Source organism: Cololabis saira, chromosome 3 (genome assembly GCF_033807715.1).
Source record: "Cololabis saira isolate AMF1-May2022 chromosome 3, fColSai1.1, whole genome shotgun sequence".
Lineage (NCBI taxonomy): Eukaryota > Metazoa > Chordata > Actinopteri > Beloniformes > Belonidae > Cololabis > Cololabis saira.
The window spans coordinates 7,543,929-7,604,876 of record NC_084589.1 but is presented as its reverse complement, the minus strand read 5'-3'; the positions used below and the strand labels follow the sequence as shown (position 1 = coordinate 7,604,876).

Here is a 60,948-nt window from a genome sequence, read left to right as displayed (position 1 = left end):
TCAAAGAAGTTCAATTCAATTCACTTTTATTTGTATAGCGTCTAATACGGGGGTCGGCAACCCGCGGCTCTTTAGCGCCGCCTTAGTGGCTCCTGGAGCTTTTTCAAAAATGTTTGAAAATGGAAATAGATGGGTGAGGGAAATATATTTTTTGTTTTAATATGGTTTCTGTAGGAGGACAAACATGACACAAACATTCTGAACGTTTTCCAATGCTGTAAAAATGTGTAGAATAAATACAAAATTTCAAGATTTCTGTTAACAAAGATTTGCGTCATAGCCACACGTTGCTACCAGCAGGGCCGCGCCAGGCAGGTGGCGGAAACAAACCGGCCAAAGGGATTGTTTCCAGAGGGAAAAAGATAAAAATAACTGAGGAGAAAAGAGGATTCAACGTTTCTTGGACCGAATCATTTGCATTCATTGCAGACCTATTTGCAGACTTCAAAAACAAAACCGAGATAATACAGACTCTCTCCACTAAGACAGTAAAGGAAAGGGCCATTAAAATGGCAGCAACATCACCGATCAGCAAATCAAGGACATAAATTCAGCGCCAGCTACTCAATTATTGTGTTGAGTCGTGTGATGTGATTGATATTAAGCAAACTGCGCTTTTATGCAGGTATGTGAACTCTTATGTATTTCTAGCCAACTTAGTCATTTTGATAGTAGGCTAATATAACTAATATAGATAGATACAGCATGTGTTGCCTTCATTCTAAGGCTGATACAAGACTTTTCATTTTTTGTGGCTCCAGACAAATTAGTTTTTTGGTTTTTTGGTCCAATACGGCTCTTTCAACATTTTGGGTTGCCGACCCCTTAATACAACAAATGTTGTCTCTAGGATCTTTCCAGAGACCCAGAACATGAACATAAACCCCTGAGCAATTATTACATAAACAATGGCATGTAAAAACTCCCCTAGTGGGAGAAAAGCCTTAAGCCAAACAGTGGCAAGAAAAACTCCCCTTTAGGAGGGAAGAAACCTGGACCAGGACCTGGATCATAAGGGGGTAGAAACCTGGACCAGGACCTGGATCATAAGGAGGAACCTGGACCAGGACCTGGATCATAAGGGGGTAGAAACCTGGACCAGGACCTGGATCATAAGGAGGAACCTGGACCAGGACCTGGATCATAAGGGGGTAGAAACCTGGACCAGAACCTGGATCATAAGGGGGTAGAAACCTGGACCAGAACCTGGATCATAAGGGGGTAGAAACCTGGACCAGGACCTGGATCATAAGGGGAGACCCTCCTGCTGGAGGCCAAGTGTGTGGTGTGATCCATTATGGGATACTGTTGGCTTCAGTCACACACTGGACTTCTTTCAGGAAATAATATACCTCCACTGAGGGGGTGCAGATTGTACAACCGCTGAAATCCTGGCTACTGCATTTGGACTAAATGAGTCTCCACTCGTCCTGTGGTGACTAACGTAGGTTTGCTTTGTGTGTCTCGCTGCACATGCGTGCATCCTGCACAGACAAGGGGACGTTTACATGCAAACCCACGTGTTTGCCAGGGGTGTCGCTAAGTTGAATATCACTTAAAAAACAGACAAGTTTGAAATGCTGTGAGGAAAACACAGCAGTGTTTCCACCAGTGGTCTTCAACCCTGGTCCTGGAGATCTACAGTCCTGCATGTTTTAGATCTTTCCCTGCTTCAGCACACCCTGATACAAGGAGCTGTGTCATCAACAGAGATGTACAGACCTTGATAACAAGTTAATGAGGACGGTTAATCAGAATCAGGTGTGCTGAGGCCAGGAAACATCCCAAACATGCAGGACAGGGGATCAGGAGGACCAGGGTTGGAGACCACTGCTTTATTCCAGTCTCCCTCAGATCCATCAGTTCATGTCGTCTACCACAAAACCCTGACAGAGGATTGGCCCGTTCCTGTACAATGTTAATGAAAACAGTATGTAGGGTCTCAATATAATATTTTATGGTAGATTTTTTTTTTTTTTTACTTTTTATTTATGATTTTTTTTTTACATTACAAGAAAAAACATATTACAAAACAAACACGTGAGGTCATGGGATGATTAGTAACTCAAGTCAACTTTAACAACTTCACAGTGTAATGTCATTATGGTAGATTTTTGAGGAAGGAAATCGCTGAGATGAGCAAACACAGATCATCTCAAAACTCCCCTCTTCAGAACAGCTTTTAATGTGTGATTTGTTTCTTATCCTTTATCTTATCTTTTATCTCTTATCTTTTTTTTATCCTGTGGTTTTTAATTTTTAATTTTCTTGATCTCAATGTTTTATCTTTGTGTCTGTGAAGCGTCTTTGACATCTTTTAAAAGCGCTCTATAAATAAAATTGATTATTATTATAATTATTATTAGATTAATTAATCTAATAATTAGATTAATAATAATAATAATTAGATTAATAACGAATTACTTTTTTTTATTCACTTGATTTAACCACAATCATCAGCTTCACAACTGCCAATGATGGTTTAATTCAATAAATTAGACCTGAATCCTAATAAACTTAGTTGTCTGACCAGAATTAGAATATCAGGATTATACATTTTTAAACAGTTTTAGATAATGCCACGTCACTTTTGACTTCTAACTTGGCCTAGGCTTTTATTATCAGATACATAACTTGTTGTATAGCACAATATATGTGCGGTTATTGACATAATGACTGCAAAGGCGAGTTAGTATAGTGTATCTACAGATATATATTCAATATACACGCATTCCACCCAGGTTGTTATGGTTTTGCGGGATGAATAAGTTTGATCAAACCATAGCTTTAAGAAGGAACACGAACATCTTTCAACGCAACCAAAAAAATGATGTAAAACAAATGACAAATAAACGTTAGAGAGAAATGAGCGTTAAAACCAACCTCAGATCTGCACTCCGGTGAATATTTGTTAAGACTTCCGTGGTTAAAATCGTCAATAATCGGGTGTGCTTGTTTAATGTCACACAGAAGAAAAGCGTTGGCAGCGGTGAGCGGAGACTAGAGCCTGTGTGCCGCAGCGGCGGCGGGGGAGGCGCCGCCCCGCCCCGCCGGTGTGCCCGCTGACGGCGAACCGAGCGCCTCGGAGCTGCTGAGCGACGTCACCGGCCCTGGACTGTGGAGGAGCATGGCCGAGGAAGCGCGGACAGCTGGGTGAGTTTTCCTCACAAATATCTCCTTTAACACTTAACTTCTCAGTGTGTGACAGCAAACACTGTTACTACAGCCTTAATAGTTATTAAAACATTTAGAGATAGTGTTTCAGTAAAGACGTTACTGTGAAACTCTGCGTAACTCCGTAACTGAGACTTTTAAAGAGGTCTCTTCAAAGCCTGATTTATGGTTCCGCGTTAAATCGACGGCGTGGCCTACGGCGAGGCTACGCGGCGGCGCGCACCGTACGGTACCCTACGCCGTAGGCTCTGCGTTGTTGTGACGCGGAACCATAAATCAGCCTTAAAGGAGCCGCAGGATGTTTCCTTCCTTTCCTCGAGAGTCAGTGCTCTGGTGCAGCAGCAGCAGCAGGTGGGGGGTGTTATTATTATTCATGTGTTATTCATGTGTCCAGTAAACCAGCAGCTGCCGGTTCCTGCAGCTGTGTGCAGGGAAAAACAGTCTGAACACTATGTCTCCATGATCAGTCTAATATTATTATTATTAGTAGTAGTAGTAGTAGTCGTCAGGGCCGGCCCAAGCCTCCATGGGGCCCTAGGCAAAATGTGATTCTGGGGCCCCTCTATTACTGCCAATAATAGTGATTATTGATTATTCACACACTCATTTCATTTCATTTTTTATTTATTCCGATCATGGAAATATGCAAACAGAAAAAAAAACAAGTAAAATAACAACACAATCATCAACTAAAGCATATTCCATACCCAGAAAGTAGCAGGAAGAAGAAAATCTTATTATGCCTGCCCCTATCTCAAAACAAAATTGAACAATAATAACAGATGGTCTGCACAATTACAATTACCGTATTTTCTGGACTATAAGCGGCTACTTTTTCCATAGGTTTTGAACCGTGCAGCTTATACAAAGGTGCGGCTATTCTGTGGATTTTTCTTCCACCGCTCTAACCGGAATTAGAATCAAATCTAAGACAAAATAAATGCAAAGAAGAATACGCTACTTCTTCTTTAGCAGATAGAAGTAGGTAGAAGCAGATTTCAAACAGATAAACAGATAAATAGATAGCGGTTATTTTCTCTTGGTTCTGTCCCGTTTTAATCAGCAAAGTTGCTGCCGTGTTAAAAGACACTGTTAGGAAAGATCTATTTAGGTACAAACATGTACATCATTTACAGTTCAACATCCTTCTGTACATGTAGTAAATATCTAATTTAACAACATAAATATCTGCGGCTTGCATATCTTTTTTTTTTTTTAAATAGAGCGGATGCGGCCTATATGCAGGTGCGGCTTATAGTCCAGAATATACGGTACTCAGTTAACATCACAAAGAAAGGAAAACAAAAAAATCTAAGATAGATTGTCTGTCTCCATACGCATATATTATAAATTTTAACTCTTTCATCGATACATTGCTATTTTTTTCTCTTTAAATGTTTTTTTAAACTGAAATATGTTTATACAGCCCTTTAAATCATAATGTAATGAATTCCATAACTTAATTCCAACAACAGAAACACTCATCTGTTTAAAGTTATTCGGGCAAGTAGATGTTTAAAATTAAAATTTCTTCGACTATCTTCATTATTTGAACTGAAAGTAAACATGTATTGTACATTTTCTGGTAATGCTTTACATTTAGCTGTGTAAATGATTGTGAGTATCTGTAACTTAACCAAATCATCGAGTTTCAGTAATCCTGATTCAATAAATAATCTGTTGGTGTGTTCTCTGTAATGTAAGTGCTCTTTTCTGTAGTAAAAATAAATGATTCATATTAGTTGGATATGTGTTGCCCCAGACTGCAGCACAATAAGTTAAATAAGGCAAAATGAATGAACAATATAAAATTCTCATTACTGTATGATTTAACTCACTATAAACTTATTTCATGTTCTTCCCTGTCATTACAAATACACTTGTAAAACTAGATGGAAGAACTTTTTGTTCTAGTTAGATTGTAATCCACAGTGATTTAGACCATGGAAGCAGAAAACAGATGAACAAACTTGCAGAAAAAATCTTTCAATTTGTCAAGAAGGTTGTAGTAGGACCCAGATGCAGAAGAGCAGGAGACAGGAGTTCCAAAAAACTGAGATTTATTGCTCAAAAACAAAAACAAAAACGCTGCTAAGAAGGATACAAAACCCAAAACATGAACAAGAAATCAAAAATTACAAAAAGCCCGACCGTGGAAACATGGAGGGAGGAAACGGTCCGGACCAGCACGGAGCAGGGGAAAGACAAGACTAGATATACACAAAGGTTAACAAGACACGGGTGCAGACGATCAGGAGAGATGGGAAACAGGAAGGTCAAACCAGAACTCAAACACAAGGATATGGACTTCAAAATAAAACAGGAAATGTCAACATGAAATGTCAAACCCTGACACAATGAATATTGATCAGAGTCAGCAACTGCCCCTACTGGCCACACAGAGAAGCAACAGAAAGAGCTGCACAGTTGGGGTTGATTTACACTTAATATTTAAAGTGATATAGTACTAAGTGTGATACTGAGTGTCATCTACAGTGTAGGCTACTAAAAGAAACAAAATAATCAAATAGATCATTTATAAATAATTTACTGTAAACACGTTATCTATTTTATTTTTGGTTTTAAATAAACTGCAACAGCAATGTGCAACAACAATTTGAAGTGGAACAACAACAGTTAAGTGCAACAACAAAGTACTACAAAAACTAAAACTATAATTAAAATCAATCAACTTGGATAAACAGTACCTCTTCAATAGGTTATCCATATAGGGATAAATTCAAATGTACAAAAACAGACATTATTAAATAGAATAAACAAATGAAATCATACTAATAGAGCCGAGAGGCAGCAGTATCTACTCTAGTCTGTTAACATAATATTGTTTACGTAATAATATTAATTATTGTGTTTTTGTACAATAACATACCTTTGATAATGTATGAATTATCACTCACACATAAAAACATAATTGTATATTTTTTTTAACTCTTGGGGGCCCCCTAGTGGTCACGGGGCCCTAAGCAGCTGCTTAGTTCGTTATGCCCTGGGCCGGCTCTGATTACTAACAATAATAGAAGAGAACTTTTAGCTGAGGGAAAGCAGGTTGGGGAAAGTGTAGGATGTATGGTTTGAAGATGATTGATGTTTTTTATCGTCTGTTCTGTCTTTAGGGTTGTTCAGAAAATGGTATCGGTGATTGGGGTTCCCAGTCTGGCCAGCAATGTGTGGAGCTATGTGGACAACACAATAAGGTATTACCGCTGCAGGACATGTGTATGTATCTACCCAATCTGTTTTATCTTTGCACCCCCTAATGTGTTCATTATTGTTGATGCATGAAACATTAGGCTCCACACTTTTCTCCTGCCGTTGACTGTGAGCTGCCACCGCAGAATTTCCCCGTGCCCAGTTTAAGTTTAGTGTGCATGTTTGTAGGTGGGGCTGGATTCCTGACTGGCTGCCGGCATGGTGTCCCACCTCCCTGAGCCATCTGCAGGCTGCAGAGGAAAACATGCTGCAATGTAAGCATCAGCACACGGTTTCCTCCTACTCTCATTTGCATATTACAGATTAATACGTATAAAACAAAGGTATAATACACATAGGCATGTACCTATGGACGTGTGTGTGTGTGTGTGTGTGTGTGTGTGTGTGTGTGTGTGTGTGTGTGTGTGTGTGTGTGTGTGTGTGTGTGTGTGTGTGTGTGTGTGTGTGTGTGTGTGTGTGTGTGTGTGTGTGTGTGTGTGTGTGTGTGTGTGTGTGTGTGTGTGTGTGTGTGTGTGTGTGTATATATTATTTATTTATTTATTTTTATTTCGAACAAGCATGTTAAAAATAAATAAGGGAAAATAAATTAATTAAAAAAATAAAAATAAAATATATATAAATATATATATATATATATATATATAGATATATAGATATGTATGTACAGCACTTGGCCAGACCTCACAGAGTAGGAATGAAGTAAACACTTATCCAGTCCTACCCCTGAATCTTACATACATTCTTACATATAACAAGAGTTTCAATAAGGTTACTTTTAAAACAACCATACCTACTTTAATAACTGTTCAATACAGTGATATAATACTCAGTTATATGTATATATAAATATAGTCAAAAACAAAACAAATCAAAGCAAACCAAAAGAAAACAAAACAAACGCCCAGCATTTAGTTTTGCTACTATGTATGTATGTATGTAATAATAGAAGCAATTATAATGCATAGTATTACATTATATATCATATATTGTGGTTCTGCCCAAAACTGCAGGTGTACTGGAAAGATATTAAAAGGGAAATCGAACATATTTTCATGATAAAACTAAAACTTGATCCAGTTATTTATTTTGGGCATCCCTACACGATATCAAATGGGGCAAAAGAATGTATCTATATTGAGGACACTACTTTTAGTAGCTAAAAAAACAATAACAGTACTATGGTTACAGCCACGGCCCCCCAAGATAGAGCAGTGGCAGCAAAGGAAGAGTATAACGGCCAGGCAGGAGAAAACCTCTTTGAGAGGGGAAGATTTTTTTTTATTGTGCACTTCGAGAAAAGTCGAAATGTCGAGATTAATGTTGAAATACAATTTTGAGAAAAAAGTCGAAATGTCGAGATCAGTGTTGAAATACAATTTCAAGAATAAAGTAGAAATTTCGAGAATAAAGTCGAAAGACATTTCGACTTTTTTCTCGAAGTGGATAATGAAAAAAAAATCTTCCTCCTCTAAAATATCATTTAAATTTTTTTCCAAATATAAAATATATATATATATATATATATATATTTGCTTTGTTGATATATTTCTTTGGGGGAAAAAAAGTTGTTTGTGTATTTGATATTTGTGGGCATAAATAAAAAAGTTAAAAAAATAAAAAGTCTATTTTTATACCAAAAAAATGGCTAAATTCAATGTTTTAAAGGAGCTGTCTGTAAGAAATGTCCAAAACTGGTACTGCAGTCACTTTCAAAATATTGTTGAGCGGCGTGTACCCTCCCCCTCCTCCCCCCGACCAGAGGTTGCCAGGTAGGCTGCAGAATGCAGCAGGAACGTAGGCTGCCATGGCTGCCATAATTAGAACCGAGCTGGCAACCCGGATGCCGAAACAATACTGACTTGGTGATTGGGAGATAGGTGGAGGGTGGAGCTTCAGAAACAATACTGACTTGGTGATTGGGAGATAGGTGGAGGGTGGAGCTTCAGAAACAATACTGACTTGGTGATTGGGAGATAGGTGGAGGGTGGAGCTTCAGAAAAAATACTGACTTGGTGATTGGGAGATAGGTGGAGGGTGGAGCTTCAGAAACAATACTGACTTGGTGATTGGGAGATAGGTGGAGGGTGGAGCTTCAGAAACAATACTGACTTGGTGATTGGGAGATAGGTGGAGGGTGGAGCTTCAGAAACAATACTGACTTGGTGATTGGGAGATAGGTGGAGGGTGGAGCTTCAGAAACAATACTGACTTGGTGATTGGGAGATAGGTGGAGGGTGGAACTTCAGAAACAATACTGACTTGGTGATTGGGAGATAGGTGGAGGGTGGAGCTTCAGAAACAATACTGACTTGGTGATTGGGAGATAGGTGGAGGGTGGAGCTTCAGAAACAATACTGACTTGGTGATTGGGAGATAGGTGGAGGGTGGAGCTTCAGAAACAATACTGACTTGGTGATTGGGAGATAGGTGGAGGGTGGAGCTTCAGAAACATTACTGACTTGGTGATTGGGAGATAGGTGGAGGGTGGAGCTTCAGAAACATTACTGACTTGGTGATTGGGAGATAGGTGGAGGGTGGAGCTTCAGAAACAATACTGACTTGGTGATTGGGAGATAGGTGGAGGGTGGAGCTTCAGAAACAATACTGACTTGGTGATTGGGAGATAGGTGGAGGGTGGAGCTTCAGAAACAATACTGACTTGGTGATTGGGAGATAGGTGGAGGGTGGAGCTTCAGAAACATTACTGACTTGGTGATTGGGAGATAGGTGGAGGGTGGAGCTTCAGAAACAATACTGACTTGGTGATTGGGAGATAGGTGGAGGGTGGAGCTTCAGAAACAATACTGACTTGGTGATTGGGAGATAGGTGGAGGGTGGAGCTTCAGAAACAATACTGACTTGGTGATTGGGAGATAGGTGGAGGGTGGAGCTTCAGAAACAATACTGACTTGGTGATTGGGAGATAGGTGGAGGGTGGAGCTTCAGAAACATTACTGACTTGGTGATTGGGAGATAGGTGGAGGGTGGAGCTTCAGGCCAAAACAAAAAATGACAACATAAACATCAGTTGAGGGCTGCAACTCCTCTTTTTAAACTGGAATATCCTGGCTTGAGTGCTGTTGTCAGTGACATAAGTATTTGAAATTAACATGATTTTTAAATGTCTGTTGACATATCGGGGTCATTTTATGATTCGTTTTATTATTGCTCTTACATACAGCTCATTTAAGTCAACATAGCAGTTTATATAGTTACTCGCAGTGATAAAATTATGGCCACTAAAATGAGCGTTAAGTCTAAAGGGTTGAAGCATAAGTTTTTATTATTCTAAATGATTTGGTTTGTAGAAAGTATTTTTTTGATTAAAGTGTTACATTTTTTTCAGCCAATTAGAATAAAAATAAAGATGGTAATTTGCAGTGCGGTCTTAGAATCTGGAAACCACAAAAACAACAAGAAAGTTTGAAGACAGACAAATATACGTTTGTTCTGATGCCGGCTTATCTACAGCTCATTGAAATGTGTTTTATTACACTTTAACTGAACAGTATCAGTGCCAAATAATTTTTTTTGTCCTCTGTTTCAGTTAAAAGAAGAAAAAAAAACTTCCCATTCTCCTAAAACTGTGCTCTTGTTCCACACTTCCTCTCCAGGTATCAGGACTGCTTTCACCAGGCAGCTGATCCCCATCTCCGGGGGCAACGTTCTGTGGACCCTGATATTCAGCAGCGCTGGTGTAGAAGATAAAACCCCCATGGTCCTCCTACACGGCTTCGGAGGGGGCGTGGGTATGTGGGCTCATAACTTGGAGGCTTTCTCACGCCGCCGGCCCGTCTTTGCCCTGGACGTGCTGGGCTTCGGTCGGAGCAGCAGGCCGCCCTTCCCCACGGACGCCCAGGCAGCCGAGGAGCAGTTTGTGGATTCTCTTGAGCAGTGGAGGATTAAAGTGGGCCTGGAGTCCATGATACTGCTGGGACACAACCTGGGGGGCTACCTGGCCACGTCCTATTCTATTAGATATCCAGGCAGGTAAGTGACAGTCATGCAATCTGTTCTTCTGTCTTAGGGTGCTTTCACACCTGTCCTGTTTGGAGCAGTTGTTCCGAAACAGGGAGCGTTTCCCCCTAAAGATCGGTTGGTTTGGTTTATGTGAACACAGCAATCACGCTCGGATGCGGGTATGGGCAAAAATATGTGCCACTAGAAACTGAATGTGAATAATTAGGGCCCGAGCACTTGCAGTGCGAAGGCCCTATTGTATTTGCAGGAATTTTTATTATTATTATTATTATTATTATTATTTTCCTGACAAAGTGAAGGCCTTTTTGCCCCCCTTAACATGCCCAAAAAGTCACCAAATTTTGCACCCTAGTCAGGCCTGGCGAAAAATTTGATATTTAAAGGTTTGCATTAATGGGCGTGGCAAAATGGCTCAACAGCGCCCCCCAGAAAACTTTGTGCCTCAAGCCCCACGATACGATTTGACGTACATGCACGAAAATCAGTACACACCTGTATCATGGGACAACTTAAACAAAAGTCTCTTGGGGTCATGCCCGAAACCGAACAGGATGTCGGCCATTTGGAATTAGTCGTGTCATTTTGGCGAAATTTATGCCATTCCTTCGAAAGTTAATTCAGCCCGAACCGTAACGTGCCCCCAAGTGTGTTATACATCAAAATGTGCGTCTCCATCCTGCGACAACACGCATTACTTTTCTCTTTCAAAAGCGTTACCGTGGCGGCGCTAGACGCCAAAAAGCGCGCCCACCCTTCATCTGATTGGTTCAACAGAAAAAACTTTGTGCCTCAAGCCCCATAATACGGTTTGACGTACATGAACGAAAATCGGTACACTCCTGTATCATGTCGCAACTAAAAGAAAAGTCTCTTGGCACCATGGCCGAAACCGAACAGGAAGTCGGCCATTTTGAACATTCTGAATTAATTGCGTAATTTTGGAGCAATATATGCCATTCCTTCGAGAGTTAATTCAGCCCGAACCGTATCGTGAACCCAGATGTGTTATACATCAAAATGTGCGTCTCCATCCTGCGACTACACGCATTACTTTTCTCTTTCGAAAGTGTTACCGTAGTGACGCTAGACGCCAACAAGCGCACCCCCCCTTCATCTGATTGGTCCATATTTGATAGTTCCCCAAAAAGTACCAAATTTGGCATGCAAGCCAGGCCTGGCGATAAATTTGATATTTCATGGTTTGCATTAATGGGCGTGGCAAAATGGCTCAACAGCGCCCCCCGGAAAACTTTGTGCCTCAAGCCCCACAATACGGTTTGACGTACATGCACGAAAATCGATACACACCTGTATCATGTCGCAACTTAAAGAAAAGTCTCTTGGAGCCATGGCCGAAACCGAACAGGAAGTCAGCCATTTTGAATTAATTGTGTAATTTTGGCGCAATTTATGCCATTCCTTCGGCAGTTAATTCAGCCCGAACCGTAACGTGCACCCAGGTGTGTTATACACCAAAATGTGCGTCTCCATCGTGCGACACCACGCATTACTTTTCTCTTTCAAAAGTGTTACCGTGGCGACGCTAGACGCGAAAAAGCGCACCCACCCTTCATCTGATTGGTCCATATTTGATAGTTCTCCAAAAGTCACCAAAATTTGCATGCAAGCCAGGCCTGGCGATAAATGTGATATTTCATGGTTTCCATTAATGGGCGTGGCCTAACGGCTCAACAGCGCCCCCTAGAATACTTTTCTCTGCCATAACTTTTGAATGGTTTCACATAGAGAGTTGTGGGTGGTGTCATGGGACTCTGTAATGAGTCCTTAAGCTTCGTTGGCCTTAATTAGCCCCGCCCCTTCTTCTGATTGGTTGTCCCGATTTTCTGCTATAACTTTTGAATGGTTTGACATAGAAAGTCGTGGGTGGTGTCATCAGATTCTTTATGGAGTCCTTGACCTTCATTGGCCTGAATTAGCCCCGCCCCTTCTTCTGATTGGTTGTCCTTTTTTTATAATAAAATTGCCGCGAGCCGCCAGTCGCTCTCGCGCTGACTCCCGCTTCCTGATTCAAACGTCTGCCGGCCCCGCCCCCTGACCAATCAGTGGCGAGTAGGGTGATGGCGGCCCCGCCCCCCGACCAATCAGTGGCGAGTAGGGTGATGACGGCGCCGCCCCCCGACCAATCAGTGGCGAGTAGGGTGATGACGGCCCCGCCCCCCGACCAATCAGCTCCCTGTAATGTGGTGACTTCAGAAATATTCCCGGCTCAGCCCGGTTACAACCTTGGCAGAATGGTTACAGAAAAAGTAATAATTTAAATAGTAGGGTTTTACTAATATTTATAACTTACAAATATTTAAAAAATTTGGAAAAAAAAAGTTCCAGACATTTTATCGCTATGTTGGTCTGTCCTAAGCCAGTAGGTCAAATAAAAAGAATAGCTGAGACTTAGCTCAGCCAGACTATTGCGGTCTTTGCTGCCAGAGGTCGAGAGTTCAAGCCTGGCTTGATATGCCAAAATTTTTGTCAGCAATTTTTGTGTTTTTTTTACATCAAAATGTTCGTCTCTGTCCTGTGACGACGCACATTACTTTTCTCTTTCCCCTTCTTCTGATTGGTTGTCCCGATTTTCTGCCATAACTTTTGAATTTGAGTGGAGTTTGCGCGCGCAGCTCCCGCGGGGGGAGGGGCTGATGTTCAGCGCGGCCGCCATCTTGGTCGAGGCGCCGCATTGACTGCCTGAGAACGTCGGGCGTGGCCGCCATCTTGGATCGGTATCGCTTTAACTCTAGAGCGTTCACTTCTATTGTGGAAGGAGGTGTCTGCATAAGTAAAATAACTATAACTCACTTGATTTTCAACCGATTTTCACGCGGTTTGCTTTGTTACAAACGGCAGACATGTAGCTATGATACAGGATGCTTGATGTACGTTTAATATGCAAGCTTTCATGCTAAAATACGTTCTGCAGGTAGTCACACTTCAGGTATACACACACACACACACACACACACATACATATATATATATATATATATATATATATATATATATATATATATATATATATATATATATATATATATATACATATATACACACACACACACACACACACACAATATACACAATACAAAATACAGTATAGCATATTAATGAATGTATTAATATATTTGAATAACAGACATAACAAGCTTAAAAAAAAAAACATAACGGATGACAGCATACAATTGTCTTAATGGAGAAAAAAAAGAAACATTTGGAAGGAGTGTGTGTGTGAGGAATTGTATATTAGTGTTATAAATTGAAATTATATAATAATGCAATCGCTATGATATATAATTTTACAATATAATACAGTCAAAAATATATGAAATGAAGCAACATACAATATAATAATACAATATGCTATATTACTGGGTACGCTAATATGAAATAACAACATGTAATATAATATGGTATAATAGATTAATATAATATCATACATTCTGGACCATGAGATACAGCTGTACTGTATGATCGTCCTTCATTTGAGTGATCAGATTTTTTTTTTCATGGTTTGCATTAATGGGCGTGTCCTCACGGCTCAACAGCGCCCCCTAGAATACTTTTTTCTGCCATAACTTTTGAAAGGTTTGACATAAAGAGTTGTGGGTGGTGTCATGGGACTCGGCATTGAGTCCTTGACCATAATTGGTGACAATTAGCCCAGTCCCTTTTTCTGATTGGTTGTCCCTATTTTCTGCTATAACTTTTGAATGTTTTGACATAGAGAGTCGTGGGTGGTGTCATGGGACTCTGTAATGAGTCCTTGATCTTCTTTGCCCTGAATTAGCCCCGCCCCTTCTTCTGACTGGTCGTCCCTTTTTTCTGCTATAACTTTTGAAGGGTTTGACATAGGAAGTCGTGGGTGGTGTCATTTCTGATATGCTTATGGGGGGCGGTTGACGTGAGTGCGAGGGCCCGTTCATTGCTGCTTGCAGCTTTAATTTATATTTGAATTTGAATTGCTCAACTTGAATAATTGCATTAAAAAACTGAATCTGAATCACATAATTTGTATTGTTTCATTTGAATTATTGCATTAAAAAACTGAATCTGAATCACATAATTTGAAATTGAATTTATTAGTTTGGAACTGAATTTCTATAAACTTGAAACTGAATGTCACATCCTGAAATTGAATTCAATTGTTCTGAAACTGTATTTGATCCTCACTGAAAATTCAACTCTCTTTATACTTTCACATTCAGTTCTCACAATTCAAATTCAGTTCTTGCAATTCAATTTTAATTTACTGGAGTTACTGTGCCAGACATCCGGGTTGTTGAGGAAGAGCAATCGAGTGCAGATACAAACTACTATAACCTATTTTCTTTCAACAATATAAACGACTAATGGGAGGTAGATATTTCCAAACCTATTGTGTTTTCTCCATTCTGTGTAAAAAGTGTAGATTTATATCTTGCCGTTTTGTAGAAACATTTCTGTTGAGGAGTGTGTGAAGATTGAACTGAATGTGAAAGTATAATTAAACAACACAAATTCAAATTATGTGATTCAGATTCAGTTTTTTAATGCAATTATTCAAGTTGAGCAATTCAAATTCAAATATAAATTATTCAAATTCAGTTTCTAGTGGCACATATTTCTGCCCATATGCGGCACAAAACAAGCAAGCCGAGATCTCCTAGGGGAGGAGGTCTCGGCTCTCGGAGCGGTTCGTTTGCAGTGAGAACATAATCCACACAGCAACCGATTAACCACAGAAAACAAACTAGCCACACTCCCTTACGATGCTCCATAGTTGTTGTTTTTCCCGGGGTACGGAAGAGGAAACTCCTTCTGCGTTCATTTCTGACCAATGAGAAAACAGTTGGTTCACGCATGGCAGGGACGTGCGGTCAGGGAAGGCATGTCATCATGACAAGTAAAAAAAAAAATAATTATAACATCAAATTTATATTTATTATTTGTCCACTGATCTTTATGTATGCAATTTCAAACAAACTACTTCCCTCTTGCCAACGGAACCAAAACACTGACTCTTGCAGACTCCTGGAGGTGGTACTGGGATACAAGGAGAGACCAGAACCTGCCAGAAATCCCTGTACTGTAGTCTCTTCAGTGTTAACTGTTTTACCTGTGTGTGTGTGTGTGTGGTGGACAGAGTGAAACACATCATCCTGGTGGAGCCCTGGGGTTTCCCTGAGGGTCCGGACACGGCTGAGGCGGACCGGCCCTCCCCGGTGTGGGTCAAGGCCCTGGGCGCTGCGTTCCGCCCCTTCAACCCGCTGGCCGGCCTGCGGCTGGCAGGACCGCTGGGTAAGAACGGAGCAACACGGGGGGATACTCGGGTCAACACCAGGGCTGGGGATACATTCACATGTCAAGAATCGGTTCGATTCCGATTCGTAAAGCTAGGGTCTACGATTTTACATATTGTACATTTTATCAAAATCATTTATAAGGTTGTTATGGCCCAATAGTGTTACCTATGAAATCTGATTAGCAAAAAGAACCAAAAAAAAATATTTCTTCTATCTGCTGTAATCCTGCAAAGAAGTCGACCAATAGGCGCCATTCGGCCTGAACGGTGGCTATTGGTCAATCTGCTTGAATGTCAGTGATTGGACAGTCCTCACCTACTCCCCGCCTCCAAAAGTACGGCAACACCAAGGACCACTGGCTCCGGCAGTCTCCACAATTTGCATCTGTGGACATTTGAATGAGTAACATGGTATCTTACCTGTGATTCCATTGTTGTATCTTGGTGTTTTCTTGTTTTTCTCACGCAGACACGAACAAACACCAACACACACGGCTCCGCGTTGTATTTGTTTTCCAATGGACTTTTATAGTGATTTTGTTTTTGGTCCTGCTGGCTCCCGTACCAGAGGGGGTGTGTCGGAGGAGGGAGCTTCATGTGAGGCAGAGCACAGGGGGGAGGGAGTTTGTGTGGGGAGTAGGTGTCCTTTTTAAAAAAAAACAAGATCGTAGACCATAGCTTTAAGATTCAGAATCCATGAATGAATGAATGAATGAATGAAAGCTTTTATTCCGAACATGGGAAAACATAAAATAACACATAAGTCAAAATAGTCAAAACAAAAAAAAAATATAGATAAATAAACAAAAAAATATAGATAAATAAACAAAACAATGTTACCATGTCCGAAAAGGAGTAGAAAGAAGCACCAGGGGCCTTATGTACTAAGAGTGCGGCGCACAAAAAACATGCGTTCGCCACTTTCTACGCTCACGGTCGTATGTACAAAGAATGACGTGAACGTAGAAAGCTGCGGTCCTTCACTCACACATTAAGGCTGGTTCACGCACTTTTCTGAGGTTTTGTCCGTTGGCGACACTCACTGGTGATGCAGTGAAGTGCAGAATATGAGGAAACTTAACGTCAACAATAAGTTCAGACCACATGAAGGACACTACAGTCCCCACATCACCAGATAAATTACACAAGAGTGGAGCTGCAACAATCTCACAATCAACCTCATGATCTGAACAAACAACTAAAGGAGCTCAACGATGGAACCAGCAAATCCTGATGGAGCTTTGGCTCCGTTAGAGGAACCTGCTGATGATCAGATCACACCGACCTGCTGGTCCAGGACTAAGACTGGACCATCAGCTGGTTTAGTCTGGATCTGCTGGTCCAGGACTAAGACTGGACCATCAGCTGGTTTAGTCTGGATCTGCTGGTCCAGGACTAAGACTGGACCATCAGCTGGTTTAGTCTGGATCTGCTGGTCCAGGACTAAGACTGGACCATCAGCTGGTTTAGTCTGGACCTGCTGGTCCAGGACTAAGACTGGACCATCAGCTGGTTTAGTCTGGACCTGCTGGTCCAGGACTAAGACTGGACCATCAGCTGGTTTAGTCTGGATCTGCTGGTCCAGGACTAAGACTGGACCATCAGCTGGTTTAGTCTGGATCTGCTGGTCCAGGACTAAGACTGGACCATCAGCTGGAGCTGTTACAGGTCGGACATCTGTCTGTCGTCATGACGACCGTATGGGACGAGGACTGGAGATAAAAGCCAGATCCTAAAACATCCCATAACTGTGTCTGGACAGAAAAACATTAAAATACATTTTGCAGCGAAGAACCGGTTCTGTAAAGTTGTCTTTTAAAATAAAACTAAGATGTCACGGAAAGGTTGGTTGCGAACTGATGTGATTCAGAAATGATGAATAGTTTTTATTGAATGTTTAGGCAACTTTTAGAGTCTGATATTAGTCGGCTGCAGGTGCTGCAGGATCCAGAAAGTGTTTCTCCGGTGATGGACCGGTGTTGTGCCAAAAAAGTGATTGCCTGCCAGAATCTGATTTCTCCCCTGAAAATGGGCCTTTTTACCTGCCAAAAATTGATTGAAGGCCAAATACAGTTAATGAAAAGTTGTTTCTGCCTAAATATGACTTGATCTCATTCTTGAGCTTCATAATCTGAAAATCTGACGTTTTAGGCTGCTGTGCGCGCTCCCGCGGCCACAAATCAGAAGAAATCAGATTCTGGCAGGCAATCACTTTTTGGCACAACACCGGGACTAAGACCGGTCTCTCCTTCTGCAGATGCAACACTCAGAGTTAGATAAATTTTGCTCTTTATTTCTCACGTTTGCACCTCGATAATCCCGTCGGCACAAATTGTCTTTATTTCTGCAGCAGAGGAATCAGATCGTGATGCTTCATGTTTTAAATATAAGTTCATGTTGTTCACATTGTTATACTTATGAGAGAGGTGCACGCGGACATCCACAATGTGTAAGACTCAATAAACGTGTACATTGGTCTTAATCCGTCAGTATATAATACGCGTGACAGTAAAGCAGAACGAGGAGCCGTTTTTCATCCACCAACTTAAGTTCTGGTGTCAGTTCTTAAATTACAAACAAGAAAAGCAGAGTGTAATGATGCACTAATGCTGCCATAAACATTCACCAACCCGTACGATCATAATAAACCAAAACTCTTCACGGAACGCAATGCAAAGCAAAGAACTGCATTACCCATAATGCAATACAGCTGAAATCGGAATAAATGCCCCCAAATAAATTATTTATTCCTGCTCAAGGGCCGATGTTTTTTTTTAATTTGTTTTACTTGTTTTTGCACATTTCTTGTTAGGATGAGCGGTTTTTAATGGATAATTATCTTCATTATCATATTCAAACATATATTTGAGGGAGGAGACAAGGCGGAGTGTTGTGCTCCAGCATGTGCGCTCAAATCCACGCTGATTGGGATGTACAGAGAAACCTGCGTGGATTTGGGCGAACGCACAGTTCTGTTCATCTGAATCTTTGCGTTCATGTAAATTCCACGCACGGTTTCACGTTGAAATCCACGCACTCTTAGTACATAAGGCCCCTGGTGATCGTCAAAGCCCTTCATCCTCCCTGTATCTGTGAAAATTATATTTTTGTACCGCTGTTTGAACTGGCTCATGCTTGGACATTGCTTGAGCTCCGCACCCAAACTGTTCCACCACTTCACTCCACATATGGAAATGGTACATTTTTTGATTTCGATTATCAGCATTTGATTCTATGCGATTCGATCCGGTATTGATTTGACTTAAGGCTGAATTCTGGTTCTGCGTTAAACCTACACCGTAGGGTACGCGGCTACGCGGGAGTCTCTCCGTAGCCTACGCCGTAGCCTGACCTGCACCTCCCAAAACATTTAACTATGCGTCGAGGTGACGCAGACCCAACGCAGACTGAGATCCAGGGCATCAAACAGAAACGTATGAAATTGTTTTTATTTTTTCCCACATTCCGTTTTTATTTTTTTCCATTTTCTGTGTTTTTCAGTTTTTAATTTTTGAGAACTGGTTTTTCAGCATTTTGTGCAAAATTTAACCCCAAGACAGTATATAAAGCAAGGACTATAACTTATAACTAAAACTTTAATGTTTTCATACTTTTAAACATATTTAAAGGCAAAAACATGGCAGTAGTTATTTTCATGTCAAACAAAACATTCCTTTTTTGGGCATAAACTAAAATTTCCAAAAGTTATTTTTATGAAATAAATAACTAAGAAATAAATAACTCAAATATTCCTTTCAATATCCATTTAAAGTGCAAAAAAAGAAAGAAATTGCAACAGCTCAACAGCGCATGTGTGAATTAAATGATGTGACTACTGGGTTCAAGTTCACCGGGCGAAAATGTAATAATGAAAAGAATCGATCTTTAGACATACGAATTTTTTAGGAATTAATATGAGAATCGATTTAGAATCGGAAAATTTATTTTCTTTCAACATAGGCCTAGTCAACACACAAAGGAGAGTAGAAAACACCCAATAATGTGTGGGGGGGGACTTAATGCATCTCCCCGTCCTGCATCAGCAACGTGAGCCAATCTAAATATGTGAATAATGACGAGGGTTGTATTGATTGTCCTAAATGCCTCTTTAGTTCTACCACTTGAGTTCCTCTCCTGTGTCTTCTGCAGGTCCCACTCTGCTCCAGGCCCTGAGGCCTGATTTCAAGAAGAAGTTCTCCTCCCTGTTCAAAGACAACACCGTATCCGAGTACATCTACCACCTCAACGTGCAGTGGCCCAGGTCTCTGTCTGCTTATCTGTCCCGGTTTCCCCGAGAAGCCTCATTTGGTGCTTTTCCACTAGAACCTACTCAGCCCGACTCAACTCGCCTCAGTTTGATTTGGTTCTTCTCCACTAGGGGTCTAACGTGCCGAGTAGATACTTTTCTGTAACTATTCTGCCGAGGTTCTAAGCGGCTGAGTCGGCTGTATCTGACATCATCACACTACAGGCCACCGATTGGTCGGGGGGTTGGAGTCAGACGTCTGAGTCAGGAGGAGGAAATCAGAGAAAGAGACTGACGGATTCTTGTTTATTTTATTCAACCAGCAATGGCAGCAAAAGTCTGTTTCATGATCCAACTCTGAGGGTCAGATGTTCATAAACCTGGTGCTGAGGAGAGAATTAAAAAGATCTAGACGGAGATAAGGAACGACCAGATCTACCAGGAGCTCTGTCTCTTCATAGCTGCTCACGACTCCAGCTGACTTTTCAGCAGCGCCGAGACAAACTTAACAAAAAAAAGCATTGCCGCTTGAAGCTTCTCTCTCTCATTTTTTAACTTGATATCAAACACAAGCCACAGATCCAGCAGCACATCTATCATCTCCTCCAGGTTCTACATCTTTAGTGTTGTTGTCTTCTTCCTTTAGATACACAATCAAATACGTCACAGCAGCTTCACTCCAACCTCCTACTTCTGATCTGTGTGTTGGATTGTTATGGAAAAGAAACCAGGCCAAGTTGAGTCGAGCTGAGTAGGTTCTAGTGGAAAAGTGCCAATTGATGCCACTTATCTTCACTACCATTCAATTCAATTTTCAATTCAATTTTATTTGTATAGCGTCTAATACAACAGATGTTGTCTCTAGACGCTTTCCAGAGATCCAGAACATGAACATAAACATAAATATAAACCCCCGAGCAATTATTACATAAACAATGGCAGGTAAAAACTCCCATAGTGGGAGAAAAACCTTAAGCCAAACAGTGGCAAGAAAAACTCCCCTTTAGGAAGAAACCTGGACCAGGACCTGGATCATAAGGGGGTAGAAACCTGGACCAGGACCTGGATCATAAGGGGGGTAGAAACCTGGACCAGGACCTAGATCATAAGGGGGGTAGAAACCTGGACCAGGACCTGGATCATAAGACTGGGGGTCAGGGACGTCAGCAGCACACAGCAGGCATGCAGCTCCTGAAGCTCCGGCCTGCAAACATGCACAAAAGAGAAAAAAGGGGGCCAGCACAAGAAACTACAGGAACGATGGACAAAAATGATAGCTATGGGATACTTATAATAAATAAAAATGGAGAAGAGAGGAAGGGAAGAGGAGAGGAGAAGAAGGGTGAGAGGCACCGCCCAGGGGATCATGTCGGTCCCCCCTGCAGCATAGGCCTATAGCAGCATATCTACCATGAAGCTATGTTTGAGACTAACTATTGTAGTCTTGTTCTATAGCTGCAACTATGACTACTGACTCTAACACACTACAGTTACCAACATCATCATACTAACATCATGAAAGCAACTTGTTTATCACATTTACTGTGATTATGGGAATTGTACTTTTCAATATGATATCCTGTTTGTGGTCCTCATCACTCTGCATCCAACCGTCCCCCCGTCTCCTCACAGCGGCGAAGCGGCCTTTAAGAACATGACCACGTCCTGCGGCTGGGCCAGGAGGCCGATGCTGCAGAGGGTGGCCCAGCTGGAGCCCGCCGTCTCCATCACCATCATCTACGGCTCTCGCTCCAGCCTCGACAGCAGGGCAGCCAAAACCATCAAGGAGCTCAGGCCGCGCTCCAGTCTGGAGGTCATCGTAAGTTCAAGTAGAATATCCTCACATTCACTCTTCACTTTGGAACCCAAACCTTCAGGAATCTGGAAAGATATGTCAAAGTATTATTAAATCTTTATTTCAGACCCAAGGGGATCCATATCACCATAAAAGCAGAATAAGATAATAAAAACAAAGACAGAATAAAAAACAAACAAACACAAAATACAAAGTACAGAGCTTTCCCCACTATTCAGTGTAGGCTAGCATACAAACATGTTCTAAAATGGTTCCACAGTCTGGACGAAAATCTTACAGAACTGCGTACAGGATTAACCAACACATTAATAAGTTCATTCTCTGATTCTGATGCCCTACACATAAATCTTTGCATCAGAGTGCGCAGAACAGCAGAGCAGGTGGGTACCCCGACACTAACAAACATATGGCTTGCACTGGAGCTTCTTGGGGCTCTCAACAGTAGCCTCATGCTGTCATTATAAGCTACTTTGAGCTTTCTTATACTACCTTGTTTGTAGCGGCACCACAGGTGGGCTGTGTACAAAGGTGTGCAATATGCTTTAAACAATGCAATTTTTACAGATACAGAGCACATGCTAAACTTACGACACAGCATGTTTGCTTGTGCATAGAGCTTACGACGCTGCCTGTACATATCTTTATCATCAGACAAGTCATTAACAATAATATGCCCCAAATACTTGATCTCGCTGCACACACTGAGTGCAGTACCAGACAGATGGAAGTCAGGGAAGGTTGACTGTCTGTCTTCTCTGTTTCTAATAATCATAACTTTACTCTTACCAGCATTGTACTTTATGTCAAAGTCAGCACCATACTGTGTGCACGTTCTCAAAAGCTGTAAAAGACCAGCACTGTAAGGGCTGAAGATGACCAGGTCGTCTGCATACATAAAGTGATTAATTAGTAGGTCACCAACTCTACAACCTGTACCACATGTATTCAACATCAGAGACAAATCATTCATGTACACATTAAAGGTATTGTGACATCATTTTTAACATGCTTTTAACACTATTAAAAGTCTTGGCCAACATCCCTCAAATGTGTCTAAAAGAGTGTAACAAGAAAAACTTCACTCTAGTACTCTATTCCTGGCTTTTTATTACAGTGTTTTTTTGCGCCGTGAAAAACGCTTCCTTTCCCCCCTTTCCTGTCAATCATTGCGCCGCTCCTCCTCCAAACCTCCTCCTCCTCCAGCCATACGCTAACAGCGGCGTCAGAGAGTTAAGCCGGGAGCGACAGGCGAAGCATGCACGGAAAAGCAGGAGGGCGAACCACAGCAAACAATCATAAAAATAAAGGCATGCAAGCAGCACTGTCCCCTTATCTTAAGTCCAGTCAGTGGCCGCGGGTCTTCTTAGCAGTTTTCCTCCGGTGATTAGAACAGAAGAGGCTCTAAACAGCTCCGTGTTAAGCCTCGTTTATGGTTCCGCGTTAAATCGACGCAGAGCCTACGCCGTAGGGTTCAGCGTACGGAGCGCGTCGCCGCGTAACCCTACGCCGTAGGCTCTGCGTCGGTGTAACGCGGAACCATAAATCAGCCTTTATGGTGCGCTGGAGAGGAGCGGAGGCAGGGAGCTGGGTGGAGGGGGCGGTGATTTAGCGGGCCGCCACCAAACCACATGCGCCGTTTTTGCATAGTTATGCGGAAAATCCCAGAAAGCACACAATACACTGAATGTTAAAAGTTTGTTGTTTTTTGGGTGTAATTGATGTCAAGACACCCAACAAAACACAAAAAATCAAGAAAAATTTGTTTTTCATGTCACAATCCCTTTAAAAAGAAAGGGAGACAGGATTCCGCCCTGGCGGACACCATTGGTCACATGGAAGGGATCAGATGTTACATTCCCCCATCTCACTCGCATTGTCTGATGCGAGTACCAGTAGACCAGGATTCTAATTAAAAAACCAGGGAGCCCACTTTTAGACAATTTCAAAAATAGTTTCACATGATTAACACGGTCAAATGCTTTAGAAGCATCAATGAAGCACAAGAACATGGTAGAGTTATGACTATTATATTTCTCTAAGATTTCCTTTAGTGCAAAAATACATAGATCAGTGCCATGCTTTTGTTTAAAACCAAACTGGTTGTCTGTAGACATGATGTATCTCTCAAGTCTACTCAGTAGAACTGTCACCAGCACCTTGGACATGACACTGGCCAGAGCTATTGGCCTGTAATTATCTGAGCTGTTCAGCTTCCCCACTTTATCTTTAATAACTGATAAAGTAAAAAGGTTTGGGGGTGTTTTCGCTGACCGGGACAGGAATGTGTGGTTCGACCCCACATGAGCGGAACATTCAAGAAAAATTAAAGCCCTCTATAAACCCTCTTCATCCACTAAAACCTTTTTTGAATTTGATCTGCCTCTAAAGAAAGCACAATGAAGCTGGCTAAAGCTCAGACTGTAGCTGTGCTTTTATTGTGAAAGGGTTTACACTACCTGTAATTCTATTCAAACTTCATTCTGTTTCTTCCAAATGTCAAATCATAATTCATTACATTTTAAAAGATATTGTTTCAACTGAATCTTAAACCAATCTTTGCTGCCTACATGAGAAATATGAAGTCAGAAATGCTGGTTGGTTTGAAAATGTGAGTTCACGTCAACGATATAAAAGCAATAATAGATAGAAGTCATGGTGTTCCCCCAGTTTCTTTATGTGAGGGTGGCGACTTCTTAACTTTTTTTGTTAATAAATGAAGTATACTCTTCACACGAATCTTAAACCTCAATATGAGGACATGTTGGAGAAGTCATTATTTAATTTTTTCAATCTATTTCTTTATTTCATTCATTAAAAGAAAAACAAAACAGTTCAATATAATTACAACAAATCTCTTTCCTTGAATGAAAGGGAACAGAAAGAAGACTAAGCTTATTTTATCTGTCCCTTTTTCCTAAGAAATAACATTTCAATGAATGTAATAATAAAAAAAACGTAATTACAAATTAGGCAATACAAAAAATATATAAATAAAAAAAAACACTTATACAATAAACGTAATAAAAAAAAAACAACCCCCCCCCCCAAAAAAAACCCCAAACTACAACAAAGTTATAAAATAACACAAAATAGCTGTCGTCAAACACAGATAGTCGTATTCTTTTTTGATTCAAAGAAAAAATATATGACAATGATGATAAAAAGAGAGAGAGAAAAAAAGAAAACCCAACTAACTTAACAATTATCATATTTCTTCATGACAAACTGGCTTTTATTATTCTTTTAAATGTAATGTTTGATTTGCATTCTTTGTTCCATAAACTGATACCTTTTACAGAAACACAACGTTCCATTAATTTTGTCCTGAATTTTGTTTTTTTTAAAAGATATTTTAAGTTATACTTATTTTCTCTTTTTTCAAAATTTTTCTGTGTATTGATTGGAAAAATGTTCTTATGAGCTTTCCACATCATTTGCAGAATTCTGAGGTCCACTAATGCCCCTTTTGCACTAGTATCACCTCGGCTCGGTTCTACCCGTTTTGCCCTTTTGCACTAGGGCTGAGACGGGTAGAGCCGCTCCAAGTCGATACTTTTTTCTGTAACCATTTCAGCCAGGTTCTAATCTATACGGGGCTGAGCAGGGACTATTTCCGACGTCACCACCCTCTGCGCCAGTGATTGGTCGGGGGGCGGGGCCGTCACCACCCTCCGCGCCTCTGATTGTTCGGGGGGCGGGGCCGTCAGACGTTTGAATCAGGAAGCGGGAGTCAGAGCGAGCGCGAGAGCGACCCGCGGCTCGCGGCGATTTTATTATGAAGCGCAAAACGTCTGTTTGGTGATCCAACTCGGAGGTGCAGATGTTCATAAACCTGGTGGCTGACGGTTGCGCAATCGAGTACGTCACAGCAGCTTCACCCCAACCTGCCCACTTCTCACCTGGCTGTGGAAAAACACACGGGTAGAGGCGGGTAAAGGCGTGACGAGCCGAGTCGGGCCGAGTAAGTCCTAGTGCAAAAGTGCCATAATTCAGGAAATGTCAACAGTTTTAAGTGAAGGAATAATGGATGACTATATTGTTTTCTACTAATTATTCTTATGGCTTTTTTTTGTATCTTATGTTTTTTTTTTGTAGAAAACTTGAGTATGATCATGTGATTCTGGGTGACGCGTCCCCAGCTTCAGTGTGTCTGAGGTGTGCTGCTCGGCTCCTTAAATAAACCAGCTCAACCTTGGGGAGCAGCCTCTAACTGAATTTAGCAGCGTAGACAGGAACAGTTGCCAGAATCAGCCGTGCCAGATACTTTCCATAAATACGTCTGGCAAGGGGACAGGAGCTGTCGCAGTTGAAGGCGTGGCAGGCTGTACTTCCTCCAGCTTGATTTGAAAACCCACCGTAAGAACATTTGGACGTCGGACCAGGGTGACCCATCTGAAAAACCCGGAGAACTGCTCTTACCATGCAGGATGCAGGACATATTTGTCACTAAAATCAACTAAATTAATAACAAGCTTTAATCTTGTGGACTCTTGACTGCTGCCCAGTGGTCTGGTCAAACGCCACAGCAGACGTGATAATCAAACTTCAAAGAGTGCAAAATAGAGGCGTGCTTGGTCCTGGATTGTGATTTCAGAAATAATGTATTTAAAATGCATAAAAATCTCAGCTGGTTAATGGTAAGAGAAAAACGACTTTATTCTTTATTAATATTTGTAAGAAATGTATCCATATCAAAAACCCTTGCAAGTTCTATACAAATAATTATGTTACAGTTCAGAAAATCAAAGCTACAGCACAAGACATGCTCTCAGAGGTGATTTTTCACAGCCAAAAATAAAGACAAACTATGGTAAAAGAACGGTGATGCATGGAACCCACTTTAAGCAAATTATTAACATAAAAGAATTCAAATTGTTAGTAAAGAAACATCTCTTGAATAGATACAAATTAAACTTTATTAAAAATGGTTATTGGTGCAAACTATGATAACTATACATTGTTTGAATTTGTTGATGTTATAAAATGAATGAATATGTTGTGGCAGGGTGAAGCATGACTCCAGAGATTGGTAAACAAGACTTTATTCCAGGCAACGGAATCACAACTGACAACAACGTGCACCTCCCAAAAATTGTAACTACGCGTCGAGGCAACGCAGACCAAACGCAGACCGAGACGGCTTTGATTGGTTCACCCCTTGGTAGCAACGCATTTCCGGTTTCCGGTTTGAAGCAGTCGTGAACTTTCAGCGCTGTTTTCTTCGTGTATGTGTGATTTTTTTTTTGTTTTGGCGCAACGTGCTTGGTGACGTCATTCGCGCCCACTGGAATCAGAATAAGGGAATCGTTTGCGAAAAAGGCAAACGATTCCAAGGAATTGAAACACTGGGAACCGGTTCTCAACAAGAACTGGTTCTTGTTGAGAACCAGTTCTCAACAAGAACCAGTTCTCAACAAGATAACGCGATAGTCGGACGCTCGCGTGCAGTTAGGACAGGCTGTAACCCCAATTTTGACTGCATGTAAACGTAGTCACTGTTTTAACCTCCCCTCTCTTTTCTGCCTCCTCTCCTCTCCTGTCCCCCGTCCTCCCTGCAGACCATCTGCGGAGCGGGACACTACGTGTACGCCGACCAGCCCGAGGACTTCAACCTCAAGGTGGTGCTGGTGTGCAACAAGGTGGACGCCAAGCTGAGGTCGGCGTAGCTCACGGACACTTACACACCTGGCCGGCATCTCTTCCTCCACCACAGCGAGGCCTCAACACCACACTTCCTCAGAGAACAAGGAGGATGAGTGTTTTTAAATATGGGTTTATGAGGTTTGACTCACGTGTGTCATGTTAGTGATTCATGTTGTGAGAAGCCGGAATGACATCAACAGACGACCGCGTCATCACTGAAGCATTAGTTAGAACGTTGTATTGTTACAGCTCGGGGGAGAAGGAGGCTGTTTCCAGTCCATGTTTCATTTTCATTTTCATTTCATTTATTTATTTAGCACAATTTTTTTTTCAAAACCAAAGGGTTCCACTCCCATCAACAAGGCAAGTTTATTTGTACAGCACAATTCAACACAAGGTAATTCAAAGTGCTTTACATAAACATTAAAAGTGGCAAGACATAATTAAACAGTAAATAACAAATAAAATGGTAAGAAAAGAGGTAAAATGGTAGGGCACAAGTTGTTTAAGAATGAGGGCAGTAGAATACAGCAGGTAAGTATTTAATTTAGGAGTAAGCTTCAGTAAACGGTAATGTTTTTAAGCCTGATTTAAAGGAGCTGACAGAAGTAACGAACTGTGATGAAGTAACAAAGATAAATAAAAAAAAAATGATAAATACAAACCTAAAAGAGAACAAGGATACAAGGTCTGGATTACATTAAAGATAAAGACATTGAAGGTTGAGGCAGAATAAGATGTTTTTTAATAACTTTCTGAAGGAGGTAAAAGATAAAAGATGCATGTACATTACTGTCCTTTTCATAGGTCTTCTGATCCAAAACATAGAGAAATGGCTTATGATATTTGTGAAAATCATTCTTTTTTAAAAACAAAGCAAATCAGTCATATTCAGATGTTTCCACATTTTTGTAAAGGATTTATTTTTTGAATGGTGTGACATGTTACATATTGTTGCTGTGATAATCTATCCTAACAATCATGAGTTGTGAGCAGCCCAGTCTGGAGAGATCAGGGTCAGTGTTCCTAAACGACCCGTTTACTGAGCTGTGGTTGCAGATTCTTCCACATGACTCTGATGTAGACGGGAAGTGTTTTCCTCAGGACCCAGGACGGCTGAGTCAGCTTGAGATGAATCTGCAGCCATTAGTAACCTTGGCTTTAGCACAACGATCTTCAACCTTTTTTAGCCCAGGGAAAAACAGAGCAGGGACCCCCATTTGGAATTCTTATTTTTTCCCTTTTTTTTGTAATGTGTCACATTTTGAGCCTGGCTTCTAATAACTTTTTTTTTTTTTAAGATTTTTTGGGCTCTAGTGGCCGTTTATTCAAGCTGCAGACATGAAAGGGGTAGAGAGAGAGATCGGGGATGACATGCAGCAAAGGTGTGCAGGCCGGGATTGGAACCTGCAACCGCTGCAGGAGGACTGTAGCCTCAGTATATGAGCCGCTGCTTAACCCACTGCACCACCGAGCGGCCCAGCTTCTAATAACTTTTGAATGTGTTTTATTCTGCTTATATCTTATTAACCAATTCCTGACTGGGTTATTAGCTACATGTGTTTACGGTTGATGAAACTTTGTCCTCATCAGACGTGGAAGGAGTAACGTTAGGCCGAGCTGTAACGTTACAATCTCCAGCTTTAGGCTTCGTTATTTTCACTAATTTATCCTTCAGGTCTAACTAGCGTTAAATAAGAAATAGCCAAGTCAATTTCCCAACAAATTCTCTTTTCTTAAACAGCTAGATATCTATTTTTTCTGCTCTAAAGTTGACATTAATCACATGACTCACGTCATGGGAATCATTTATGTAGAGTTGTAGACTAAATAGTTATTGTCAAAAGTAGATTATTATCACCTGTTAATGGAGTTTTCTCAATAGAATAGAATAGAATAGAATACATCTTTATTGTCCACCAGGGGTGGAAAATTGTCTTTGGCTCACCAAAAAACAAACATCTCTAAAAAACAGACAGCTCTAGGACAACAACATACATACATGATTACATAAGAACAACAGAGGTACAATTAACATATAAGTAAAAAGATAAATAAGAATAAAAATAGAAATAAAAAGTAGAAATGATACAGTTCATCAGAGTCTGTGGATTGGTCACTTTTTAGAGTTAAGAAAACTGATTGCATTGGGAATAAAAGATTTTCTGAAGGCGCCTTTGGCCAGAGGAACTCTGTAGCGCCTCCCAGACTTCATAAGTTCAAAGTGTCTAGAAAGAGGATGAGAGCTGTCTGCCACAATTCTCCCGGCCTTTCTCCTTGTCCTTTCACTGTAAAGGTGGCTAAGTGGCTTAAGGGGTTTTCCCACAATTTTGCTCGCCATTGTCACAATCCTGTTTAGTTTGTTCTTGCACTTAACATTCAAGTGACCAAACCAAGCAGAGATATGAATATATATATATATATATATATATATATATATATATACATACACACACATGTATGCCTAATGTATAGCCTATATATATATATATATATATATATATATATATATATATATATATATATATATATATATATATATATATATATATATATATATATATATATTTGTTGTTTTTTTTTACTCACAAATTATTTTGGTTAAATTACCTTTATTTCTTCTGAAGTTGTTGGACCCCCTGCAGTACCTCCACGGACCCCCTAGGGGCCGCGGACCCCCGGTTGAAGACCCCTGCTCTAGCATTCTAAGGTCCGTCCTCGCTGCACTTGCGGCCTTCCTGACAGGCTCAGACGTTCATTTTATTTGCAGTAATCATAACTTCTGTCACTGTGCAGCACCACAAACCTTTCTGCCCAGCAGTGCCACACATACAGTGTAGTTATAACAATGTAATTACTTCCTAATCTTTACAGCACCATACTTTGTGATAATTGTGCAAAGAAGAACATCTAGTGGAGTTTTCTTTTGTTTGTGTGTGTGTGTGTGTGTGTTTTTTTCTATTTATTTAATGAGTTTAATTAACTAAAAAAATATATAATGTAAAAATTATTTGAATTGTACTTCACTACTTTAAAATCTGAAACAATACAAAAATGCAGCACAACTGCTTTGTGCTTTTTATCATTACTGTGGACAAGCCCAGCAGATATATTAATGGTTAATACGAACAAGGAGTTTTTAAGAGCTGTTTTGTTGGTTTCTTTTCTAGAAATAAGAAAAAGAAGATACGTATAAGAAGATATGTGTGTATATATATATATATATATATATATATATATATATATATGCTATAATGCATATAATATTATATGCTATAATCCTAATTAAAAGGCTCTAAGTCATTTGTGTCTCTACTTTAAAAGACGGAGCTCCAAAGTTATAAGTTACGAGGAGATAAGTTTACACAGTGCCTTTGTCGTCTTACTGACTCTTATCGTGTTATTTGTTTGTTTAAAAGTAACACTATTTTGAAGTGCAATTTATTTCCCTTAAGTGTTCCTTCGTGCAGGATCTCTGTTATTTCTGCTGTTTTAAAAAACAACAAAATAAAATATTTCCCCTCATATGACGGTGGCCGGGTGTTCGTTCATAAAGACCATTGTCGTTTTCCAGCCGTCATCTTGAGCCAGAGAGAAACAGGACTTTCCATTGGGTATACTGTTGAAGTACTACGGTACTATATATGTAGATTGGATTGATGTTTCCGTAAATTTATTGTGACGCGCAGTACTCGAGTTGTAAAAAAAGATCAGGGGGGATGGTGGATTTGATCATATGGGGACAGATAATTTGTGCTGATTACAAATAATATAATATATTACAAATAATAGCAGTGACCAAAACAGCTGCAGAAATACTGCAGGAATGACATAGCAGCAGTTAAATGCAGCCTTCTGTAAGCTTTAAATATCCACTGGGCTTACATCAAATACATCAAAACACAACAATAAAAAACACTTTTCTGAACTTATCAATATGACTCTGTCCTTCACAGGATAAGTAACATGGATCACTGCAAAAACTCAAAATCTTAACAAGAATTTCTAGTAAAAATGTCTCATTTTAGTAAAAAAAATCTCATTACACTTAAAACAAGACTCATCACTGGAAAAAACAACAATTTTCACCTGTTTCAAGTAGATTTTCACTTAAAATAAGTAGAAAAATCTGCCAGGGGAACAAGATTTTTTTGCTTGTAATGAGAAGATAAATCTTGTTCCACTGGCAGATTTTTCTACTTATTTCAAGTGAAAATTTACTTGAAAAAGGTGAAAATTGTCAAATAAGTTATTTTTCTGGTGATGACTCTAAATGTTGAAATAGCAGTAAAACCACATGCATTGATGAAATGACATAAGGGATGGAAAGGAGGGATGGCAGTTTTACAGGGGGGGGGATGATTTGGACCGTTTTTATTTCAGGGGGGGATGATTTGGACTGTTTTTATTTCAGGGGGGGTGCCATCCCATTCCCCCTCATCCCCCCTCAACTCCAGTACTGGTTCTACCTCGGGTATGGGTTTAAAACTAAAGCCTTTTTTGAGGACTTGTTCCTAGACTAAAATGCCCCTCGTACGTTTGTGCTCAGCAGGTACATGTAGTTGCTGGTCGTGGCCGCCAGAGGGCGCCCGTGTGCAGCGGTGCTCCAGTCGGGTTTGTTCTGCACGGCCATTTCCGCTCATTTCCACCCTGTGGTTTATTTAACAGACAACCATAGATATATATAAAGGCCTTTATATATTATATATTATTATATTACAGGCCTTTTATATATATCTATGCCAGACAGCAGCCTGACATGCAGCATGTGATATGTCATATACAGTTTATGGTTTATACCCACAGCTCACCTCTGTGTCCATCATTAGATCTGGATTCAGGCTTGCCAACTCCCTGAAAAATAAATAAGGGACACCTCATCAACCCGATTACCTTCACCTTTCCTGGCGTGGTGAATTATTTTTAGCCCCTTTTTTTGTGAGTGAAACGATTTTTTAACTATTTGACTCGAACCTGAATTGAATTAGATGCATATTTTTGAATGCCATGAACACATGGAAAACAAATTATTATCCAGCAATTCACTTTAATACAAAATAACAAAATGAACTGCATAAAATAAGTATCTTTCTTAAACAGAAACCTGTCCTGCTTCACTTAAAATTGTATAAATGAATATAAAACAATAGAAAGAAAGCAGAACATCCATTCTGTAATAGTGCACATTTTTAGTGCAATAACAAAAGTGCAAACAGAAAGTGTGTAGAAAACTTGTAAACATATTTGTTCCTCAAAGGCCATGACTGTAGTTACAGTTGTAGTAAAACAGAAAAACATAACTTATGAACTCAAAAGCTCAATGCCATTTTCCATCAGCGTTTTATGACTATTTTTTGACTCTCACAGTAATACGGGACAAAGTGCGTCCTTTTTCAGCTCAATACGGGACGTACTTTAGTTTATAAATACGGGAAGATTCCGTTTTTCAAGGGACGGTTGACAACCCTAATCCCAAAAGACATTCTATCTCTTGCTCCTCTCAGCTCTGATCAATACATTAAAGATTATGCAAGCTCATGTGAGAGTATTTCCGAGTCTTGTGGAAAGTTTTGACTGACTCGGCTGTTCAACTGTAGCACTTTCTCTGTGTGCTCCAGTTGTTGATTAGGCTTGGAAACAGTTCAACTGTTAATCCATCTTTTACTTTTACTCCTGAATGCTACAGGCTCCCTCAACTGACAGCACAGCTTTATTCTCCCCCTTCAGTGATTGGGGATGCGTAAACTTTCAGTTTGAGCAACTGGAAAACATCTAAAATGGGAAAGAGCTGTTGTGCGATCGACTGTACTCATAGATTTAGCAAGAAATCTGAGTTATCGTTTTACGGACTGATGAAAAATAATCTTAAGAGAGACAAATGGATCGCTGCAATTCACAGAAACAACTGGATTCCAGACACTGAAACGTGGATTTGTGGTTCCCATTTAGTATCACGTAACGTTGGATTTTTGGGTAGCTAACGTTAAATGGTCCAATCATAAAGTTCGGTGTCCTCATCACTTTAATTTCTACAACAAATCCTGCCTTGAAGTCGGACCAAGCGTCAAGACTTTTGTAAGCCTTCAAGCTTTGCTTCGTGTATTTCCCCGGCGTAGAAATTAAGTACATAGAAATATCAGGAAACTGGATTCATGGCCAAATATTAATGTCCATGGACCACTGGTTCTTGGTAACTGTACCAAATATTAATGTCCATGGACCACTGGTTCTTGGTAACTGTACCAAATATTAATGTCCATGGACCACTGGTTCTTGGTAACTGTACCAAATATTAATGTCCATGGACCACTGGTTCTTGGGGTAACTGTACCAAATATTAATGTCCATGGACCACTGGTTCTTGGTAACTGTACCAAATATTAATGTCCATGGACCACTGGTTCTTGGTAACTGTACCAAATATTAATGACCATGGACCACTGGTTCTTGGTAACTCTACAAAATATTAATGTTCATGGACCACTGGTTCTTGGGGTAACTGTACCAAATATTAATGTCCATGGACCACTGGTTCTTGGTAACTGTACCAAATATTAATGTCAATGGACCACTGGTTCTTGGTAACTGTACCAAATATTAATGTCCATGGACCACTGGTTCTTGGTAACTGTACCAAATATTAATGTCCATGGACCACTGGTTCTTGGTAACTGTACCAAGTATTAATGTCCATGGACCACTGGTTCTTGGTAACTGTACCAAATATTAATGTCCATGGACCACTGGTTCTTGGGGTAACTGTACCAAATATTAATGTCCATGGACCACTGGTTCTTGGTAACTGTACCAAATATTAATGTCCATGGAACACTGGTTCTTGGTAACTGTACCAAATATTAATGTCCATGGACCACTGGTTCTTGGTAACTATACCAAATATTAATGTCCATGGACCACTGGTTCTTGGTAACTGTACCAAATATTAATGTCCATGGACCACTGGTTCTTGGTAACTGTACCAAATATTAATGTCCATGGAACACTGGTTCTTGGTAACTGTACCAAATATTAATGTCCATGGACCACTGGTTCTTGGGGTAACTGTACCAAATATTAATGTCCATGGACCACTGGTTCTTGGTAACTGTACCAAATATTAATGTCCATGGACCACTGGTTCTTGGTAACTGTACCAAATATTAATGACCATGGACCACTGGTTCTTGGTAACTCTACAAAATATTAATGTTCATGGACCACTGGTTCTTGGGGTAACTGTACCAAATATTAATGTCCATGGACCACTGGTTCTTGGTAACTGTACCAAATATTAATGTCCATGGACCACTGGTTCTTGGTAACTGTACCAAATATTAATGTCCATGGACCACTGGTTCTTGGTAACTGTACCAAATATTAATGTCCATGGACCACTGGTTCTTGGTAACTGTACCAAATATTAATGTCCATGGACCACTGGTTCTTGGTAACTGTACCAAATATTAATGTCCATGGACCACTGGTTCTTGGGGTAACTGTACCAAATATTAATGTCCATGGACCACTGGTTCTTGGTAACTGTACCAAATATTAATGTCCATGGAACACTGGTTCTTGGTAACTGTACCAAATATTAATGTCCATGGACCACTGGTTCTTGGTAACTGTACCAAATATTAATGTCCATGGACCACTGGTTCTTGGTAACTGTACCAAATATTAATGTCCATGGACCACTGGTTCTTGGTAACTGTACCAAATATTAATGTCCATGGACCACTGGTTCTTGGTAACTGTACCAAATATTAATGTCCATGGACCACTGGTTCTTGGGGTAACTGTACCAAATATTAATGTCCATGGACCACTGGTTCTTGGGAACTGTACCAAATATTAATGTCCATGGACCACTGGTTCTTGGTAACTGTACCAAATATTAATGTCCATGGACCACTGGTTCTTGGTAACTGTACCAAATATTAATGTCCATGGACCACTGGTTCTTGGTAACTGTACCAAATATTAATGTCCATGGACCACTGGTTCTTGGTAACTGTACCAAATATTAATGTCCATGGACCACTGGTTCTTGGTAACTGTACCAAATATTAATGACCATGGACCACTGGTTCTTGGGGTAACTGTACCAAATATTAATGTCCATGGACCACTGGTTCTTGGTAACTGTACCAAATATTAATGTCCATGGACCACTGGTTCTTGGTAACTGTACCAAATATTAATGTCCATGGACCACTGGTTCTTGGTAACTGTACCAAATATTAATGTCCATGGACCACTGGTTCTTGGTAACTGTACCAAATATTAATGTCCATGGACCACTGGTTCTTGGTAACTGTACCAAATATTAATGTCCATGGACCACTGGTTCTTGGTAACTGTACCAAATATTAATGTCCATGGACCACTGGTTCTTGGTAACTGTACCAAATATTAATGTCCATGGACCACTGGTTCTTGGTAACGGTACGGGTCACTGTCAAGTCCAACTGACTTTAATTTAAGCTGATAATCAGCTGTTATCCCGTCTTCTCCACTAGTTGCAGCTGTTTTTGCTGATGTTTTACCACTCAGTGTGAGTAAGGGGGCTGGTCCAGTGGAGAAGTGACGTCAATGCAGACCCTCTATAAACTGCACTGGACATGTATAATTTTAAAAATGGATAATAAAACGAAAGTTAACAAATTTAAAAAAATTAGAGAAGGACACCCCTATACAGGACCGTAACAGAGATGGTACCTGGAAATATATTCCTTCTCCATGTGTTCCACGTGTGCCTCTCCAATCAGGCCACGTTTCCACATAGCTGGGTATTTAGAAAAACGGATATTTCCCCTTCTACGTTTTGAAAAATACCATCATTTCCAGGAACCTGCATAAATATCTGTTAAGGTGCTATGAGCAGCCAAACCTACAGGGGGCAGTGTAACGAGAAGATAAAGTCATGCTAGCCAATCAGAATCCTGGAAAAAAACATCAACAAATGACACGAGTAACTTCCAGTTACTTCCAAGATGAACCAGAGTCTTTGGTTTGGAGTGACAGAGAAGTGGAGTTACTTTTAAGTGTGACGTTAGAATATAAAACAGGTAAAATACAAGAAAATATTGACAGTGGCCAAACAAATTGTAAACACAGGTGTCACACATGACGCTGGTAACGTTTCTGTCTCATAATGTGACGTTCTGAAGCCTAAATGTCCGTTTCTCTCTGTTTACAAGCAAACGTGAAGACGGAGTTTTTGAAAATCTCCACTTTGGCCGGAGTTTTCAGAAATGATCGTTTTTGGAGATTTTGAGCTTCGTTTTCGTGTAAATCAGGGGTCGGCAACCCAAAATGTTGAAAGAGCCATATTGGACCAAAAACATAAAAAACAAATATATCTGGAGCCGCAAAAAATGAAGTCTTGTATAAGCCTTAAAATGAAGGCAACACATGCTGCATGTATCTATATTAGTTATAACTGGGGGAAGATTTTTTTTACCTATACACTTCGAGAAAAAAGTCGAAATCTCGAGAAAAAAGTCGAAAATGTTGAGAAAAGGTAAAAATCTCAAGAAAAAAGTCGGAATGTTGAGAAAAAAGTCGAAATGTCGAGAAAAAAGTCAAAATTTCGAGAAAAAATTTGAAACGTCGAGAAAAAAGTCAAAATTTCGAGAAAAAAGTCGAAATGTCGAGATTAAAAAGGAAAGGAAAAAGGAAGAAAAAAAGGAAAAAAAGAAGAAAAGAAGGAAAAAACAGGTCAAACATTTTTGAAAAAGCTCCAGGAGCCACTAGGGCGGCGCTAAAGAGCCGCATGCGGCTCTAGAGCCGTGGGTTGCCGACCCCTGGTGTAAACGAACGGCCAAATCGCATGAAAACACCAGCGTTTTTGCTCTGTGTAAACGGGGCCTCAGTCTACGTCCTGTCACACGCGGTGAGGCTGCAGAGATGCAGCATCGGTGTAACGGGATAACTCAACACGAGGCTCTGCAACCACGGCTGAGACGGTGATGGAGTTCAGGTACGAGTGAGGAAGAGGAGACACGGAGGAGGAAGACCTTTTACTCTGAACCAAAAACCAGGCTGACCGGGCTCAGCTCGTCTGGGTTGCTAGGAAACCAGCAAGGCGCCGCAATCTAATTTATTGAATTCAGCCTCTTACCTCTCTCCCTCCTTCTCTCCATCTCTCTCTCTGGGCCTGTCTCAGTCACTCACTGTCAGCCTTCGTGCTGCTTTCCCTGTCTGTTGTTATCTTCCCCACTTCTAAGGCGCTTATCTCCCTACCTTCCCTTCCTCTCTCTTCATCCTCTCCCCATCTCCCTTCACATGTGTGGCTACATCTTTCTCTCTGTTCTACTCTTCTTCCCTCCGTCTCGGGCCTCAGATTGACTCAGACGCTGCAGCGGTGCCTCCCCCGTATCTCTCACACCGAGCTGGGAGTTCTACCCTCAGGCAGGACCTGGTTTGTGGTTTAACTAACAAGTACACACATGCACGTACACACATGCACACACACACACACACACACACACACACACACACACACACACACACACACACACACACACACACACACACACACACACACACACCAAATCACCATTTAGATCAGCGGTCGGCAACCCAAAATGTTTTAGAGCCGTATTGGACCAAAAACACAAAAATAATATGTCTGGAGCCGCAAAAAATGAAAAGTCTTGTATAAGCCTTAGAAATAAGGCAAATGGCGAAATGTCAAGAAAAAAAAAGAAATGTCGAGAAAAAAGTCGAAATGGTGAGAAAAAAGTCGATATGTCAAGATAAAAGTCGAAATGTCCAGAAAAAAGTTGAAATGTCGAGATTAATGTTGAAGTACAATCTCCAGAAAAAAGTCGAAATGTTGAGAAAAAAGTTGAAATGTCGAGAAAAGAGTCAAAATTTCGAGAACAAAGTCAAAATTCCGAGATTTATGTTGAATTACAATTTCGAGAAAAAAGTCGAAATGTTGAGAAAAAAGTCGAAATGTCAAGAAAAAAGTCGAAATGTCGAGAAAAAAGTCAAAATTTCGAGATTTATGTTGAATTACAATTTCGAGAAAAAAGTCGAAATGTTGAGAAAAAAATTTAATTGTAGAGAAAAAAGTCAAAATATTGAGATTAATGTTGAGGTACAATTTTGAGAAAAAAGTGGAAATGTCGAGAAAAAAGTTGAAATGTCGAGAAAAAAGTCGAAATGTTGAAATTAAAAAGGAAAGGAAAAAGGAAGAAAAAAAGAGAAATAAAGCAAAAAAGCAAAAAAATCAAAAAAAAAATCAGGGGGGATGGTGGATTTTATCATATGGGGACAGATAATTTGTGCTGATTACAAATAATATAATATATTACAAATAATAGCAGTGACCAAAACACCTGCTGTTGCCGTCCCTGACTCCCCCAGTCTGGCCTTCGGCAGGAGGGTCCCCCCTTATGATCCAGGTCCTGCTCAAGGTTTCTTCCTCCTAAAGGGGAGTTTTTCCTTGCCACTGTTTGGCTTAAGGTTTTTCTCCTACTAGGGGAGTTTTTACCTGCCATTGTTTATGTAATAACTGCTCGGGGGTCATGTTCTGGGTATGGGTCTCTGGAAAGCGTCTAGAGACAACTCTGTTGTATTAGACGCTATATAAATAAAATTGAATTGAATTGAATTGAATAGAAATACTGCAGGAGGAGTAGAAAAATCTGCATTGCAAGCAAAAAAATCTTGTTCCACTGGCAGATTTTTCTACTTATTTTAAGTGAAAATCTACTTGAAACAGGTGAAAATTGTCAAATAACAAGTTATTTTTCTGCTGATGACTCTTCTATTCTGCTGTTTTACGTAAGTGTAATGAGATTTTTTGACTAAAAATGAGACATTTTAACTAAAATTAAGACAAATATTCCTGGTAAGATTTTGAGTTTTTGCAGTGTGCCTGTGTAATTCCCCGTAAAACAGGAGTGGGATGATATTACCACACGTGTATGAAATAAATGTATTAAAAATGACCTGTTTGTCTCTCAGAGGCCTTCAAGTACATTGCACATTTATGTACATAGCTTTACTTTTACTTGACTTATCCATAGTTTATACCAGGGGTCGGAAACCCAAAATGTTGAAAGAGCCATATTGGACCAAAAACACAAAAAACAAATATATCTGGAGCCGCAAAAAATGAAAAGTCTTGTACAAGCCTTAGAATGAAGACAAACACGTGCTGCGTGTATCTATATTAGTTATAACTGGGGGAAGATTTTTTTTTCATTATGCACTTCGAGAAAAAAGTTGAAATGTCGAGGAAAAAGTCGAAATATCGAGAAAAAAGTCGAAATGTCGAGAAAAAAGTCAATGTAAAGAAAAAAGTCGAAATGTCGAGGAAATAGTAAAAATTTTGTAAAAAAAAGTCGAAATGTCGAGAAAAAAGTCGAAATGTCGAGATTAAAAACGAAAGGAAAAAGGAAGAAAATACGAGATAAAAAGAAGAAAAAGGAAAAAAAGGGAAAAAAGAAAAGAAAAAAAGAATAAAAAAAGAAAAAAAGGAAAAAAAAAAAAAAAAAAAAAGGAAAAAAAAAGTCAAACATTTTTGAAAAAGGTCCAGGAGCCACTAGGGCGGCGCTAAAGAGCCGCATACGGCTTTAGAGCCGCGGGTTGCCGACCCCTGGTTTATACTGTATGTTTACTTTTTATTCCTTTTTCACACATGCAGTTGAGTGTTGTGCATCGCTGCTTGTGCAAACACCGTTCAAAGCTTCTTTTCACATTCTGTCCTTACTTTTTTTATCAATAATCTTTCTGAATGTGTTACAGCATCGGTGAGAAAATATCACATGCTGCCCTGTGGATGCTGTTTGTGAAATGAGACCAATAATCTTCTAGTTTAGGAGGCACAGACTCCTCACACATACTGTAGAATCACCAGTGAAATGATTGCAGGCCCTCTGAGCCTCCAAATAATCTGAATGCATCAGTGCGTGTGCATTACAGATGGAGAAACTGTGTCTGTGTGTGTTCCTGCCAGCTCTGCACTAATAATCTTAATGCTTCCTGAGATGTTGCCCAGAGCTGCATTAGCCTCTGGATAGGCCATTGATTTGACGCAAAGAGCAACAGCTCAAGACACACACACACACACACACACACACACACACACACAAACCTATCCAACCCCTTAAAGCTCTATATGGCCAAGGCTTCCTGTCTTGTGCCCACAGGGTTATCTCCCCAATGCAATTAAGGTGCTTTTAAAAGTGCATTTTCAGGAGGAAGAAGCATGGGGGTAATGAGGGAGAGTGCTGGCTGGACGTGCCACGGCCAAGTGCGATGGGAAAACCCCCTACTCACCAAGAACCTGGCCAGACAGCCAGATGGATGGACACAACCCCAATAAGAGCCAGTGGGGGAGAGGAAATGGATGCATTACTAAAGGGGGAATATGAGCGTGTGCATGTAATACTAGAAGGGTTGGAGAGATAATGGTGCAATAATACTTATTGCAAAGTGGGTTTTACTGCCATCTTTTTGCTGCTGCAGTAGAAACCACCTGTCATTGAGTCGATCAATACGCAGTTTAAAGCTGATTATATATATTCAACTAACAGGATTTATTAGGTCTAATAAGTCCATCAGATGCTGCGCTGGATGTTTCTCAGGCCAAAGCTCAGAGATGTCTCTTCCCCCACACCGTTTGTCTTCTGGTTCATGAGCTTTGAATGAGTGCTGAATAAAGCTGAATAAAGCTGAATAAAGCTGAATAAAGCTGAATAAAGCTTCTCATCTTTGTCCATCTGAATGAATATATATATATATATATATATATATATATATATATATATATATATATATATATATATATATATATATATATATATATATATATATATATATACATCACCATATAGGGGGTTTTATTTGTCATGTTTATTGTTAATTGTTGGCTTTATCTCGAACAACAACAAATCATCATCAAATTAAAAGCGTAAAAATATAAAAAAAAACAACTGAGAAACAAAACAATTTAACAGTCTCATCCAGAAATAAAGAACAACAGCAAAATAATCAATCCATTACTTTATTTGTCCCCAAGGGGGCGATTAGTTTCGCGACAGGAGAAGCACACAATGGTAAATATACATAAAATATACATAATAAATTACAATAAGTTACACATCATAGTACAGACCTAAGCTTAAGAGGGAAGGCTTTTTCACCCACTAACTTTTCCTTCTGGCTTTTAAAAGAACAATAGGAGGAACAAAGCAGTGTTTGTATCTGTTAGTCTAAGCAGTAACTGATGGTAGAAACTGAAACTGTTTATTAAGGGATGTGAGAATCAGACAACATGGAGTTTCTTGATCAGCTGTTTGTTATAAAGTTCTTGAAAAGTTTGTTGAGCCGACCAATGATGAAATACTGTGTTGGAGAGGGAACAGGAGGAAGCAGAATGCTTATTTAGTCCTGTCCCTTCCTCACCATATCATATGCCATAGAAAATATAAAAATTAAAAATTAAAACAAAATTAGATAAGAAAAGAAAGAAAGGACAAAATAATAACAAAAAAATAAATAAATACAACACAAACAATTAATAAAAAAAGATCATGGCATAATTAAACTAGCCTCCTAAAATATCCTAAACTCTAAAATTAAATTTCTCAGGCACTTCTTTATATATGTATATGTATATATTATGTATATGAAGGGGTTTGGAATCAGAATATTGACACCACAACATCCACAAACTTCTAAGTGCATGAGACCCAGTCCACATTCCTCTGGCGTTCCCCCAGCCCATCCATCCACCCACTCATACAAAGTGTTCCTAAGTAAATACAGGTCAGAATCCAGGTTAAAGATAATCTCCAGACTTTATAGAGGACTTAAAGACATTAAAACAGCAAATACTGCATACATAAAACAAAAATGGGATAGGGAAACCAACAGCTGTCTGGTAGAAGATACCTGGGAAAAATCCTGGTGATTTCAGTGGAGGATCACAAGCTCAAATACATGGAGATCATTTGGCTGGAAGTGTCTCATTAGATATTTTATCACAGCAGCTCAACATGGTTACTATTCTGGTTCCTCCAGTTTCTGGTGGACGTGTCATTCCCAGGAACACAATCATTACCACCTGTTCTCGGTCTGTCCAAAAATACATACAGGACTGTCTCAGAAAATTAGAATATTGTGATTTTCTGTAATGCAATTACAAAAACAGAAATGTCATACATTCTGGATTCATTACAAATCAACTGAAATATTGCATAGCCTTTTATTATTTTAATATTGCTGATCATGGTTTACAGCTTAAGAAAACTAAAATATCCTATCTCAAAAAATTAGAATATTCTGGGAATCTTTATCTTAAGCTGTAAGCCATAATCAGCAATATTAAAATAATAAAAGGCTTGCAATATTTCAGTTGATTTGAAATGAATCCAGAATGTATGACATTTTAGTTTTTTTAATTGCATTACAGAAAATAAAGAACTTTATCACAATATTCTAATTTTCTGAGACAGTCCTGTATTTTCTGCAGTAATTAGTCAACCCGTTAACCTGATGTGTCCAAATGATCAGATCAGCAACAGAAATGAAAATGTGGAGCACGTTATTACAATTCAAAAGCACCTATGAATACTAAATGATTAATAAATATAAAACAAAGGTATAATACACACTGGCATGTACCTATGGACATGTGTATGTATATGTGTGTATGTCTATGTATGTATGTGTGTGTGTGTGTGTGTGTATGTAGGTATATATATATATATATATATATATATATGATATTTAGTAGTGACATGTGGAATATGCTGTATGTTTTTGTACAGTTATTTTATTTATACTCGGGCAACTTCTCATATGGATTTATTTATGTATTTTGTTTCATTCTCTAAATCCTAAATGCACTAGTTTATAAAAGCTAACATTTTTTTTGTGAAAAGGGTAGGCGTCATGAGCTTAGGCTTGTACTTTGGGTTATTTGTGTTGTGGAAAGTGAAAGGACCAATAAACTACACTAAACTTTACAGGGGAAACCACATCAGAGGATGTCATATGTGAACATTTCCAGCGTACATTTCCAGAGGAGGAAGGACTGGTCGCTTGTCTGAATGTGGAGTTTCACTGAGGTTTCTGCTGATCATTTGGACACATCAGGTTAACGGACTAATTACTGCAGCTGCTCCAGATGTTTTGCTGCATGTTATTTAATATCTGACAGGATAGACAAATGTGTTTCAGTGACTGACGCTGATGGAGCATGTTTGGTCTCAATGCTTCCCTGCCATCCCAAGCAGTCCTCTAGTGCAGAAAGAAACGGCTGCAGTGACTGGATTCAAGTACTACAGTATAAGTACAAACATATGACGGTAATACGGTCCACTGTGTGCAAAGTATTGGTTTTGGTTTGAGACTGCTTTGTGGTATGATGCAAAACTGTGTTCCCTGACAAAAAAGGAATTATGAATTGATTTAGCAAGTTTTGTTGAACTAATGCACAGACTGCAGCTTCAGAATGTACAAGATAAAAGCAATTTAATTCAGTTCAATTCAATATTATTTATATAGCATCTATTACAACAGAAGTTGTCTCTAGGATCTTTCCAGAGACCAGAACATGAACCCCGAGCAATTATTACATAAACATAACATAAACACTGGCAGGTAAAAACTGCTCAACCAGTCAAAGCCAGAAAAGCGGAGGAGTTGAGGATTGTCTGGAGCATGACTAAATGATTCAGCAAAGACTACGACTTCCTAACAGAGGAAGAGAAAGAAGAACTAGCGTCCTCACAAATTAAACTTGATCACTTTTATCGCCAAAAAGCAAAGGCTGCCTTCATTAGATCTCAAATCTCTCCTTTACTCCTCAGCCCAGAGAAACAGCAACAATTACATTAGTAAGTTGAGTATTAACGGTGCCGTTACTGAAGATCAGCTTAAAATAGCAGACTTTTGTTCTAGATTTTATCAGGAACTGTAAAGCTCTAAATTTAGCCAAACAGCAGCTGATAGTTTCTTAAACTCTCTCTCAGTTCAAATGATAAAGGAAGCGGATAGAGGGCACTTTGACCTACAGCAGGCTATAGGTCGACTTAAAAACAACAAACCTCCAGGGTCTGATGGGCTGCGTGTGAATTTTATAAAATCCTTTGTTTCTGAACGACTCCTTTTTTCCAGTCTTTGCAGAATGCATTAACAATGAATGTCTTCCCACCACTGGGAGCCACGGGAATTACCGCCTTAATTCCTAAGTCAAACAAGGACAAACTACTTTTAGATAATTGGCGCCCAATTTGCGTACTGAACAAGGATGATAAAATAATGGCTCTCTTACTAATTTAGGTCAGTATTGGACTCCATCATAGACAATACACAACTACCAGTGTTGTGCATGAACCAGTTCAAATGAACGAGTTCATTTCTGTGGGAATGTTGAACTGAACGCAACATATTTGCAAATAAAGAACTTGAACATGAACTTGTTCATTCTGCAGATCATGAACTGGAATTTGAACTGTTCAGATTGTGAGTTTCAGCTTCACTGTTTAGGTCCAATTATTACGGAATGCATTTCACCAGCGGGCAGCGCACATTTGCACTTCCCACTACATTACCCACAATGCAGTGCACACTAGCATAGCAACGGGCACCAGCTCCATGGCAACGGCGGCCCGAGCCCGGTGCATCTTTACATGACCAGAGAAGAGAGAGACGTTGCAGACGCAGCGTCAAATGATGATCCTTATCATTATCTGCTGGAATTTTACACATCGTCTCCCAAAGAGTCCCACGGTAAAAATCTAACCTTTCTGTGCAAATTATGTCCACCTGTGCTGAGAAAACAAGCCCGAGCATCTGCCTCGTCAACTTCACATTGTAAATGTCATGTGGAGTTAAAGCATCCGTCCAGTGTGAGAAAATATCTGCAGGTCCTTGATAATCAAACAAAGTGATCAGGAAAGAGCAAGAAGACCCAACAACCCCAAACGACCCCAGTCACTGCTGCTCCTTCAGGGGGTTGATTTACCTGCAACAGGTAGAAACACTGATAATGGACTACATTGTTGGAGATTTACAGTCTCTGAGGAAAGTTCAAAAGCCACTAGGACAATAATGATTGTATAGTGAACAGTTTTAGGATAGGGGGTGTTTCATTCGTACTTCTCCCCTAAAAATATTGAAATGAACTGAATTTGAACTAGTTCAAAGTGAAAATGGTGAACTATGAACGTGAACAGTTCATTTTTAAACTATGTGAACTGAACTTTGAACTAGTTCATGAGAAGTATGAACTGGCACAACACTGACAACTACAGCACACTGGCAGGTGGATGTCTCCCAGATTTAACACTTCTAGAGTCATCAGACACGGCTGCCCAGCTTCACCATACCTCTTCCAGCCGGTGGCTCATATCAGACCATGAGATACATGGTATCAGTATTTCAGGGTGAGAGCTTGCTTTCACTCAATTGGCGGATGATACGACTCTCTTTCTTAGAGATGAAAACCAAGTTCCTATTGCATCAAGTTTTATAAAGGATTTTCCAAGGCCTCTGGCTTGAGCCTGAATCTGTGAAATAATGTCCATTAAGGACTGTTTGAGATCATCCATCTGTAGTATTCCAGTCAGGAATTAACTTGCGTACTTGGGTATCATAATTACTGAGAACCAGCAAAAAAAAACTTAATTGAATGTCGATCCTATTGTCCAAAAAACCAAAATCAAGCTAACGGGTGGCTTTTACAGGATCTCTCTCTCTCTGAGGTCGAGTTCTACTCTCTAAGGCAGGTTTATCACTCTTAGGGCCTGATTTACTAAGATCCTAAATAAAGAGTACTAAATTGCGTGTGCACTGAAAAAGTTTGCACGTGCTGTTGTTGTGTGGTTTGCGGGTGATCAACTAAGAATGCTTGCGCAATTGATAACAGGTGCAAACCGCAGTATTTAAATGAGGTGTTGCGTGTCTTAAGGTTTGCGCCATGGAGAGTCTGGATGGAAAGCACAGTCACAAGTCACAAGCGCAAAATGAAATTTGACGAGTTGGAGTTAGAGATATTAGTGGAAGAGGCAAATAAACACATTCATGAACTACAGCAAAGAAATTTAAACATTACCAAAAGAAACGCAATATGGGAGAAAATCTGCGATAGAAAAAATGCAGTTGGTAAGACAAAAAGAACGGCAGATGAGGTTAAAAGAAGGTGGCAAGATATAAGGCGAAGAACTAAAGAAAAAGTGGCCTTTAATAAAACTGGTGGAACCATTTTTAAAATAGCATGCAGCAGAATAAAGACTCTCTCTCTGCGTATTCTTTGATTTTGGCGATGTCGCCTCCTTGCCACAATAACAGCAGCCATCGGTGCGTAATGCTGGGCAGATTAGCACCTTCCTTTCGAACGTATTAAATACAGACACAATCACAATACCCGCAATAACTTTCAGGCTTGGTAAATCTCATTGCGTGTGGTAAATGAACCTATTTGCATTTTCCCCTCCCAGTATTTAGCGCTTTCTGGCGGGTACGCCCCATATTGATTATTCATCAGGGCAAAAGTACTAAATGAACAGCGTGTGCTATTTTGCTCATTTGAGAGACGCAGTCCTCTTTGCACGCTGTTAGTAGATCAGCTGGCACTTTGGTTTGCGGGTGATGTCAAGTTTGCACACGTTTTTACGCACGCAAACCTTTAGTAAATCAGGCCCTTAAAGTGTTCTTTATCTTTATACGTTGACAACAAACATATTACTGAGATCGACAATCTACTTTTCAACTTCTTATGAAAAAATACAACACATCAAGAAAGAAGAAATCAATTGTAATGAATGATTATGAAAATGTTGGACTAAACTCTAGATTTCTGTACTTTAAATAACACTTTTAAAATAAGCTGGTTGAAACACTGCTTTAAAAATCCCAACTCTATATGGAATATCATACCCTTCCATATTTTGTCAAAACTGGGCAGATTAAACTTTTTTTGACCTGTAACTACAACATTGATAACATTCTGATAAAAATGTCATTATTCCACCGCCAGACTTTCCTCTGTTGGTCTTTTATTTTCAAACATAACTTTTCATCCAATAAATATTACATATGAACACAACAAAGACATACTGTTTAAACATAAATCTCTATTGAATATTGTTTAATAACAACATTATATCCGTTGTTCAATTATTTAACAGAGCCGGTGGAGTCTACTCCTGTAATGAGTTTCTAGAAGAATACAATATCCCTGTATCACCTGGAGAGCATGCAACAGTCTCTGGAGCATCTCTTCTGCTGTTTGCATGCTATTTACAGCTCAAGCAAGAGTGGAAACCCAACAGCCACCGTTGTTATCACTTCACTCGCTAACATCTGTTTATCCTGCAACAATGGTCATCACAATCAGAATCAGAATCAGAAAGAGGTTTATTATAAGTAGTTTAACGCACACAAGGAATTTGTTGTGGTGATTGATGCAATACAAAATAATAAATAATATTAAAAGAAAAAATGTACAACATGTTGGTTTTAAAGTGCCGGAGTAATGAGTCTGTACAAAGGTGACCTAGGATGTGCGTTAATGATGCATAAGGTCAGGATTGGAGTCTTTACGTTAATGTAACGTAGAGTGGGATGAGGGGGCAGCTGCAGTCGGGAAGAAACTGTTTTTATGGGTAAGGCGTTGGTCCCGATGGACCGCAGCCTCCTGCCAGAGGGAAGAGTGTTAAGGTTGGGTTGTGTTCTGAACTCAAATGCAACACTCAGGAGACAGGAATGGATTAATGCCCGGCTAGGCGTTTAAATTGTCCAGAAAAAAATCAGGAAAAGTAATTATAATCCAGGCTTGTGCGGAAGAGGATTAGGGCAAGGCAAGAGAAAAAAAATTTGAGTGGAAGATTTTTTTTATTGTGCACTTCGAGAAAAATGACGAAATGTTGAGAAAAAAGTCGAAATGTTGAGATTAATGTTGAAATACAATTTTGAGAAAAAAGTCTAAATTTTGTGAATAAAGTCGAAATTTCGCCTTTTTTCTCAACATTTCGACTTTTTTCTCGACATTTTGACTTTTTCCTCAAAATTATACTTCAACAATATTCTCGACATTTCGACTTTTTTCTCGAAATTTTGACTTTATTCACGGAATTTTGACTTTTTTCTCGACATTTCGACTTTTTTCTCAAAATTATCCTTCAACATTAATCTTGACTTTTCGACTTTTTTCTCGACATTTCGACTTTTTTTCTCAACATTTTGACTTTATTCAGGGAATTTTGACTTTTTTCTCGACATTTCGACTTTTTTCTCGAAGTGCATAATGAAAAAAAAATCTTCCTCCTCTTAAATATTATTTTTATTTTTCTCCTGCCTGGACCTAATACTCTTCCGTAGGCTTGTGTAGGTCTGTGGACAAACAAACAATCCAGCCCAGTGGTGGGGGTGAGAGGTAGCGCTGCAGCTCTGGAGAGAGACAAAAACAAGCAGTCAGAATAACAGACACAAAATACTGAAAACTACTCCAAAATACCTGATCGGTGCATCTACGCCTCTACTGATCCTATGGGATGATCTGGCGAGGAGTGGAAGGAAGGCCGGTTACTTGAAGACTCTGGTGTTGATTGTTAAATGGATGCAGGTGTGCAGGGCCAACAGCTCACCTCCAGGAAGGAAACTGAGGTGATCCTGAGTGTCTAAGGCCTCGTTTCCACGTAGCAAAAACGTTGGTGTTTTCATGCGTTTTGGCCGTTCGTTTACACGAAAACGAAGCTCAAAGTCTCCAAAAACCATAATTTCTGAAAAACTCTGGCCAAAGTGGAGATTTGCAAAACCTCCGGCTTCACATTTGCTTGTAAACGGAGAGAAACGGACATTTAGGCTTCAGAACGTCACATTATGAGACAGAAACGTCACCAGCGTCATGTGTGTGACCTGTGTTTACAATTAGTTTGGCCACTGGAATCAATATGATGTCTGGCTCTTACCCCACTGATACCTGCTGACCAACAAAGTTAGAGAAATCTCATTTAAAATCACACGTTTTACCCGTCTAATGATCATATTGTTAAAAGATTCAAAAGAGACATTGATGTTATTGTGGTATTGATTTTTGTTCTGTGAATGCTGAAACAACTACTCATTTATCCTGTTGTCTTGATTTTTGTTTGTCATTATGTTGCTGTAACATAACAAGAGTACGGTGCTCTCGGTGACAAAAAATTAAAAAAGTTGATATATGCAACTACATTTATGCAAATATAAATACAAAAAAAAAAGAATATACATATTACCGTAAAACTTCAAATAATGGCTGAATCCCAATTTGCCGCTGGTCCCAATTATCCGCGGGATGTAGCAAAATATTTTTATATTAAACGCCCGTCACGAATAAAGGCCGGGTCAAACATGGTTTTTCTATTTGCCAAATAATATTCTACTGTATGCAAATATAGCCTACCTAAACAAACAAATAACCGTAAACAAATTGAAAAGTGTATGACTATTCATTTAATTTTAGAGAGACCTCACTGATTGAGCAACTTTCAGCATTTCAGCATTTCAGCATTCCAGCACCATGGACAGCAACACGGCTTCTCACAAGAAACAGTTAAATGTACTTCAATGTGCAGAGCAAAATAGCGGACAAGAAGCAGCCAGAGAATTCGGCGTGGACTGGAAAAGAGTGAGAAAGTGGAGAAACAGGAATTCGATATTTTAGCATATACAAGCAAATACAAGCAAATATTTATGAAATCAGAATAAAATGTCAGTTAAGAGTATAGGGAAAAAAAAGATAGGTGAAAATAAGAACAACATTTGAGAAATCAGAAGATGAGAAAGAAAAAGAGAGCTGGCTACAAATCGGGAGAAGGTAATAGTGCATCTCATACACTATGAACTAATGAAGTGGGAGTTGTCTGCTCTCCCAGCTCTGCCTCTGGTCGTGCTCTCCTGCTGGAAGTAAAACTGCTCCATTTCTGAAATCAATAGCTTCATAATTTCACCCCAATAGCTGCTCTGGCTGCTGTGAAGTGGTGACAAATCAGGCGTAGAGGTGGTGGTTGCAACACTGCTGCTCCTGCTCGCTTGGCCCCTCGCTCGGCTCAACGAGCCAAATGTTCTATTTGTCTTCCCGCAGATTACTGAATACAAAATGCGAATAAGATATGTGTGAAATAGGAGAGATCCATGAGGCAGCTGCCCGTGTTTAGTGGGGACTTACAGGTGGGGGAGGCAATGAGGCATTTTATACCAGCTGGCTGCGAGGCAAGCGATGGCATTTTGGTTGCATTGTTATGTCTCCGTTTGAGATCCGGGCACATCTCTTTTGAGAGGATCAGTGGTGTAGGAAACCTATGTTGGGCTTGTGAAACGAAAAGCTTCATGGGGGTATTTCTTCCTTTTTGAGTGTGCCTTATATAAGGATGCTTTCACACCTGTCCTGTTTGGATCAGTTGTTCCGAAACAGGGAGCGTTTCCCCCTAAAAATGGGTGAATAAATGTGGGATTAGTATGCGATTAATCGCAAGTTAAATATGGACAACATGCGATTAATCACGATTTAAAAAATGAATCGTTTGACAGCCCTATGTATATATATATATATATATATATATATATATATATATATATATATATATATATATATATATATATATATATATATATATATAGAGGGCAGATGGAATTCACACTTTTATTTGCTATTAGATGAGATAGATTAATAAGAAGAATAAGAATAAGAATAAAAACAGAAAAAAAGAGATAAGTGAAAAGAAAAAGACACCAGAATCAAGGTGAATTAAAGCTGCAAGCAGCGACGAACGGGCCCTTGCGCGTGCAATTTTCACCAATAAAGGTCAAGTACTCAATACAGAGTCCGATGACAACCATCTACGAGTCTTTATGTCAAACCATTCAAAAGTTATGGCAGAAAGTAGGAACTATCAAATATGGACCAATCAGATGAAGGGGGGGCGCGCTTTTTGGCGTCTATCGTCGCCACGGTAACACTTTTGACTGAGAAAAGTAATGCGCGTTGTCGCAGGATGGAGACGCACATTTTGATGTATAACACACCTGGGTGCACGTTACGGTTCGGGCCAAATTAACGGCCAAAGTAATGGCAGAACGTAACGGCCAAAATTACACGATTAATTCAAAATGGCCGACTTCCTGTTGGGTTTCGGCCATGGCACCAAGAGACTTGTCTTTAAGTTGCGACATGATACAGGTGTGTACCGATTTTGGTGCATGTACGTCAAACCGTATTGTGAGGCTTAAGGCACAAAGTTTTCTAGGGGGCGCTGTTGAGCCATTAGGCCACACCCATTAATGCAAACCATTAAATATCAAATTTATCACCAGGCCTGGCTTGCGTGCAAAATTTGGTGACTTTTGGGGCACATTTAGGGGGCAAAAAGGCCCTCATTTCGTCGGAAGAAAAACGAGTATAAAAAAAAAACGAGAAAAATTCCTACAGATACAATAGGGCCTTCGCACTGTCAGTGCCCGGGCCCTAAATAACCAGTGCAGTCAGCAAAACCTGGAGGTGAAGATGTCTATAAACAGTTCTGTGTGCTATTTTATAAATACAATCTAATTACAAATAAAGGTAAGGCAATAATGGGTGGGGGTTTTAGGGCGGTTCAGTATTTGTCATGTTTTACTTTAGATTTGGATCAACTGTTTGGACACAGCATTGCTTTTCAATAATGTAAGGTTTTAAATACCTTAATGTAAAGGGGCATTTATGTGAAGTTATGGATGCCTATGCACCATTTATTCCTTTTTGACAATGTTTTTGGTGTCACTCAGAGATCTACATCAGCCATCAGGTGGAGGCTGGAAAAGCAAGTCCACAACGATGAAACAGAGAGCGGTGCAGCACTGGGGGAAAGTGATCTGCATCACAGAGCCCTGAGTGCATTGTGCTGCTTTGATTAAAGGCTCCAGCATCCTCCGGCTCAGTTAACATGCAAAGGGAGTGGGAGCGAGCAGAGACAGAAGGGAGGGGTGAAAGGCTGGCTGGTGAGAGAGGACAACCTGAAGTGGAGACAGGAGACAGAAGGAAAGAGGAGGAAAAAAGGCATTTATGCAAGTGTGCATCCATCTGTGAGAAGAGTGAGGAGGGCACCTAAAGGAGAAGTAGGGTGGATGCAGGCAGGTAGAGGCAGCTTTATATGATACAATAAGGGCTGATCTCTTGCAAAAAACTAACACACCAAAGCAATATGTGTGTATGTGCATGTATTTGGTGAACAAAAAGGCTGAGCTTATGAATATGCCCACTTGCACTTTCCAGAAATGTGCCCTGAACCCGTGCTTATGTCTTTTTGCTGCTGGTTGTGTGGCATGAATCAGCGTCTGTATGTGAGCCGGCTTATGTTATGTGTACGTGTGCGTCGGAGGATTGGCAGCGAGGGGGAGAACAAGAGGCTAACAGCACATTAACAACACTGAGTAGGTGGGAAGGAGCTCACAGCCTATTTTACAGCATTTAAACACACAGCTGGCTTTAGCCTATAGTCTGCTGCTCCCCTCCCCCTCCGTCTCTGTCCTCTTTGTTAAATCTTTCCCACAAATTAGCTTACATGTCATCGGTTCATATTTCCAATGCTTTTGAGGAACAGTTTTTTCGTAAAAGGCAAAAAAATAAAATAAAAAAAAAGATACAAAGAAACATTCTATTCAAAATACAGATGCGAATAAACATGTAGATATGTACATTTAATAATATATGAAGATATATACAGTACAGTAGATTTATATTATGGATATAGATATGTTATATGTAGGTATGTAAATTGATAAATTGAGTTATATTATACGTACAGTATTTGTGTACTTTTTTGTACTCTTTTTTAACATGCATGTTCGAAATAAAATCTTCAAATCAAAATAAAATCATGTTTGCATTTAAAGCCGTTACCATTTCCATCTTGAGTCACTTTCATGAAGCTCCTGACTGTTGTGGGTTGTTTGCACTGTGGTTATATGTATTTTGCTCCATTCCAGGAAGCGATCCATTTCCCCCATCACAGCTCTTGTCTTCCCCCCGGCTGTCAGTCAAAGCCGCAGATGTTTTACGCTCTGAAAATTCCCACCCTTCACATACTTCACGGCTGTACGGGGGATTACGTTTGACAGCATCTTTTTTGTTTTGTTAAGAAAAAGACCAGGAAGAATTGTCATTAAATTTGGGGAAATGAGTAAATAGAAAATAGCCTACTGATCTTGTCTGTTAAAAATCTAAATTCTGTCTCAAATTTTGTGGCCCAACACTGATAGACTGTGATCATTTAAAGCAGGGGTCTTCAACCTTTTTTAGCCCAGAGACCCTTGGATGAGAGAAAAACAGAGCAGGGACCCCCGCTTGGAATTCTTATTTTTTCCCTTTTTTTTAATGTCAAGTTTTAAGCCTGGCTTTTAATAACTTTTAATAACTCTGCTTATATCCCCTTATTCACCAATTCCTGACTGGGTTATTAGCCTACATGTGTTTACGGCCTACATGTGTTTACGGCCTCGTCAGACGTGGAAGGAGTAACGTTAGGCCGAGCTGGAACGTTACAATCACCAGCTTTAGGCTTCGTTATTGTCACAAATGTATCCATCAGGTCGAAATAGCATTAAATAGGAAATAGCCAAGTCAATTTCGCAACTAATTTTCTTTTCTTAAACAGCTAGCGAGCTTGTTTTTCCGCTCTAAAGTTGACATTAGTCACATGACTCACGTCATGGGAATCATTTATATAGAGTTGTAGACTAAATAGTTATTGTCAAAAGTAAATTATTATCGCCTGTTAATGGAGTTTTCTCAATAATATATATACATATAGGGCTGTCAAAGTTAACGCGTTAACTAAACGTCCTCTTAACGCCGACAATTTTTTTAACATGCGATTTGCTACGTATCGGTTTTGTGTTTGGAACCCCAGAATGCAGAGACAGAGACAAAGTCAGTTTTAACGTGTTTATTGGTAAAAAACGGCATTTCCAAAAATGGGGAACGAGGCAGGTGAAGGTGGCGGAGGACAGGGCTGAGCACGGGTAGACGCTGAAGCACACGTAGAGTGATCAGGCACGGCAGAGAGGCACCCCGGTATCTGCACAAAATCCCAGGAAAGGTTAAGAGCGAAGACTGTACACAAAAGTCACTAGAAACTGAAGCCACTACCATACCCGTTGCGACGGAATAATCTGGCATAGGCTTGGTGTCTTGTTCAGGCTTTATAGATTGTCTGGGATGAGAACCAGATGTGCCTCGTTGAGCATGCCAGCCTGACCCCGCGCTCCTCCAGACCGTACCCCTGCCAGTCCACAAGGTACTGAAACCCCTGGCCCCGGTTGCGGACGTCCAGCAGCCGCCGGACAGTGTAAGAAGGATGGCCGTCAATGAGCCGGGGGGGCGGCGGGGGTTCGGCCGGAGGGCACAGAGCACTGGTAGAGACAGGTTTCAACAATGACACATGGAAGGCCGGGTGAACGTGCAGGGCAGGGGGCAGTTTGAGACTCATCACACTGGGATTGATCACCTTCTCAATCTCGTAAGGACTGATATACCTCGGAGCCAATTTCCTACTCTCAGTCAGCAGAGGGAGGTCGTGAGAAGAGAGCCACACTTTCTGGCCAGGCTGATAGGGGGGGGCCGGAGAGCGATGACGGTCCGCCAGCCGTTGGTTGCGAGCAGCAGTGCGCATGAGGGCCGCCCTAGCCTCACGCCAGACCAGGAGCACGCTGAAGATGGTCCCACACTGATGGAAATGCCACTTCATTCTCCTGAACTGGGAAGAGGGGAGGTTGAAAACACATGGACACCATGAAGGGGGACATACCTGTAGCAGAGCTGACCAGGGATTTGTGGGCATATTCCACCCAGGGTAGGTGGGTGGGCCATGAGGCAGGATGTCTGAAGGTGACGCACCGGAGAGCTGACCCGAGGTCCTGATTGGCCCGCTCCGTCTGGCCGTTGGTCTGTGGATGGTACCCAGATGAGAGGCTGGCCGACGGCCCCAATGCCTGGTGAAAGGCCCTCCAGACTTGGGAGGAGAACTGGGGGCCCTGGTCGGAAACGATCCTGTTGGATGCCGTGGAGCCTGAATACGTGCTGGACAAGGAGGTTGTCAGTCTCTAGAGCTGATGGGAGTTTGAGCAGAGGGACGAAATGCACAGCCTTGGAAAAACAATCAACAATGGTCAAAATAACTGTTACCCTCAAATGGTGGGAGTCCAGTAACGAAGTCCACTGCAATGTGGGACCAGGGGCGATGAGGAACAGGCAAGGGGCGTAGAAGACCAGCAGGCATTTGATGGGAAGACTTAGCACGAGCACAGACGGAGCAGGCAGACAAACTTTCTGGTGTCAGCAGTGATGGTGGGCCACTAAAAACGCTGCTGGAGCTGGGTGAGGGTCTGGTGGAAACCCGGGTGTCACGCCACCTTGGAGGCTTGGAAGCATGCCCCCACTGGAGCACAGAGGACCTGGCAGATATTGGAACGAACGTCCGGTTTGGGGGACAGCTCTCAGGGGGAGGCTCGCCATGTTGAGCCTCTTGAGCCTCCCGCTTGATCTCCCATCTGGCAGCCCCAACCAAACAGGAGGATGGGAGGATGGTTTCCTCAGGGGAGACCTCTATGGGGGGGGGGGGGGGGGGGGTAAATTGGCGGGACAAGGCGTCGGGCTTAATATTCCCCGAGAACCGGGGCGGTAGGTCAGGGTGAACTTTAAGCAACCCAGGAACAGCGCCCACCGAGCCTGGCGTGAGTTCAATGGTCGAGCCGACTGCAGGTAAGAGAGGTTCTGGTGGTCTGTCCATACCACAAAAGGGTGTGTGGCCCCTTCCAGCCAATGTCTCCACTCCTGTAGAGCGAGGACCATAGCCAGTAGTTCCCTGTTGCCCACGTCGTAATTCTTCTCTGCTGTTGAGAGCCGACGAGAAAAAAAGGCGCAGGGGTGAATCTTTTGGTCTTTAGGGGAACGCTGAGAGATCACAACACCAACGCCAGTGTCGGAGGCGTTGAGTTCCTCCATGAACTGAAGAGAGGGATCTGGATGAGTAAGCACAGGTGCAGAGGTGAACACGCACTTTAAACGTTTAAATGCAGCGTCAGCTGCTTGAGACCAGACAAAGGGGAGTTTAGAGGAGGTCAACTGAGTCAGCGGCATGGCTACCTGACTGTAATTGCGGATGAACCTCTTATAGAAGTTCGAAAACCCCAAAAAACCTCTGCAATTGCTTTCTGGCGGAAGGGATCGGCCACTCAGTAACTGCCTGTACCTTGGCCGGATCCGCCCTCAACTGTCCCTTCTCCACCATGAAACCCAGGAAACTGACTGAGGCAACATGGAAATCGCACTTTTCCGCCTTTACAAAAAGTCTGTTCTCCAATAGTCTTCGCAGCACCAGTCTCACATGTTGCACATGTTCATCAACGTCTCTGGAAAAGATCAAAATGTCATCCAGGTATACAAACACGAGTCTGTCAAGCACATCCCTTAAAACATTGTTGTGCAACTCAGGTAGCTAAGCTGATCAGTCATCGAAGGCTATTAATGAATATTATTAATAATTATTAATAATTAATAAAGTTGACTATTTATCAAATTGTATTATCAAAATGATAATAATTCTCGTAGGGGCACCACCCCCGGGGCCTTACTCCGGGGGAAAATGATAACTAAACAGCAGAAAATCAGTCTCATATGATTTGAATTATCCTGCATAACAGCAAATCCTACTATCACTTACAGGATAACAGTTGAAGGCGTAAGATCCGAGCACTGGTTCTGCTCAAGCAATCAGTTTTTGACCAAATCTTGTATGAAATAACAACAACCACTCATTAAAAATCAATCAGGATTTATTTATATACAGGTGTCAAAAGATGATAAACGCAACACCCCAAATAAACCTGATGGCAGAACTTAAGTATTATAAAACAATTAATTAACTAGGAGAACAACAATCAAAAAAATGAAATGAAAGTTAAATGCATGGAATGGAAAAGGAAATCAAAGCAATAATAAAAATGATATCACGAACATGTACGGTTTAAAACATGGCTGCGGTGTTTAAAGAAGCCTCCTGTGGTATTTTAAAGATGGCGGAACTGTAACCACGCCACGTGCAATTAGAACGGGTGGTGATCCCGGTGTTTAAACCGTGATCAACTGGCGAAACGGCGCTTTAAAACATGAATGACTAGCAGAAAGTGGTGACTACAAATTAATGACAACAGTCATGATGATAATGTAATCTCAGCTCTGAACACAGATTTAGCTCTGTAACACTCCCAGTTAAACTCATACACCCAGGTCTCAAAACCTCACGCCTCCTCGGTTCTCCGGGTGCCGATCAGGGGTTCCTGCCGGGTCTTTGGTCGGAGTCCGATCCAAGAGTCCTCCCGCCTCTCCCGCTCCTCCTCCTGACTCTGGAATCACGAGAGGACGGGGGTACAGTCCGAAGCAGCCGGCGCTCCCCCCCCGGTCCGGAGGCTATCACGTCGTCTCGGGTGCGCGCGGGGCCGGTCCACTTCTTCAGAGTGCGGGTGCCCGTCGGCTGGTGAGCGCGTGGCCCCGGGACGGGGCGGCGGTATGCGTCTCGGTTCTGCGCGGGGCAGGCTGTCCACAGGTCCTTTCAGGTGAAGTTTAAGAGCAGAGAGAGAGGTTAGAACAGAGGAACGGGTCTCACCCTGGGCCGGGGCCGAGCTTCGAAGCGGCTTCCCCCCCCTTTCCAGCTCCCAGGGACCGGGGACACGTGAAGCAGGAGTCGGAGCTCTGGATGAAAAGTTGAGACCGAGTTAATGGGAGCGGCTCCGCGGCTTCAACGGGCTGCAGGTCCAACGGAGCGGCCCGATCCGATGGGGGGGCCTTACACCTCCCCCCAGCCGGGGGGAGAAGGGAAGATGGGACCTTGGCCCGGAGCCAAACGTCCTGCTGCTCAGGAAGAGAGGTTGATCGGAAGCGAGAGGAAAAGGAGAGAGAGGGATGCAGCGCCGCTGTCTGCGCCGCGGGTCCGCGCTGATCCAGTCTGTGATGTACTGCTCCATGGACTCCTTTTCAGGTTTGGACAAGTTTTGGATGGAAGGGGGGAGCCAGGGAGTAACTCAATAGCACATAGCAGCATAGGGTCGATGTGGAGGCAGAGAAAGTGCTCTGTCCTTGCTGAAAACCTCTTTGAGGTCATGATACACTGGGGGAACGTTAGAAAAGTCTATGGGGTCTTGGGGCGCAGGAGATGAGGGGACCCTAGAGGGGATGGCTGAATGTAGACAGTGAGAGTGGCAAAGGAGTGATAAGATTGAATAACCGTGGAATTATTGGACATGGCTAAAGCCCAAGAGGATGCCCGGTCAGACAACAAACTCATGACAAAGGCTATTTTAGACTTATCAGTAGCATATGTCTGGAACTGCTGATCGAACACAAGAGAACACTGGTGCAGGAACTGGCTACATCCCCTAGCTCACCCGAATACCTGACTGGAGTGGAGATGAAGGGTTCACGGGAAAATCTGGGTGAAGGGGCTGAAGGAACTGCAGCGGGAGCTGAAGAGGCTTGTGTATTCCCGTGAGGAGCCAGGTTGGAGAGCTGGGTTGGCGGTGAGGTTCTGAACAGAGTCCATCACTCCGTGGATTGCCTTTTCTTGTTGGCAAACACGAGCACCTTGAAGTGCCAATGCCTGCCGAAATCTGTCTGTCTCTGCGGGGTCCATTGTTGGTCAGATTATTCTGTTACGTATCGGTTTTGTGTTTGGAACCCCAGAATGCAGAGACAGAGACAAAGACAGTTTTAACGTGTTTATTGGTAAAACACAGCGTTTCCAAAAACGGAGAACGAGGCATGTGAAGGTGGCGGAGGACAGGGCTGAGCACAGGTAGACGCTGAACATGCCAAATTTAAGCAGCTGCAAAATCCACCTTCCCACAAATGACCGTGTTATAATTATTCTGTTTAAGCCATACATTGTGCCACATTTGTTTTCTGGGGATTGTTGCAGAACTTTGACTCCTGCGAAGAGAGACCTGCATGATAATATGCAGAATTTGTAGACAAGGGACGAGATCTTTCTACTGCAGGCTTTATTTTCCCATTTTTTTGGTCTGATTGTAATCAGAATATCATCGATTTGCCATGCTCATGCAGGCGTAGGGATAAGATTATCAGGGATAAAAGGAGCAGAACAGAATAATAACATGCATCTTTCTATAAGCATGTACACACATGTGAGAGAGACCAAGTGAAAGCGATTGATGGCGGGTGGGGGGGTTGTACCCCAACAGTAGGGCTGTTTTGGCCTGCCGACACAGTCCAGTAATTGAGCTGAGCACCCAGACTCACTGGAAATGCTACATGCCTGCCTCTCAACATCACACCGAAGCTGTTCTTCGCAGCTACAAGCTGATGAAATATAAGCCCGAGGGAAATACCTTCATAAAATGCACATGCGGCGCTGCTTCAATATGGTATATTACATTACAGAACAAAACACGAGAAATGTAATCTCTGTTACCAGCAGTGACTTTGCAGAACCTTTAGTGCTCTGTTTTCATAAGCACTGTCAATGTGGCAACTTGAGGAGGTCTGGAGTTTGAGTCTGCATTTGCTTTAAGTGATCATTTAAAAGTACTAGAATATTAATGTTCAAAGCAAATAAAATCCATTTCATGGTTATATTAATATCCAGTCTGTTGTGTTGTTCACGTCCTGCAAGTCTTAGTTCGGTACACACAACAGTAAAATTAATAGGATTGAATGGGAGAGGCCACTTTTTCTGATCTTAGAGTTTAGATCAAAGATGGTGCAGATGCCCATTGTATTGCGGTGTGGTGATTTGCAGCCCTGTTTGAAGCCGGATTTAACTGTCTTTGTCTTTTCCATCGTGTTTCTGATGCATATTCAGGCATGAAACAGCAAATGCCTTGACTGGCTGGCTGATAGGTGATCACTGCAATTCAAGACCACGCTTGGACATGAGTGGACACGTTTTTACTCTTTCATTAAAAAGAAATGCTGGCAGCGTTCACTGAAATAACTAGAAATGGACAAAAGTAATTCAATTCAATTCAATTTTATTTATGTAGCGTCTATTACAACAGCAGTTGCAATTATTAGATAAACAATGGCAGGTAAAAACTCCCCTAGTGGGAGAAAAACATTAAACCAAACAGTGGCAAGAAAAAGAAACCTGGACCTGGATCATAAGGGGGGGAAGAAACCTGGACCAGGACCTGGATCATAAGGGGGGTAGAAACCTGGACCAGGACCTGGATCATAAGGGGGTAGAAACCTGGACCAGGACCTGGATCATGAAGGGGTAGAAACCTGGACCAGGACCATAAGGGGGGAAGAAACCTGGACCAGGACCTGGATCATAAGGGGGTAGAAACCTGGACCAGGACCATAAGGGGGGAAGAAACCTGGACCAGGACCTGGATCATAAGGGGGAAGAAACCTGGACCAGGACCTGGATCATAAGGGGGGTAGAAACCTGGACCAGGACCTGGATCATAAGGGGGGTAGAAACCTGGACCAGGACCTGGATCATAAGGGGGGAAGAAACTTAGACCAGGACCTGGATCATAAGGGGGAACCTCTTGCTGAAGACC

At 41.0% G+C, this 60,948-nt stretch overlaps 1 protein-coding gene across 1 annotated transcript; it reads left to right on the top strand.

Annotated features, from left to right (window-relative positions):
- The first annotated feature begins 3,102 nt into the window (after nucleotides 1-3,102).
- LOC133440846 (1-acylglycerol-3-phosphate O-acyltransferase ABHD5-like) lies at nucleotides 3,103-27,450 on the top strand. The gene is made up of 8 exons (XM_061718173.1): nucleotides 3,103-3,153; nucleotides 6,309-6,389; nucleotides 6,574-6,659; nucleotides 10,020-10,395; nucleotides 15,518-15,672; nucleotides 19,826-19,937; nucleotides 21,555-21,741; nucleotides 27,297-27,450. The coding sequence occupies exons 1-8, from the start codon at nucleotides 3,128-3,130 to the stop codon at nucleotides 27,402-27,404; spliced, it is 1,131 nt and encodes a 376-aa protein (XP_061574157.1). The 5' UTR covers nucleotides 3,103-3,127; the 3' UTR covers nucleotides 27,405-27,450.
- Nucleotides 27,451-60,948: the final 33,498 nt, after the last annotated feature.

Coding starts and splice junctions, on each gene's coding strand:
- LOC133440846 (XM_061718173.1), top strand. CDS start 3,128: ATGGCCGAGGAAGCGCGGACAGCTGG. Junction 19,938..21,554: donor CTCAACGTGCAGTGGCCCAG/GTCTCTGTCTGC, acceptor GTCTCCTCACAG/CGGCGAAGCGGCCTTTAAGA. Junction 21,742..27,296: donor GCTCCAGTCTGGAGGTCATC/GTAAGTTCAAGT, acceptor TCCTCCCTGCAG/ACCATCTGCGGAGCGGGACA.